The sequence below is a fragment of the Chiroxiphia lanceolata genome, chromosome 1 (assembly GCF_009829145.1).
Source record: "Chiroxiphia lanceolata isolate bChiLan1 chromosome 1, bChiLan1.pri, whole genome shotgun sequence".
NCBI classification, from domain to species: domain Eukaryota; kingdom Metazoa; phylum Chordata; class Aves; order Passeriformes; family Pipridae; genus Chiroxiphia; species Chiroxiphia lanceolata.
The window spans coordinates 13,374,817-13,446,905 of record NC_045637.1 but is presented as its reverse complement, the minus strand read 5'-3'; the positions used below and the strand labels follow the sequence as shown (position 1 = coordinate 13,446,905).

At 42.0% G+C, this 72,089-nt stretch overlaps 1 protein-coding gene across 1 annotated transcript; it reads right to left on the bottom strand.

The window, feature by feature from the left end:
• Positions 1-38,492: 38,492 nt before the first annotated feature.
• HAS2 (hyaluronan synthase 2) lies at positions 38,493-58,547 on the bottom strand. The gene is made up of 4 exons (XM_032691031.1): positions 57,977-58,547; positions 48,247-48,873; positions 43,661-43,762; positions 38,493-41,474 (listed from the first exon to the last, which is right to left on the bottom strand). Exons 2-4 carry the CDS (start codon positions 48,871-48,873, stop codon positions 40,542-40,544), a joined length of 1,662 nt encoding a protein of 553 aa, XP_032546922.1. The 5' UTR covers positions 57,977-58,547; the 3' UTR covers positions 38,493-40,541.
• Between the last annotated feature and the right edge of the window lie 13,542 nt (positions 58,548-72,089).

The window sequence follows — 72,089 nt, the reverse complement described above, 5'->3', positions numbered from 1 at the left end:
CAAGGAAGATGTGCCTTTGTGATGATATATAAGTACTGAAGGCCCACCTGGTTACTGTAGGACGTTCACAATTAATTTTTTGTCCCAGTCTCAGAGAAGCTATAAAGGGGACAAAAGATTTATAGGGGACAAACTGAACAGCTGACACCAGACTGCTTCTTTGCAAAGTGCCTGAGAACTTTAAAAGACAGTGGCAAGACAGGAGAAAGCCTACACCCAACAGAGATCAAAAGAAGTGAAGTAGCTTAAAAGGGGAACTCCTCCAAGAGTGGCTGTAAAGTTGTTTGTGGGAATAACGCTGCTTTTGGTCATATAACTGGGTGTCTGAGAGAGCTGGGACAACCACAAAGGGTTGTAGAATGCACGCTGGGTTTTTCAATATGCTTTTTTCCTTTACATAATTTAATCTTGTGGTTAAGTTAAACAATATTTTGGTCTGCTTTGTCTCTGGTTTTCACACAAATTCTCAGAAAGGAGGTACAACTGGTGTCTGAACTTGGTCAGAAATACTGAATTCACAGATCTTGATTTAAAAGCAGGAAACACGCTAGATTTCACCCCTACCATTAGCTGTACTTACAGATAAGAGATAAAAGAAGGTCTTTTGGGACACTACTGATATATTGGCACCTTGGTGGCTAGTGTCACTGACAATGTATGTTTTCTCATTGTCCATTTTTCTCAGTTGAAATTTCAGTGGTGGTGAGCTTTTCACCGTTGGGAAAATTTATTGACATGCACTTGAAATGTAGATGATGTTATTTTTAAAAGGATGGTCCCTTCGTATATATCTGAATTAATTAATAGATTACCTCTCTTGATACTCCTTGTCTTACTTTTTTCCTGTCATAACAAAACAAACCAGAGCAATAACAATTCTTCTCTTCCCGTGAGGCCCAGGAGATCTCTCAAGATCTCTCCCCTCATAGTTACTCAACTCCCTTGATTCTGGGTGCTAACCCATATGAGATCTTTCATCTATTTTGATTCTCTAGGCCATGATAAACTTGGGCATACAACCAGCTGTTTGCACCCCCAGACAAGGGGTGATAATTACAGTTGAAACCTCCTTAGTCCTTTAGGCAGGTGCCTAACTTCAGAGAAGAGTATGAAGCTGTGGATGCTGCAGTATACAAACTCCCTCTGCATTTCTTGCATTTCTCCTGGCTTGCTCAAAGAGGTTTCCATTCAGCTTTCTGGCTTCTATAGACTGCCATGGTCCAAGGGGGGATGGGGCTGTGACACAGCACAGATGGGTTCAGGAGACAAGGTAGGGTGCAGATGGAATGCTTTATTGCGGCATGCACAGGTTTTTTTATCAGTTCAGACGGGGAAAGGGCCAGAACATGGGGTGGAGCATGAGACAGACAAACAGGGTGTCATGGTTTGAGATTCTCAAAATCTAATTCCCTAGCTCCATTCCCCCTCCCACATCTCAACCCAGTGTGAGATGGGTTTTTTCCAGACAAACACACCAGAATCAAAATGGGGAAAAGGGAATATATTACAATGACTGTACAAATAAATACTGCAATACATTATATACAACCTTAGCTATCTCTACCATGACATAAGTATTTACAATGGATCAATCTCTTCTCCCTTCCAAATAAAAGTCCAGGAGGGGAGAAGAAAAAAAAGACCCCTTCTAGTCTCTGAGCAGCAGTATCTTCTAAGGCAGCAGGTTCTCTGTGTCTTCCATGCAGCAGTTGGAGCTGGACCTCTGCCAGCACACACGAAGGAGGCCTCCAAGCCCCTCTTGGCCCCTTGATGCAGGCAAAGGGGTCTTCCGTGGGCTACGTTCACCCCAGACAAAGGTCGTTCCACCACGGTCATACCACAAAGCACAGGGGGTCTTCGTGATGGTCTGGTATCTTCAGAGGACTCAAGCCCCTTGCAGAGCTTCTGTGCCCTGCCTCAAGATGGCTGTGAGCTTCTTTGTAGCTTGCAGCAAGGGAGGGCCCCAAGGTCAACCTCCTACACACCGTCCTGGCTGAGCTCTCAGGACAACCGAGCTTCTTAGCTCCTTTACTCCATTTAGGACTTCTAATGAGTAAGTCCACCCCCTCCATCTTGGAGGGATCTCAAAGAAAGTTTAGGGGAGTTTTGCAGTTCTTACCCCCAAACCTTCTCTCTGTAGAACTTAGTTCTGCTCTCTGCTGGCTTTCTCTCGGCTCTCCTTCCAGGAGTTCTGTCTGCTTTGCTGCATGTTTGTTTGCTGCTCTCTTATCTTTTGGCTCTGTGCCGCCGCTTTTTTTTTCTCCAGTCAGTGCTGGCTGCAGCTACTCCTGCCACTGCCCACGGTGGAGAGAAAAACTTCCAACTTCTCAGTCACAGAGCTCGGCTCAGTTTAACACTGTTTCCGAGTTTCTATGACCCCAGCTGGGGGGCCGTGGCCCCCCAGAGGGGCTCTTGCCCCTTCTTCCTCGTGGCATTCACAACATGGCTACCTTCTTCTACAATAACCTACAACAACTTTCTCTTCCGGTCTGCCTGTGGTATGTTTATATTTCGCGGGAGTGCAGATTGGTTCAAATCTCAAGTGTCACCACCCCCTGGGGGTTACCACTTTCTTAGCTTCAGGGGGAAAACCTGGTTCAAACCACTACACGGGGGAACAAATTGAGATAGGGGCACAGGCAAAAGAGGGAGGAATGTGGGAGGAACCAGGGAAGGAAAGGGCGAATGGAGGCTGTTTCCTCTCTGCAGCTTCTCCAGCCAATCAGCAGGGGAGCAGGGAAGTGGACAAGCCTGGGCATGCCTGGGAGATACAAATTCTGGAGAAACATACAATGTGTATATACATAATAACTGTAAAGTCTGTATCATAAAGTCCTTTCAATCGCTGTACATCTTTTTCCACTTCTGAAATTGTTCCCATTCTGATTTCTGGTCCTTCATAATAGACCATCTTTCCCAATGAGAAGGAGTCAAGGTTGTGTGTTACAGTGCATGACCAGGTCTTAGATCCATCCCACCTAATTTTACACCTTTGACAGTGGCATTTACAGTAAGAAACTAATGACTGTACAGTTCAGAGGGGCTACATGGGTCATCTACATGTAAGATCTTTGTCAGTCTCTGAAAGTGTCTCACCTCTTTCTAGTAATTGCAGAGAGAATTTGCAATAAACAGCCTTTAAATTTTCGTGGTTCAATTACATTCCCAAAGTTGTGTGGAATAAACTCTCAAAGGGGTACCTAAATTTAGACTGTTGCTCTGCTCAACATTGCAATCCCAAGATCCCTTTTCCCTCAGGAACTTGTAATTTCAATGCTGAACTCTGGCTTTCAATAGAACCTAGAGTAATATTTAAGTATAACTTCTTATGCCTAAACATCTAGTGCCATATGAGATATTGAGTCCAGTATAAAGATGGCAGACACAATGCAAGATGTGCCTTTCTAGAGAAGCAGCTGAAGGCTATAAAAAATACCTTGTGGCATTTCTCTTTTGGCAACTGAATTAATCCTCTAATAATATGAAGTGAATATTTAAGAAAGAGAGGGAGTTACCTTAAATCCTTGTGATTCAAGCTTTTGAACCTCTGAATATCATATCTCACCTGTTATCCTTGATATTGAGTGACAAATACAGGAGACATATCTCACTGAGAACTTCCAGCCTTTGTTGGTGCACAGTGGTCTGTGTTAGCCCATCTCTATAGACTAAATGGTATGTTTGAACAGATGCAGTCCTGGAAACCTGCTGTCTATTAAAAATATGTATTAATAGTTTCCTTGAACTCCCTCTGTGATACCATAGGTCATCAAAATATTTCTTTAGAACAAAAAATACTCATCCTTTTTGCAAAGAATATCTTGAGAGAAACACAACCTCGTCAAACTATCCTGCATCAATGTGTTTCCCTTCTCTTCTTTTGAGCAATGTTTCACCATCACATGTACAACAGATGTTGTGAATCAAGAAAATTTACCAAGTCTGAAAAAAGTCATACTTAAAACAGTTCTGTATTTGTAGCTAGAGATAGCTGAGATGGATAGAAAACCAGCTGACTAGCAGCAAGAAGAGAAGCCAAAGTGAACTACCAAGCATTTGACATTCCCTCTTCTTCTCAGTAGCTGTAGTTCAGTAGCCTTGTGTTCAGGGTAAACTCTTTTAAACTCTTTATACATGGACTGGGCAGGACAAACAATATAAACTAGATTAAAGCCATAACAGATGAAGACAGGATGTGTCAAACACTCAAAGTTGAATCAGATCAATGAAACACATTCAGACAAAATAAACAAAGACTATATTCAGTACTTCAAATGATTTGCTGCTGTCTTCACATTGCTCTGCTGCATCAGCACACCCTCCTAGTGTAGGTGCAAGTTGTAACAGTTCCCCAGGTAAATAAACCAACTTCTTGTAAACAAAATTTTTAATTAACTAGTCTGATCCACATCATGGATGCAAAAGCATGTGAGAAGACATGCTCAAGGCCAACTTGAGTGCCATGGGACTTCTTGGTGCAACTTCAACACCAAACAGACAGGGTTGCGCTGTGACTGGGCAGCAGCTGGCCCTGGTGACAGGATAGGTGCACACAAGCAGTTTGACTCCCAGTAGTTAAAACTTGCCAGAAGCACAGCCTTGGGTCCATGCAATGTACATCCTGCCAGAGACGGGTGCAGGGACAGAGATGCCTTGTATGGGAAGCTACTTCCAGCCTCCCATTAACCTGGATAACACAGAGCTGTCAGTTTTGGCATAGACACTTTAATGTTGATATAGTTTGTGCTTGCGTTAGGGTTTTTGCTGGTATATGTATGGCACACAAGATATTGCAATTTTAACTAAATCTCTATGCTGGTATAAGTATAGATTTGGTCAAATAAAGAAAAATATTAAATAATGCTTAAATCATTTACAGTAAACGTACAGGTGAAAGTCACCAATTTCTTCTGTAGCTAACTTTCATACTTGCCCTATGAGCTAAAGACTGGGAGAAGATTTGGAAGTTGACAAAAAGAGGAATCTTTTTCTATTTCTTCCTTTTCCCTGCATATTTTCAATCTCCAAAGAGTTCACTGAATGCATAATTTTTAAAAATAGAAAGGAATCTTATATTTATAGTTTATTTATGTATACTGAGTGAGGTGGATTCATATCACTAAGAGGTGATACACACCAGTTATCCATTTTGACTTACAGGGTTTGACTGCACTAAAATTACATCAGACTTATTTTCTTTGTTTCTCCTTTCTGTTATATGGTCAAAAAGTTCACGCGTACTCTGAAGTAGTTAAAAACCACAATTACTGGCTTTATGTTATTTGTCATAGCAATAAAAATGTATGAAAATTATTAATATGGTGCAGGAAAGCAGTACTGGCTTCAGATCACCATAGCATTTTTGAAATGTGTACCTATGTGTGTTTTAGTCAGTAGATGTTGGAGATTGCCTGATGCAAATTAATTTTATAGAAACTTAAGCAGATAGCCACAGCTGCACTTCACAACTGCCAGAGATTTCTGTAACTGGCAATTTTCCAGCAATCCTGCTAAGAAAGAACTGAAAGGTTTACCACAAGCATCTATGCTGAAATAAATTGGCTGTCAGTTTACCATGTGGTTACTCATAAATGTATTGAATATTGGATTTTGAGTCAGTTTTGAACTCAAGTTGTTTATCACTCCAAAGAGACATGTTAGAAATCATTGTATCAAAATTCATTACTGGAATTAATTTTAGGTTATTCCATTGCCTACAAGATTTGACATCTTTTGCCTTTCATAATATTTATTCTGGTTCCCGAATGACAATATCTTATGAATTACCTCATAGGTTTAGGGAAGGAGTAATTTTTGAAGTATTACTTTGGCTAAATATTTAAGCCATTTGTGACTGTAAGTTAAGCTTTTAATTTAAATGATAAAACGCTCATTCAGCAAACTGAGGTGCCTCCTGTAGCCTTATTATTTATTCTTCTTATCGTATTATTGGCAGACAAATGAGATAAATGAACTCAGAGGACAGACCTGTCAGGGTACAGGAGGTAAGCTCTATAAAGACAACCTCATTCTGAAGGTCTACCTCTAAATCCACAATTTAAAGCTGAGACTCCCCTGACTTGGTGAATAACAGGTCTTCGCTCTTCTGCAGTTGGATTTTTTTACAGCCTTAAATCAGGATCTCAAAGCTGAAGAGTATGGGCGATGATGGAGAGTGAAATTTGTGAAACTTGTTTTTAACAGTTAATTGAATATTTCAGAATGTTTTTACATGAAGTGACTGAGAGCATAAGCAGATTCTATGTTTTCCTCCTGTTCACTTATTGACCTGTTTAATCTAATCTTTGAAAAATGTCTGTCTCTATAGATTCTTTTTTCATCCAGACAGTTTTGTAGTAAACAAGGGGAATATTTCAGAAAGACACATGAGTAAATTGTAGATTGTTCTGGTACCAGCTTGAGGTGATGTTTATTTTTCCTGTTTGATTCTACCTTTAGTGAAGAGCTTTGCCTACAGTCAGAAGCAAACTGCTTTGTGAACAAATGGGCACAAGAAATTAGGCAGAGGAAAAATGTGCGAGTGATTTGCTGGATACTAGACTTGTCCTAATCAACATGATCAGATCATTTCCAGATGTAAAGTACAGTCTCCCAATTAGTTAATTTCTTATTTTATAACTGTCCTACATTTAATAGTAGTGAACTGAAAAGATGAGAAGAACATGTCAAATTAAAAATTGCTTACCATTTCTTCTCATTTTGCTCTAAGGGAAAAAACCAAAGGCAGGCAAATGTGGTTAGTCCAGGAAACCACTCTGTCATTTCTTAATTCTCAGCAGCTTAAATCAGGAATTTGTCTTAACTTCATGCGCAGCTGGTTTCCAATCCAACAAATCTGGATTTCTTAATCCAACAAATCCTGGAAGTTGATGAGCACTGTATTGGTATGGGCAATTGTTTGTGTCTCAGGTCTGGAGGTGTTCAGAAAAGTCCGTGATGTGATGTGTTGCTATGGGTGCCCCATCTCCTGCTTGGAATATTGGCATCCTGCCCTGTCCAACCCCTCTCCATGGCCTGATGACACCAGAGCCATCCAGGTCTGAATCACTGTTCGGGTAAGTCCCACAAACACATAGTGGTCACAAAACTGAGTTGGATTGCCTGCTCTTCAAAGCTGTGACCTTAGCTTTGGGTCTTCCACCTTTGCCTCCCTCCACTAAGTACTTTGTTTATGACCCAATAGGAGCAAAATGCAGCTTAGATGACTTCCTAAGACAGTATTTTTTTTTAAGTTCTGTGGAGAACTTTAGAGGAATTATGCTATACAGCAAAACACTTTGCTGGCTGAGTGGCAAGCAAGAAAGTGAGAGGATGGGAGGATTAGCTACATCCCAGACAGAGGATGTGGCTTTTTCATCAGGGACATTTCTTCTGTCTCCAGTCGTATTCAGCTGGTGGTGAATTTAGACCTTGAACTTAAAATAGCACAGACCTCACTGAGTGAGTCTTGTTTTATCTGAGCAGACTTGTGTCTTTTTTCTGTAAGTCAAGTATTAGCATAGAGTTCACCCATACAGCCCTGAAGCAGGTCATATACAAGAATACCTGATCCTGGGTAACGCTGGTCAGGATTTGTCTGTGGAATATTTCTTAGCTGAGAAATAAGAAATTCAGGAAGCTTCAGGAAGTGCTGACATTTGTGGGTGAGACAGTGAGCAAAAATGGATGAAAGAATAGAGACTAAGACATCTCACAAGCGGCTCAGGGGACAAAGGGAAGATAATTCTAAAAGAGGCCTAAGTTTCAGGGTCTCACTTTCAAGTTGGGCAACAGCAGATGGGACATAAGATGTTTTTTTCAGATTTTTTTTAAGTACTTGTAGGACGTTGCTGCTATAGGCAAGAGTTAGATCACTTACTTGAGCTGACAAGATCCGGATGAAAACTCTTCTGACACAGCTGAGAGCTGTTCTGAGCTGTCTGAGGTCTCATGCTTTCCACCTTTCAATTTCTTTACAATATGAAATGAAACTGAGTCATTAATTTATTATTTTTTAAGAATCAAATAAGTATTATTGTTTTTATCTGGTCCTTCCACCATCTGTAAATACTTTCTGTATCTTTGCTGGACTTCTTGTCATACTAATAAAAATGGAGATCAGAGGCTAACACAGTCTGCCTGGCTCAGGCAGACCCTGACCAAGTCTTGTTCTCCTCTCTGTGGTGCCTGTCAGGGAGATAAGAGCAAATCTGCAACACTCTCTCGGCCAAGAGATGTTTACTGAGTAGCTGTAGTTGAGAGAGGGTAGCAGCAAGAGAAGAGACCAGGTCTTCTGTTTTCTCCTTGCTACAGTAGGGTGGATCAAATAAACTGTAGGGAAGGTAGTTTTCTTAGGTTTTAGCAGAGAAAATGGCTAAAGGAAAGAGACCACAACCTCTGCAAGTACAATGGCTAATTACATTGCAACATCCAGCGGTCTCAGGCATCATGACCTTAAGGTAGATCCTAAAAAACTTGTTCTTGAAAATCAAGAATATGGATGACAAGTTACATGTACCAGAAGAATAGGTATTTTACAAATCTTATTAATTTACAGAGCGTATATCAAAATTTTAGCATTCTCTATAGATCTTAATTGCTCATGCAGAGGTGGGCAGAGCAACTTGCAGTATCATTGAGAACAGGAATGTCCACAGTGGGACTTTGAGTTAAACCATTTCCAATCTCAGCTCAAGGAATGACACTGAATGAAAGAAATAGGTTTTTTTCTCATGGGGATGAGCTCACAGGCACAGAGCAGGGCAGAAGAGCAGTGAGAAAACTTGTGAGTGAGAAAGCAACCCTCACTGTCTTTCTGTTTTCAAGACATCCTGCCCAAACTTACAGGATTTAGGGCTAGAGGTCACAAGGCTGCAGTTCCTTTTATGCTCCTTTTTTCAAGTTAGGGTACCATCTGTTATTGCTAGTCAAATTAGGGACTCAATTCTTAGAAGACAAGCAGCATGAGTTAAGGCAAGCAGCTACCTTTTATTTAAAAAAAAAAAAAGGAATTATGCAAGTTATCATAGGGAGGTGTTTGATGTTAAAGCCAGTTAGATATATAAGATATGACAAAAAATCATGGAAAAAGCAGTCCCACAAACTGCAAAGTTTATTAGTCCTGGATGTCCTGACTATGTTTATTTGTCTGGCAGTGCTCTCAGTGATTCCATGATTAACATCTTGATTAATGAAAACATGTGCTCTGGACACCAGTTCACATTGATGATGTTTTTTATTTGAAATCTGCGAGTGAGGGATTAGTTTCCCTGAACAGTTTGAAAGACTACCAGGGATAGATTGTCGTGCAGGCAGAGTTTTCAGTGTGGCACTGCAGAACAGGATGTTCCTGGCCAGTAGACCTGGGGCGTTACGCCCCAGCTCTGCTCGTTCTGGAGGCAGGTCTGGCAAAAGGGGGAAGGGGCATCAGGGCAGCTGCCTCAGACTGTGGCTCACTAGTTTCCTTGGATTTTTCATGTGCACATACAACTCTGGCATCACAGCCTTTCCTATCCATGTGGTGGAAAAGATCCATCCCTCCATCTTGCATATAAGTTTTTAAATAATTACATCTAGACATCTTTTCCTTTCACATCTTCCTTTTATGCAAAGTTAGAATAACATTATATGTATCTGCATAGGCTTTTATCTCTGGGAATTGCTTATTGCTGTTTATCTCTTCCACATACACTTGAGTTTAATGACCTTAAAGGTCTATATTGTAACACAACTTTTCACGAAAGGAACTGAAGCTGAAGTTGTAAGTTTATGACTTTATGACTCAGAACCAGACCTGAGCTGAGAGCAAGAGGGAAAAGAGGTTTTCCTATGAAGGCCTAATTTTATCTGTAGCAATAATAAAATCTTTTAAGGTCAGTAAAGATAAAGGTCAGTGAAGCTGATCTCTTGCTTTCTTTCCTACTCTTTCTCTGCTTTGGGACTGGTTGTACTTATATTATTACTACTGTATCAGAGAACAACTCCCAAATTTCAGGCAGGAGCCTTCTGCCTTACTTCTTTCCCCATTTCCTTTCTGGCTGAAGCGCCATGAAATTTTGGCCATGGACTCAAGAGTTTACTGAATTTTCTTCCTGAAACTTGGTACTTTGTATCTCCCTCCTCATTTTTAAAGGTTGTGAACTCTCTCTTTTCGGAGACTCATTTTCCATTTTCTCTGTGCCTTAGAATCAGACCAAGGTGAATTTTTACTCTCACTAACTTCCTTTCTCTTTCTATGTCAAAGCAGTTTGTGCAACCCCTTCTCCAAATTTATGCACAGTCTATGATCTATTTCCTTTCCTGCTCAGGAGTTCAAATCTTCCCCTTGGTCCCTGACAGTAATTCTGTGTTTAAGATCATTGTCCTCTTTGCTCACAAAAAGCATCATCAACCCCAGCTTCCTGGTCAGGTGATTTTAAGACTTCCCTGTGAAATCACCCAGAAAATTCCCCCCTGTCCTCAGCCACTCAGCTGCCTAACTTCCTTCAGACCCACAACACAGGCAGTCATGTGCATCAGAGAAGATGGTGCCTTCTCCTTTATTATCTGTCTGCCTTTAAGAGCAGTGTGGCAGATGGGTTCTCATGGCACCCTTAGGTCACAGTTGCCATCCACCTCCATATCTTGGTGGCCCTGGGGAGAAATGTAGAGTTTCAGAGCAGGAATAGTCCTTGGCTTTTCTTACTCTGACTCCAGAGCATGATGCTTACTTGGTGTCAGGACACAGTATCTGTTCTTCAACTTCACAGGTCTACAGAGTGGGTGAGGAGATGTCCGGAGCAAGACCTGCCTCCAGAAACTCCTCCCTCCTATACAACTGGGAGGGAGGTATACAACTCCTATACAAGCCTCTTTTCCTCTTTGGTGTGTCTCTCTGTTCTGCTGATTAAATCATATTGTTTCTCAGTTTGTAAAAAATTATAATGGAGGCAGAATATAGCACAGTTCTGTAAAACCAGGGTGGTACAGGGAAAACAAACAGGGACCAATCATTTACAGTCTCTCAGAACATAAAATCTTAGGGGACACCCAATAAAATTGTCAGGCACAGTTAAAATTAGACAAAAAAGGAAAGCTTTTTGTGTGGCCCACAGTTACATTGTGGCCAAATAAATTAAATAAATAAATTCCAAAAGGGATTGACACATTAATGGAGGATGAGTGCTTCATTAACTATTTGATACTATGCTCTGGATGTAATTTCAGTCTCAGGAAATCTCTACACTGCTGATTTTTGGAGGCTGGAAGGTAATAAAAGGATTCTATATACCTTAATTCTCATACTTTTGTTTCAGTATCTGCTAATAATCCTGTCCGAGACAGGATACTTGGCTAGACAGGCTTTTGATTTGGCTGGCTATGGTACTTCTTACATTTTTTAATACATACTGGAGCAGCTTTGCCCAGAACTTGGAGTACAGAGTTTATTCTGCTCTGCGTGCTGTACTTCTTTTCTTTTGCTGATAGCCAAGAATGACAAATTTAAAATAAGAGTTATGACAGCAGCAGCATGCATGGCACAAGCTGCATGGTAACGAGTTGGTTTTCCTAGTTAAGCACTGGAACAACTTCACTTTCTGCCCATAAATGGGGTCTGTACATTCAATCCCTTGGTGGTGGAGAGTGCCTGCAGCTGGGGTGGATCACAGCTTACTGAACCCAGAAGCTCTCAGCCCTGACTAATGCTGTGATTTCAATTCATAGTTTGAAATTCAAGCTACTGTATCATAACCCCAAAGCCTGCCACAGCCTGGGAAAATAATTTCACATGACCCTGATGCACAGCCTCAGTAGGTAAGAATAAGGATGCTGGCAACAGGTAATGATTAGTAATCAGTGTTGCACATTATGTTCACAGAGCAAATGGAAACACCCTGCTAAATTAACCTGATCCTTGGGTTCTAGGCAGTGTTACGTTGATGGTTGGCCTCAATAATCTTAGAGGACTTTACCAATCTAAACAATTCTGTCTGATACAAACTCAAATCTCAGAGTCAGTAAGTGAAATGTTCCCCAGGCATGTCCTTTTCAAACCCTGCTCTGAAACGTAGGGTGTGAGGAATGATGATGCGTATGGAGTAAAGCCAAAGAAAACATTCTCTAATATTTGGAGAAATAAAGTCTTTTTTTTTTTTTGGCATTTGCACAGCAGGACATGCAGGAAATTTCAGGGGCACATTAACAGAATCAGTGTAAATGTTGGTCAGTATTTTCAGCAAATACTGGTCTTTTTTCCTTGTTGGCTTTTGTATTGTTTTGTTTTGTTTATTGGCTCTTTTCGATACCCCAGGGGTCTACTGGAAAGGACAGAACTATAAAAGTCCCACAAAGTGCCAGGAGCCCTAGGCTGGCTTGGCAGTTGTGGAAATTGATGACACTCCACAGCACCTAAGGGCAAGGTCTCCACTGCCAGGCAGGATGAGTCCTGTTAACAGGTGTGTGAGTCTGTAAGCTACTGAGGCAGAGATTCAACTGTCATAGGTCCCATAAAGTAGTAGCTTTTGGCAGATCCTATTATTAATGATACTACGTTTGCCAACAACGTAAAACAATAATGCTTGTGAGTTAACCAAATTCAAATCATATGAAGATTTTCCTGCATTCTGTCCAAAAAGCTCTTGTAAGAGGCTGATTCATCCAATACCATTCCTATCCCAAGAGCAAGGGAAGATCACTTTCCCACTCTTTCACTGTGGGAAACAGAACCCAAATCAGCACAGATTTAGTCCACTTGGTGGTTGCAGACAGACACTACCTTTTTTCTAACAGAGTTTGTTTAAGTTATGCTTGTGGCTGCTTTCTAAAGAAGTGACTGTTCTTTTGCTGTAAGGTTGCTCATATGGTAGAAATCCAGCTAATCAGATAGATTTGAAAAACAGCAAAGATCTATTTTCCTAGCTGCCTCAGAGCCATGTGTCTGGCTTGCAGGTCCCAGTGGATTAATGTGTGAAATTCAAGCCCTGGCACTGTGGTCTTTATTTAGGGAGTTGCAAATACATGCAGAGCAAGCATTATGAGCTTCCCTCCAAGCACTGCAAAATCTCAAAGCGTTCACAAATTAATCCATTAACTCTTACAGCTGCCTCAGAGCCTTTCCATCCCTTGTGTCATGAACTTCTGATTAATATTCAGGAACTCTCAGGACTCTTTTTGTGGGTTTCTTGCTCTTTAGGAGGAAAGTTTGGTATCATGAACAAGGGTTTGCTGTCATCTGGTTTACTTCCAATGAGAAGGCAGAAGTAAAGCTCTGCCTGTCCTTTTGGTCAGGCTACCCCCTGCAGCTGCTTCTCATGGTTCTGTGATCCCTGCAAACCCATACTCATACACTGCTGCTTTCTTATAGGGAGGCAGAGTTAATAAACTGTGCATACATTGATCCAGCTTTGGCACATTGGCCCACTTGCCTTGGGTGGTGACTTTAGTTGTTTCCAAGTTTTAACTCTACAAGAAATTGCTTAATTACCTCTTTCATGAAAACCAAAAGAGCGCTCAGGCCACCTGAAATCTGATATTATTAATATTACAATTGCTTAATGTTGTGTGAAGGTGTAGGAAGAAGGTGGTGTTACTCTACAGAAGGTTCTTGTTGCTGATCAATGATAAAGGGCCACACACGGATCAAGCAAATTCAGGAGAGGGAAGGTCAAAGCCAAAAGCATTATTTCAGATCAGTGTTGTGATCAGTCTCCATTTCGACCAAATGGACTCCCTCGTCTGAAACTGAAGTAAGGAACAAGGAGGCCCCCACTCTTCTTGGGGTAACTTGTGCCAGTACTAAATCCCACGGTTGTGTCCTGCTGCCCATGAACTGGACCAAAGCAGGAGGAATTGCAGGACTTGCCTTCCAGGGTTCAACTCTCTGGAGGTGATGACTAGGTCCAGGACTCTCATACCGAGGTGACAAAATTCAGTTTGTCTACAGCACTCCAAAGACTGTGGGACGTGATTTAAAGCTATTTTTATTCTTTCTTGACAGATCTACAGATGAAGGCAGGGGTGCAAACACGCTCCTTGGTAAGGGTATTTAAATCTTCCCATAGGTCTTTTTGTTCCAGTTTGTGCACCACTGCAGATGATTCTGGTGAGTTCCCTCTTCCCATATCACTGCCCATTCCAGTGACAGCATACCACTGCCACATCACTGTGGTTTCTACTGGTTTTCTTGTCCTATGAGCAATTTCCCCAAGCTATGCTGCAAAGCAGATACCTTCTCTTCATGAATACTTCTAAAATCTTTCAGTGAAGTCACTCTTTCTCTGTCCAGATTGGGAATGGGCTCTGCTTTTCTATGGAGGAAAACAGGGGAAAACTGGGAATAAGAGATGACCATCACTTACTTATCAGATTAGCAGTATAAAAATAACATTTGAAAACTACCCAACAACACTCTGTAAGCTCAGGATCCCCGAGAACAACCAACCAGGCAACAGCACGCCATGCCTGCCCAGTTAAGGCCCATGTACCTTTGAGGGCCAATGAACAGTGAACAGTTTATTTGCATGCTGTATCTTATTCCTCCATCTTGCCAATGTGGGTACTCCTGTAGTCCCTTCCCCTTCTCCTTTTCCTTCCCCTTCCTTTTTCTCTTCCCTTCCCCTTTCCTTCCCCTTCTCCTTTCCAAACCTTCCCTCTTCTCTTCCCTCTTCTCTTCCGTTCCCTTTCCATCTTCCCTTCCCTCACCCTTTTCCTGTTTCTTTTTCTCTTCCCTTTCCTTTCCCACAATGTACACAAGCTCTCAAAGTGGCGACATAAGTAAAAAAAAAAATACACTGAAATGACTAATGGGGCTTAGATTGATGCGGTAATGGACGTCACACCCAGACTGACCTCCATATGCTTCTTTTCCCTCTGTTTTCCTCTCTGGAGAATATGATTTAAGTTTTTATCAAATGCGTAGTTAAGATCTCCTAGTTTCAAGGAAAAGTTTAATTTGTAACCTGATCTGCTATGATATTACTCAGTTTCTGAATATTGCACATTTTTCCACAGATTACCTGTGACTTCTATGTATAAATTATACTTTACAGATGTAAATTCAGATTATACATTTTTTAAGTATTAAATTTAAAAATAGTTTTTCAGTCTGGGTATTGTAGGACTAAAGACTGTAGTACTCGATATAAGTTTTATAAATTAGCTAACAGGATTTACAAACTTGTTTACAAAGATGTGGGTTTTACAAAGTAGCTACCTAAATCCACACATATAGATGCATTTATATAATATGAAAGAATGATTTATGAACTTCCGCCTTCAAAGAATTCCAACTTGTATTAGGGTCCTTTGGTATTTCGGACTAATTTTTTTCCTCATAAAGATCATTAGCACAAACACACTTCCCTCTGAAATAAAAATATATTATTTGTGAGAAAAATCACTGCTCTAATTGCTTCTGGATACAGAATGAGATTTCATAGAAAAGGCTATTCTTTAACTTCTTCTAGTGAAGTTAGCTATTAACTGAAACGGATGGGTGGGAAGTAGAAAAAGATTTCCAAAATTGCAAAGGTATCAACAAAGAAGAGTAACGAAGCTGGTGAAGAGTCTGGAGCACAGATCTTACGGGGAGTAGCTGAGGGAGCTGGAGGGGCTCAGCCTGGAGAAAAGGAGGCTCAGGGAGGACCTTACCGCTCTCAACAACCACCTCAAAGGGGGTTGTAGCCGGTGGGGGTTGGTCTCTTCTCCCAGGTCACAAGTGATACTACAAGAAAAGGCCTCAAGTTGCACCAGGGGAGGTTTAGACTGGATCTCAGGAAAAGTTTCTTCATGGAAAAGGCTGTCAAACTCTGCAACAGGCTGCCCAGGGAAGTGGTGGAGTCACCATCCCGAGAGGTATTTAAAAGATGTGTAGTTGTGGCACTCGGGGACATGGCTTAGTGGTGGATTAGTCAGTGCTGAGTTAATGGTTAGACTTGATGATCTTAAGGGTCTTTTCTAACTTAGTGATTCTGTGATACTATGAAATGAACTTTCAAAATAAGCTGAGCTGCCAAAAACTCCCAATACTCCTGAAAATCTTTGTACAGATGCGGCTTGCTAAATTTTAAAAGTCTGATAGGCTTTTACATAATTCTCATATGTAAATCAGAAACCTTGGTTTTTATAGAATCTTCACAATTGTCTGTCACTATTTCCTTACCTTTATGACTGACACTGATATTTTAATGTCTTCCTCAGTCTTTTAGAGGAATGGGCAGGTTGAAACAGTCTTCCAACTCTACATACAACATCAAAAGTATATTCAATTTACTTTAGAAAACACCGCAGACATCCTTTATATTAATACACCAAATTTTAATAACTAATCTCTTTCCATTGTAATATGAGGAAATTAATTTGCAAGTACAATTAGTCATTTAGAAGCCATCAGCTGAAATACTCATGATGAAAAACAATTTGTGGATACACATTTATGCTTTCTCTTTTACATGAATAAAATTAATTTTTTATCCTTCATATTGAAGAGTGGAATTAAGTCACTGCATGCTAAGATGTTCAGGTGCACTCCTTGTTTCAATAAATTTTGAACAAATAATGAAAGAATTAGCATGAATCTGAGTTTAAAGAAAAGAAAATGTTAGGTTACATGGTTCTATTATTTTACTTTTTTGTCTTAGAACCCATGAGAAAATTTATTTCCAAGATTTTTTTTTAATTTGCCAACTCAAATTCTAGCAGGTGTCCTTCAAACTGAGAAGTGCTTACCTGCAGTCTTCTGTCTAAAATGAATGGTGTTGATGAGTAGCTGAGACAACAAAAAGGCAGTAGTTAGGTGTTGGGGGTAACTTCCCTCACTGGGGTTCTAGTTTAAAATTATTAACATTCTTTGTGATCTTTAGTGCGCTGTAGAGCCTGAAGTCTGTGCTTCATAGGCACAAGGACAACATCACCCGCTTGTGGGTTACTCTTTTCCTGCCCCTTTGACTCTGGCTTTTTCAGCCCCATCAGTTTTGACATATCGAGAGGAGGATGTTCCCTCCCAGTATTCCTCCGGGAGCTTGCACATCTGAGCTGGAACTGCCTTTGGCTGAGGAGGAGTGAAGCCTCGAGTTTCCTGCATAAGTGCTTTAAATCTCTGAATTTTTAGGTAAAAGCAACAGTTCTGCTTTCCTTCCAGATGCAGGATTTATCCGAGGGCCGGCTGAGCTTCACGCAGAAATGAGTGCTGCCAATACACATCCAACTTTTCCAGAAAACACCTGCTAAATTGCGCTTCCGGAGACATGGGTGGAGGAGTGTCCAGTTTGCAAGTCCCAAAGGACTGCAGTCATAGGAAAGGCACCAAAGTGTTCAGCTCGGGAGGGATAGCAGCAAATCAGGTTGTCAAGCACTAGAAGCACCTGGTGAATTTTACTGGGGAAATTAACTCTGGTTGTGGCTCTTTTTATCTCCTGTAGGATGAGGTAGGTTTTTGTGGATTGCAGTTTTAGACTTAGACGTCTCAATTCTGCCTCCTGCTCTCTTAAAGCACCTTAAAGCATCTGTTGGTGTGGTCCCCTTACATCTGAAGCATGCAGGCACATGCATGCAGGCACTGCCTTTACATGAAGCTTCCTAAAACTGAGGCAAGAGGGGCTGGATCTCTTGCAAAAATTGTTTCAATGCGTAGGTTATTCCTTGGGAATTTTCTAAGCAGGCCATTTGTAAGTGTAAATATATTCTTGGCCAATTAATTGAGTCAAACGTTTTAGCAGCTCCATAAAAACCATTATGTGGCTAATTCTAGTCATTGGGAATTAACAAACAGAATTCTGCCAGAATCTGCACAGAAAGGAAACTCTGTAAAACAGGATGAGGCAGAACTGAGATTTCTGCAAAACTGGGGTTGTTTCCAAAATTACTTACTAAAAAAATGGCTAATTTTTTTGTTCCAAACCAATACTAACTAAAATTTCCTCTCTATCTATGTGTCATACTGAAAAGAATTCACTAAACACAAAAGATTCAAATGGAGATTTGTATTTTATGCTACATGCTCAGAATGTCTAATGGGAGGTGATAAACACTTCCCTTCTCCCGTAGATTTGTGAATCAAAGGAAGAAAAATACATTTTGTTGCCAGTGTGATCTGACTATTTCGTTATAAGTAACATCAAAATTAACAGTTCCCTTTAAAGCTGTGTGTTTATTCTCTGTTTTTTAATGCAATTTCTCTTGTGGGAAAGAAAGGTAATGAGCTACACTATGTTTTCTGAAGCAATACTGAAACTATGCATACACTTACTAGCATCTGTGCACTTTGGCATGCTGTTTCTTCTGTGGATTTGGAATCTTGACTAATGGAGTCACCTTCTTTTTACATTTGCAAAAGTAGGATGACTGCTGATGTGGACTGGATGCCTCAGGGAACAGCTGAAACCAAGAGAATGGCCCAGTGATTATAGAATACACACAAGAAAAGATTCACTCTCTTGTACAAGGATGCAGCAATTCCATAGCAGGACAAAATCTCAAGAAGTTGCTCTTTTCCCACATGGTTTTATCCTTCAGGGGCATGGAACACTTTTTTACAAAATTAAGTCCAGGTGGCTAAACTTATAAAGTATAAACATAAAAACTCTTTAGCTTTAGGTATGATGCAACCTTTTGATCATAAGAAAATGTTCCTTCAAAGCCTGTTATTCCTTTTAATTATCTAATATTTATTTTTCTAGTTCCTTGTAGTTCCACAGGGAACAGGAGAAAATCCTTTTCCCCCAATAGTTTCTATTACTTTCCTCTCTGTGCATTTCTGGGAAAGAAGCTTAATATAAGAAAGCTATAGAACTGATGTATTACAGCTTTAAAACTTTGCATGTCTTGACTGTGACCTTGAGTGATCTTTTTGGCCTATGACTAACTTAGACCATGCAATTCTAGAGATCAAGATATTTTCAGGATAGCTTAGCTCTTCAGAACAGAGTAGTAGAAAACAAACTCACACTGATGGTGTTATTCAGATTCAAGAAAAGAAGATCAGATGCCTTAGATTCTTGTGGTATTGTAAACACCCTAAAGCATGGAAAACCTGAATTACTACCTATAGTTTGAAAAGGTGAACTAAGAAGAATTGTTGGAAATTGAACATATCAAGAGAATGAATAAAAAAGGGAATGAATAATAAGATTCCTACCGCTTTCCTGGAAATCAAGTGTATCTACACCACTACGAGTTTTGAGCAACTCCACTGTTTAGCTGTAGTACCCTGGGCTTCTCTCATGTAGTGAGAACAGAGCTAGACTATTAGTTTTTGATGAAAAATTCTCCATGTAGATAGCGTTCAGCTTGATCTTTCTAGTAACTACCAATCTTATTCTTAGCTTGCTGTGTTTCTTCTGGAAAACTTCACCTGAGTCTGACATGAACAGACAATACACTTCAAGAACACCATAACGTCATTGATTACCTCCCATCATCACTGCCATGAACATGAACCCTAAGGACACTGACTTGACAGGACACTCGGTTGCATCTTCGTTCATCACATGGCTTTTTAAGTTTGAGTCCTGGACTCTGCTCAAGAATGGAGATTTTCAGGTTTTTATATCCATGGCTATTTCTAGTGTCCTGGAGATAAAGGCAAAAGGAATTTTTATAAAGAGAATATAGCAGACTATTGAATGTGGGAGCAGAGCAAGGAAAATATAAATTTATTGTATCATCTGTAAAAATTGTTTATGGAAGTTTAAAGACAAATTGCTTGTGACTGACTCACATCCTCGGCCTAAGAACGTTGCCGATGAATCAGTCCAATCTCTGCAAATCTTTGATGTATGGCCCTGGAGAAGAGGACATGCTCTTTATCTCTGACCATATGTAAAAGAGGTTTTGGAATAATCCCAGCAATGTACAGAGACAAATGATTAATGTTTCCTATCCTGGATGCTCAATTAATTAATGTAACCTCAGACATCCTGAGGGAAGATGTTGCATGTGTGGACCATATTTCTAATAACCCCCTAAACCTAAAACCTTGAAATCAGTTAGGTACAGTCAGCTCTGCAATTACAAGTTCTGTAAGGTAGTGTCTTCATGGCAGGAATCAGAAGTAATCCAATTAACTAGGATGGCAACTGCATCTGGAAAATTAGGGGTAACTGGGAGAAGACAAGATGAAGCAAGAAGCATATAGATTTTATCAACCTTACAAGGAAAACACATAAATATCATAAAGCTGATTTTTAGTCTCTTATTTTGCAAAGTTAAACTAAATCAGTTCTAGAAACTACCAGCATTAAGATGGATAATGCAAGAGACATATAATTTTAGCTTGAATGCTCTTCGGTGTATTCATTTCCTGATCTACTATCCTCTGTTTCAGTGTAGAAGACCCCACAAAATGCTTAAGACTATCTTCAGATCATAAGGTTTGCACCTGAAAAATAAGGTTCCTACAGCCCATGGATGGGTATTCCCACCACTTCCTTATGTAAGGCCTGGGGCCATAATTTGTATGGATGCACTAATTGTGTGTGGCATTGTGCTGTGTGCTAGTGTGGACATCCAGGAGTGCTCAAAAAGACCATGCAGCCTTCAACAAGAGGAAGACTCCTTCATCCCACTTAGTAAGAACCACTTTGTCATCCCCTGAAATGACAAAGAATGAGATTCCAGTGCAACTATGCCTGGACAACACTTCCAGCCTTGATAACACTTTGTGATAAAGAGAGCATCAACATTTCTTTGGAGCTCCAAAACTCATCCCAGGGTTTGGGTTAATAAGGAAACCAACCTTTCTTCACAGTTTTGTTTTGTTAGTATGCAGTGATACAATACAGCAGCAGTGGATGGCTCTTATTGCGTGAATTGCTTACTGCATGGGCATTTTGTTGGATACTGGAGAAAGTGAATGGCTTGTATCTAACTCACAGTGCTTTGGTGATTCCATCAGTAGCACAAAATCTCTCCTCATTCCTTAATCTTCTTATTCATTTTGCCTAAGATCTGGGCTGCCACACTTTTTTGACATCATATTATAATAACATGGTCTTTGTAAACACTCGGAAAACTAATGTTCAAAAAATTTGTATCTCTATCCAAAGTTAAACTAGTGTTTAATGGCTCTCTATTTAGAGAGTAGCTATATTATCAGAGCTGTAGTCCACATCCAGATCATCCACTTAAATGCTGTCATCCTTCAAGAGTTAAAAGCTCATTTCAGTGTGGAGTTTTTCAGTCTGTTTGACCCTGTTCCTTCAGCAGCAAAGTAAGAGCAAGAGGTGATTCAATGCCAACTGGCTGCAGTAGGGTGGTCTGGATGTGTATATTGAAGCATAGATGCAGCTCATCCTGTCTAAGTGGACAGGAATTAGTCTTCACTTCTCAGTCTGCCTTTGTTATAAATTCCTGACTGAAAGAGGACAACAAAAGTCACCTTATAAATTAAAAAGTCATATTACCATGAATTAATGGTGTAGAAATGTGAAACAAGCAAGGATAAAGCATTTTTTTCCTGACTGCAAAACAAATATAATATTAAATTTAACTCTGATGGAATCAAGACATAGATCTATACTGGGAAATTAAGACTCAAAAATATACCTAAGATTAGAAAATCTCCACATTCACCTTTTAAAAGACAAATGAATACAGTTTTCAAAGCATGTTTTCCATATGTAGCTAAATTGCAAAGCAATTTCTCACCATTTATCACCCTGATCCATCTGAATGGCTTGCAGTTTTGAAGGAAATAGAGCAACTCTGCATGCTCAGAAGGAAACCAAAACAATAACAGGAACAGCTTTTGACACCCTGCCACAAAACCCCAGCCCTGCTGCAGCCCCGAAGTCTATCATGTTCTGTCTTAATATTTCACAAATATCATTGTCCAAGAAGGTGTCCTTCTCCTCATGCCTGCCCCTTAGTTCTGCACGTTATTTAAGCACACTCTGGCTAGGAGGCACACTCAGGTACGTGGTTTCCACAGGAAGGGCTGCATTGACAGGCTCCTGCAGACCAAAGGAGAAATCAGATTTAAGATTAAGTCGAAGATCTTGGCACTACTGAAACAGCAGTTTACAAATAGACTTCCTGGTTATTTTAGTTCCCCTACTCCATCCCTTGTCCCAGCTTCCCTTCCCACATCACCCACAGGTTTTGTGCATTAGTGCTCGCTCAGGATCTCTCCCAGCATGAAGCAACTGCTTTTCCTTGAGACCTAAACCAGCTACAGTTCTTGGAGGGTTTGCTCCAGGGTCTGCTTCCCACTGACAGTGCGAGACAGCACTGCCTTCCCCCTAGATGGCCCCCAGACCTATATCAGATGGCTTTGCACTCTGAAATCCCCACCATTTACAAACACATTCCACCTACACCAGCGCTGAAACCCAAACCCCTGAGATTGTGAAGACATAGCTCTGGGAATTGTGATGCAAACGACTGAGGGAACTTCATGCTGCAAAATGCACATATGCATAAAATGTGTTTTACTGCCTGTAGTGAAAATCACTCACACCATTAGGTCTTGGCCTGAGGCACCCCAGGATCCTACTGGAAAAGAATCTACCTGTGTCGATGTGAAACCAGCCATGTATTTTTGAATGGATGAGTAGCTCACAGAAGATACAGAGAAGATACAGACTGGAGAAGGAGGATAGAGTGAAACCTAATTTTAAACAATTTTGATAAGCTGAAAAAACTCGTACACTCAGGATTTCTTCTTTGAATTACTTGTTAAGCAAAGACTGAGGTAGAAGTAACTGACATTTTTCTACATGAAAGGTGATATTACAATAATATTTGCTAACCATGCAGTGATCTAATATTTTATGTGTGCATAATTGAAGAAAAGTTTAAAATACCTGTAATTTGCAGATGTAGTGGTCTTGGTACAAAAACATCTTGGGACATCAGAGCTTGTTTACTCTTCCCTCTCTTTCAAATATCTTGATATAAAAGTAGATTTTTACCAGAATATAAAATACTGGCTAACGCCACAGTCCCATGCCTAGTTGCTAAACAAATGTAGTGGCATTACTGACAGAGAAGGAATGAAAATTGTCTGTGTGGTGTTTTTTTATGATTCACTTGTAAACAACACAGTAAGATTGAATGCCAGCTGGCAGAACAGATCCAACCTGCTCACCTTCACCTGAGGAGTGGTAGTTTGCTGTCCACAATTTCAACTCCCTACTTTCAGAGGTGTTAAAAAAAAAAAAAAAAGAGTTCAAAAATGCCTTCAGAGGTGAGGGGGGCACAAGGGGAAGTGCAATTCTCACTCACTTTCTCAGCACAGCACAATAAATAGTCTGATGACATCATAAAAACCGTGACAAAATCCATTTACAGTGGTGTGCCCGCAAATTTTCATTCAGCCTTCCTGTAAGTTCAGTAGGCAAACACTGACATGTTATTTTAGGAGAGGAGGTTTAAAAATACTGACAGGCGGCTGTTAGTGAGGGCTGTTGCTTTCCTGGGCCAGGAGACACGCTCATTGGAGCCAAGGACTCAGACAGCACAAGAGCTTTATTGTATCAGTGCATCATACCACACTGCTCATAAACAGACGTATTATTCATGAGCAAAAACTTTTATTTAATTTTAAGAGTGAAGACTTACATATCTTTAGCTGGAAACGCAGTTGGTAGCAGTTTAAATTTCTTAACTAAGCGATAAAACTGTTAGTGTTCTGGAGAGGAGCAAGATGACAGAACCGCCTGTTTCTCTCTGGTGTTTACTCACTCAGGACAGGGAAGGGTCTAAAGAAACATCTGGTGTCAGCTTTTTTCCACTGAAGAAAAAAAAAATAAAGCCAGTAAGTTTTTTAAACTGAAAAGTAAGTTCATGAGTCATGAAAATTCAGCTGGAAATCACAGAAAGTTAGAGATGGTGAAGACCAGCCATGCTTTGTTTCTACATAATCCATAAAGGAGAATGGGGCATTCTTACTCAGCCTGGTTTCCTTGTTTGTTTGTTTAATTTCCAGCTGGGAAGAAGATTGTGAGAAATTTAGGTGTAGAGGCCAGAGGGCAGAGAAGGGTGGGAGCTTGGCTGGCCACAACTGGGAGTTTACAGTGAGCAGAGACTAATGAGGTGGGAGGGAAATTTCTTTCCCTCTGGCCTCCCTCTCCACCTTCTCTTTTTTTTTTTTTTCTTTTTAATTTCAGTTTGAAAGAGGACAAGAGTTTCAGAAAGGCTAAAGGGTGCTTTCTTTCCCCTCTCTCTGCCCCCTTCCCCTCTATTCTCACTCAAGTCTTCCCATGGGTCACCCCATGTTTCCTGCATCTCTGTGGGAGCTGCAAGAGAGCAGCATTGAAAGCCCCCAGGCAAAGCCCCCTTGTAACTTGCAGTTGGACACAAAAAGCAGGGGAGGAGTAGTCCAAAACCCACCACTATACTCTGTGCGTGGGGCACCCCTGACCTTCCATTAAGGCCTCGGGTTGGTGTGGCGCAAAACTCCTTGAAGCAGACTCCCCATGTAAATTTTTGTCAGGAGAATGGAGTGGTTGATATGAAAAACCACCTTGTGCTAAAATTTCCTCCCCCTCAATAGCAAAACAGCCTTGGCTAGGAAATCCTGTAATCTAAGTACAAGCTTAGCACCATCCATCAAAGGGAGGATGTGAGCAGCACTTGTAAAAAGTTAATAACCTCCATGATGGGACAGGGCAACGTGTAGGGAAAGTGCTGAGTAATGGCCAGGAGGACCCTTTCATCTCTCAGTGAGCTCAGTGACTGCAAATGTGAAGTTCACTTCAGTTAACAGCAGTTTTTAGGTGTCTTTCAAAATTACTATGGATAAAAAACCAAACAGATTCAAATCCAATTTTTCTGACTTGTAGATTTTTGGGCTGTTTTGGGCAGCTTGATAGTCTCAAACTCATCCAAACAAAGTGAAGCTCAATTTTCAAGCAAACAATAAGCAAGCAAGGTAAATAACCATCTTTTTTTTTAACAGAAACTAATGCCTGAAAATACAATGTTAAAGCATGTCTCGGTAAGTGGGGAGTAAAAAAATAAGCCCTGCATAGTTTCTTCTGTATATTTAATCCTCTACATTACTGAGAAAACTCTAAGTCCTTATATGCAGTTCATGTCTTCTGAATTCTTGAAAATTGCATCTCCTTTAAAAACTGAGCACAAATGCCTACGTGCACACTTGCACCTAAACTATACACAAATGGACCTAATTTATTTTGGTGCCAAACAATTCCGTGAAATACTTTGACTTAATTTTAAAGAAAAGCAAACAATGACCAGTGCTTGTGATGACACAAGCTGTGTCATAAAATGCACCCAACAAACCATTTACATTGCAAACAGTTGCCCCAACTGTTGTTTATATTGGAAGTAAGATTAGCACATTCATATCCTCTGGCTAGCAGATACTATCAGCTGCAATCACTTGCTGCCCATCAGTGACACTGAAGAAGGGAACAGGACATTCTGAAAGCTGAGTTTTGCAGAAGAATTTACATTCTTTTAAAAGGCGAGCTCAAGCCCATTTTGGTTTGCTGGAAAAAAGTATTGTTAAAATATAGTAAAACGTGAATTTGTGTGAGTATTGTATAGAATGCAATCCAAAACTCAATATGTGTTTAATTGGTGTAAGTCAACATAAATCTGCCAAATAAAACCGATTTATACAAACTTAGGATCTAGCTTTTGATGTGTCTTATTTAATGCTTCATTGCATTCATTGACAAAGTAACATCTGGGGTTGGTGAATAGTCCCAGTACACCTGGTAGGTAAGCTGTTCTAAATGGCACTCCAAAATATTTCTGCTCTCAGATATTTTGGTCTACTTCACATGCCCAAGGTTAGACTTACCATTAAATCCAGTGCTAGAAGGAATATGTCCTAAGCGATGATGGCAGATAGGAGGCATTTTATTTTTATGTATTGGTACTCAACTTCTAAAGAACATCTTGTGCTTTTAACCAAACTAATATAAGACACTAGTGATGCCTTTTTATTTTCCTTTCTTTCCAGGAGAACTATTTTGTAGCTGGGGTGGATTGATTGATCTGTCAAGCCACCTGCACTACACAGACTTAATTATGATGGTGGACTAGGTTTAATAATCCAAGTGGGTTTCTTCAGTTGCATGTTTCCTGGTGTAATATACTATAACAAAAAAAGCCAGCTCTTTACCTAAAACCCTCGTGCATAGAATGGATCAGCCCTAAATCACACATTGTGAATAGTCTTTTGAATGTGTTACTGTGTTGCCTGTGTGCAAGCTTGCAGCTGGGGAAGAATAAGAGTGGATTTAGCATGTGAAACTTTAAAAATAATACAACATTTCCAATTTTCCTTATGCAATTTGATTTTTTATTCCTCAGGACAAAAATATAGATGTGAAAACAGAAGTTATTTTATAAAAAACTGTGACCATTTTTTGTCTTCAATACTTCCCATTTCTGCAAAATTTTTGCTGACAGAGCCTCATAAAGAAGAAAAATAATTTCTTAAATTCTTATTCCCCCAAAGTGGAAAGTGGAGGAGATGTGCATGGGAAGGATAGTACAAAAGAGGAAGTAAAGGGAGTCACAAACCAATGACCCATGGAGGCTTCGGGTTGAAGTGACGCATTGAAGTGATCTTAAAGACCATTTAGAAATTGGGAAATTTAGAAATATTTTCAGATTTCACAATTGGCTTCTGTTTTGTCACGAGACCAGATGAGTCCTCACATCGAAACACTTTCAAACTTTCAGATTCCAGCTCAGACCCTCTGGCCTGTGGTTGTTTCTCAGCAAAATAGAAACATTCATTAAGCACCAAGTGCCCCACTTCCAGCCTGGGATATACATCCAAGCTTCCCATTGAAGTGTCGGTTCCCACAGTAGGACAGAGCCCTTTGGGGAGGTGTTGGTTGTCAGTAGTCAGTTGTCAGGATAATTCATTGCCTCTGGGGAAATCTGAGTTGAGAAGCAACAGTCTTCTCCAGTTCAGAGGAGGTCAGCCACATCAAAGCAGAGATGTGCAGCGGCCTCTGAGCGGGGAGGAGTGGCCGCTGCTCTTGAAGTTGCCAGCTTTCCTTTTTCTGTGGAGGCTAGGGAGTGTAAGGGGATGTGTTTGAAGATCTGGGGAAAATCTGGGATCATTCAAGCTGGAGATGAAGAACAAAAGAGGGGCTCCAGCTCAGTGAGGCCTGATGGTTAGATTTTGCTCAAACGGTTTGGAAAGAATATGTGAGGCATTGCTGCTTCACTTTGCTTTTGCACTGACACAGTGCAATTCACTTCAACTTCTCTTTCACAGTGGAGTAGATAAGGAAGAGTAGATCCATCTTGCTGAGTGCTAAAAGCTATTCCAGGGGTCCAGGCCTCGTCCCTCAGGATGTGTGGTTTTACTAAGAACATATGTCTTTCCCACTCCTTGTATTCAGGAAATTTGGGAGTGAAAACAGCTTACTAAACATTTTTTTCCCTTCTCTTTTTAAGATCTAAGCAGAAATTTGCCAGGTGAAAAAACCACGAGTTTTACTAAAGCATCTGTGTGGTGAGAGAAGAAATGGACAGGTTTGAAGCTGTCAGGGGAGAGAACACAGAGATGGGAAAGAGCAGAGATCACTTGGATGGAAGAGATAGGACATGACCAGAAAAACTGAAACTTGCATAATTTAGTTCATTTCAAATTTTAAAAACTGTTGAGTTTGTTGTTAGAAGTTCATTATTGACTTATGGCTGGAAAAGTGATATTTATTCTTCCTCTTACATTCAAATATATATACAAACTATACAAAAATATGTATATTAACATATATATGTACTTATGTATTTTAAACCTCACCAATGTTTTCTGCCTTCAAGTTCCCTCGTTTTAAAATGTCTATCATCAAGGAAGGAGTTATATGAAAATGTTTCACTGCTACTGAGTAAACAACAGAAGATGTCCCTGTGCCTGGGAGACTGCTCTGGCAAGGCAGGAAAAGAGTCCAAAGTGAATATGGAATGGAAAAGGATAAAAAAAAGGGGGGGGGGGGGGGAAATACAGTTCAGAGCATTAAAATGGATTTTGCACTTGATTTACATAGCAATCATGATTCATTTTAAGCTTTGTTGTTGTACAGTCTTTGGAATATATTTGTCAGCCCATTATGTCTGCAGGCAGTTTTACAAGACCAGCTGTAGCACTGAATGGGCTGTAAATATAATGTGCTTTACTGTATAATACTTTTTTTGCTGCACAGCTGAGTGCAGCCCATTGAGAGGTGAACACTCTGCCTGGGTCATGTCACTGGAAAAGGCTGCTGGACGCTCCTGCTTGTGTTCCTCTTTGCTGGAGCTTTCTAGGATTCCCCATCTGTTCTTTTCCTCACCTCAGCGATGCTTTTTGAGTGCTACCAAGTCTATTTGAAACAGATTCCCCTGGGACAGGCAGCTTAAGATGGGTTTGCCTGGCTCTGCAGTGGCTAAAATGTGCCCAGGATATAATTGCTCTGTAAGCAGGCAACATAAGAAGGGTACATGTGCTCAGTTCAAGGTTTTGATCTGGAACATACTGTAAAAAGGACATAGTGTGATGACATTTATCAGCACTGGGCATCTAGTTAACAACCCTTTGAAATTAACAGGGCAAATAACACCTCAAGCCTATTGTTTTAAGTGAAGTTGAAACAAATATATAAACCTATCCCACTTGCTCTGTGTCTTTACTTCAAGATATCTATAGCTGGGAGATTTTTACTGAAATCTGATTATCTAATTGACAAGCTAGCCCCCCAGAATACCTGCAGGTGGATAACATGGCACTGCCCAACTGTGAAAAGGTCTTGCCCATTTTGCCAGCTGTGAAAGCATAAAAGCATAGACAGGGTTCCGCAGTGAGTTGAACTGTGTAAGGAAGCCAGGTGGTATGTTACACCTTCTCCTGAAGCTCCTATGTCAAAAAGCTACCTGTGAGTATCCTTACTGAAAGACAACAGGGAGTACCTCAACTGAATATCTGTGAGAGCAAAATTGATTACCAAGATCTTCTGAGTAGGTCAAAGGTAAAGAAAACTGGTGTTATGTTATGGATATGTTATGCAAGTCAGGATTTCTGGCTGTACCTGTTGTTGCTGTTAGTCTATGGGACTGTCGTTCCCACAAATTTCACACATATTAAGCTTGATTAAAAACAACCAAAGGAGTATTTAATACTCAAAGAATCCTTTCATTATGGAGAACACTGAGATGCTTGTTACTCTTAAACTTAATGAAGTGCATAAAAGACAGTTACTAAAATATGCTGCACTCTGGTGTGTGGCTCAGCTAACACAATTTGTGGGGTTTTACAAAACCTGGTCTCAACACCAAACCTAAAAAAAGCAACCTTTCTGAGAGTACTGATCATATCTTGACTAAAAGTATAAGAGGACCAAGTAAGCTACAAATAGCCAAGTAGGTAGAAAAAGCCCCTGTAGAAATTCTGTATACCTTGGCAAAAATTCTGTCAACTGTCTGATCTCTTCCAGCAGAGAAGTGGAAGTTTCCACCCTGAACTCAAATGTTAGTACAAGAAGGTAAAAGAGCAAATGAAGGAATGAATTGCTCATAGTAAGCCACTCACTAGAAAATAGTAAACAGATAAGATAGAAATATCATGAAGCAGTACATTCTGCATATACCAACAAGTGGCAGCAGAAGAATAATTAGCACTTCAAAGAATTTTTATTAAGACAAGTAAAATAAAAAATAATAGTCTTCCCTCAGGCAAAATACACATCGAATTTAGACCTGTAGATGCAGGCAGAGTTTACTGCCTTCTCTGCTAAATCTAAGGGCTTAGTACCTCACAAGACTAGACTCATAGCTATGTAACACTGGACCAGAAACTTGTAGTAGTTTTACATGTTGTTACATTGTGAAAAGCCTGCTTCTGAACATGGTACTAGTCAATTTGAGACTGGATTTTATGAAGTGGGGGGGGTGTGGTATGTGTCAATTAGGTAATTCCCATTATCCTAGTGTCCCTGCTGACTTTTAACATACACATCTTGAATTCATTAAGTCTTGTGTTGGTCTAGGAAAGAAAAGGAAGGGAATCATCTTTTGTTTTATAGATAGAACTGATTCAAGGTTTAACAGCAGCACAGACTCAATTTCTCACCGCTGCACAGTACATTCAGAGAGAGGATGTAAAGTGCTTTGAACCACCCTAAACACTGTTGCAGCAACTACCTGCTTTCAGCTCTGGTAGCTCGAACAGCTGTCAGGGAGAAGAGGTGAAATTAAAGATTCGATTGCCACAACAAATTTAGAAGGAAAGGTTAAGTTTGGTTGGCGTTTGAGAGAACAGGTGGAGAAAGCTTCAAACTCATCATTCACCTGCATATTTTTGGTGTTGTGTTTGCCTGAATATGGAGGGTAATTCTGGACTATAGCTTGGGAACTAGTTAAAGCTCAGGGGAAGGAGCAGAGGGTACAGTTGATAGGAACTGAGGTACTCCAGCCCATGTGCCTCCTGTGGACTCCTACCCAATGTCTATAGTCAGACCTAAAAGGAAAGACTGTGCTGGAAAAGTTATGTATGCAAGTGAGCATGGCTTTGAGCATTCACTGAGTTAACACAAAGCTTTTTTTGGACCAGTAGGGACTCTCTAGGACATGGGAGCCTCCAGTGGATTGGAGGCTGACATCATGAAAAGGAAGGCAAGGAGAAAAGCAAGGAAAATAGAAAACAGTAAGTGACAAAATTATCTAATCTGTCTTTTCTGAGAACAAATACTTTGGAAGAAATCTGATTTCACTGAGCATTTATATGCACAGAATCTGTATTTGTAGAATTAACAAGCATACTCAGATCTTTACGTGGACAACATTCTGAGGAGTCTTATTTTTATCAGAGATGTATTAAATGGGAATGGATTTCACAGCTCTTCAGAGTTCCTTAAATGGATAATTTCTTACCTTTCTGCTAAATACTGAAGCATCATTAGGGTTGAATTTAACAAGAAGAAATTCACCAGTGACTTATTTCATAGTCATTAGAGATGGGAAAAAACCCTCTTCAGTTCTCTTAAACCTTCAGTTAGCTCATGGGTGGAAGTTACAAACAAAACTACTAAAGTTACAAGCTCGGCTCTGTCTGCTGGTCTTGTTTTTTGACTTATTTCCTCTGAAAACAACCAGTTTTTGAGGGCTCTCAGAGTTGTGGGTTGGAACCTGCTTTTCTAGAGTATTCTGCTCCTATATAAGTAATGTAAGACTGCTCCTTCTAGCACTTCGGTGCTTTTATGTTCCTGTTTGCAATGAGTTGTGGCTTGTCTGAATTTTACTGTTAGTATGAACATGGTAATAATATAGGACAATCCATGCAGGAGGCCTTTTCTACTCTTGAACAGACTTACTGTGGTGTAAGAATTACTTTTTTGGCTTTGATTCTGAATAACACAGGCTTAAAAGAAAAAAAACAAAACAGGTGTGCCTGAGTAAACTCTCAAGAGTTTCACTGATCTATTTGATTAAAATAAATGACTTAACATATACTAAATAAACTGACATGTGCAGACAAGGCTTTAAAAAATGCAGCCCCTCCCTCTCAGAAGTTTGGCAGCAGCAGTACAGGATGATGCCAGCTGGATTACAGTCTACATGTATCAGGGCAAAGACAGACAGTGCCTTCTGATGTAGCTGTAATTCTTGAAGAAGTAAATAACCCTGGCTGTTGGCTGCTGTCATTGCCTCCACAGCTGGGGTCATAGAAGGGACTGAGAGTGTTATGTGCCTGAACATCCTTATTCAAATATTTGATCTGAAGTTAGCATGGATAAGTATGGTTTGCATTAGCCTGGCTGACCTGGTGCTAAAACAGGTGAGGGTGCAAAGCATAAAATATCCTGTGGCACCAGGTATAAAGGTTTGAGCATCTTGCATGCCTCAGCTATTTCTAAATCAATATGAAGTATTTATCATCAGTCTACATACAAGTCTTCTAAAGCACAATATTGTCCTGGGCAAGTTATTTTAGTAGTTTACCTCATACAAGCAGGTAAAAGCTGCTTTGCTAAGATGCTGTACTATGTATACTTTGCAGCCTAAATAGATCTAAGGAATGATCCATTATCTGTTTTTCTGATTTTCTTAGAAAAACACGTGTCTCTGCATCCTGATGACTTGTTTTGCCTGTGGACAAGAAGACAAATCAGGACGAAATTATTTAATATGCGTTAAACTCCATATAATTGCAAGATGTTTTTAAACTTCTGTTAATGCCAGTGGATTAAATGTAGATGAACCAAAAATATTTTTCCAGATATTTTAGATGTGGAAGTACTTGATAAATGTACAGAACAGAGGCATGCTTTACCATCACTCAAAACGTGGGCTTGTCTCCCTTGGGAAACATCTGTTTGTTGTTATGCAGCCATGTTTTGGGAAAAACAACCATCAGAGCAGAGGAATACCAGTTACCTTCAAACTCCAGGAGCAATTCAATTAAAACAAGTGTTAACTACTGGAATTTATGGAGTGCTTCCTGCCTAATCTTATGAAAAATAATGTGCAATTGCTGTGGGTGGTTAAGACTTTAGTTTTATACCTGCCTGGCTGTGCTGATTTAAACAGAGAAGTAACAAATTAGATTTGAGGAAGTGGCTGGAAAACAAAAGGATGCAGGTGTCCTGTGCAGTGATGCTGAGTTTCCCAAGGCTTTACTTCTTAGCTCATAGCGTATCACCCAAAAGTCACAGGCAGAAAACAGCAAAGATATTAAGCTTTTTGTTTTATTTCAACACCAGGTTGATCAGAAAACTTCATACAGTTCTTGGCAAGCTGAAGTCAATGCCAGATATATTTCCAAGTGGCTCCTTTGCTGGTTAGGTGTTTAAAAAAACCCCAGACAAAGGGTATGGAGTGATCAATCGTGTGTGCAGAACACACTCTGTCAGACCAGCACTCTCTGCAACATTTACCAACATGCTGCAGCAATGTATTACTGGGGAGTGCATTTCTGCTGACAGATTCTTTCCACTACAATTACAGAGAGAATAATGGCTGAGAAACAACACCCATATGTCCCTATTAACTTCTCAATCTGTCTAATCTGTGTACTTACAAAGCCCTCATCACATCTCAGATATTATAGTGATAACAGGAGAGATTAGACAGACTTCAAAGCTGAAAGGGAAATATGAACGTTGATTCCCAGCCATGATTAATTTGGCCAGAACCTCACACTCCTTTAATTTAATTAAGAACATAAGGAGCAATCAGAGCAACGACAAAGCATGAGAGGGGCCAAGCTGGCAGCTGTGGGCAACATGGGCTCCCCAACAGGTACAGATATTCACGTGAGATCTGTCAGGATACCTGGGGAGTATACTGTGCTGGGGGCATGACTTATTCTCCATGGAGCGAATCCAACCGATTACAGCATATGCTTTAGAACTGGAACTGTGTTAAGCCAAATGACCATCAAATAATTAATTACTAGAATTAAAGGCTAATAGTTATAAAAATTGAAAATAATGGATCTGGCAGCTACCTGTGAGCGTGATGTCATGCTGCAGTATGTGTAAAGCAGCTGATCTGTCAGCGAAAGAGTGAACTGTGTCCAGTGGGCCAAGAGGGAAGACCATGTGCTCTGCCAACTGCACCCAGCATAAGGTACTATAGGCTCAGTCTTTTTCCCCTGGGGTAACACGGTGATATGCCAATGCCTCTGGGCAGAGCAGTCACAGCAATGCTCATCTGGCCACAAAGGGAGGTGCTGTGCAGTCAGATAGCTTATTTACACCTTATTTATGCTTCTTATAATGATGAAACCCCTCTTCTCTCTCCTCTGCTGCCAGGAATAGATGTCTCAGTTGTGCACCCATCTCCTGTGATTCCTGGCTAATATGGGTTTGCTGCATGTATAGCATGGTGTGTTTTACCAGTTGGATGCATCATATGTACAATCTATGCACCTGTCATGCCCTGGAGTCGCTTCAGAGGGGAATATGCTGTCATTCAGCCAACAGCCTGTTTCTTGTTCATCTAGGAACAGCCTGAGCGCAGTGGATGCTGGCAGTGTGAGGCAGGTATTTTAGTTCTGGCCTGTGCAAAGTCCTGTACAGAGACAGTGCATGTTCGGAGGCACACCTGCAACTACCTCAGCTTAATGTGCTCTGCAGTAGGTGGTATGTGCTCAGTATCTTCCTCCAGTGCCTGTAGGAGGGCACCTTCATATAGTACACCTGTGATCGTGTGAGCACATCTTGGTCTGACTTCTAGTGCACAAGAAATAAGCTGTATTAAAGTCCTACCCCCCAAAAAAAAAAAATGGAGGGGGGAAGTATCATACCTGGTTTACATTAAACTTCTGGGGTGTATCCATGTTCAGAGTTACATGGATATCCCTTTTTGGTGGTTTTATTTGAATTTTCTCTTGGCTGGAGTCAAGCACCATAGATTTTACACCTGAACGTTTAATCTCTTTACCTGACATGCTCAGCCAGATGGCAGGTCACAGCATTAACCATCCACTTTCCCTCCTCTTTCTATCTCCAGGAAGAGCTGCCAGCAAGTCTTCTTGGTGGTCATTTAAAAAAAAAAAATTCCCCAGACCTCCACTCCCTCCACCCCCCCATTCCCCCTAAAAAAACCCCTACCCAAAACCCCCTCTCCAAAAAGGTATGTTGCTCTACTGTATAGCACAAAATAGACATTTTGTGTACTGTGCAATGCTGGGGTTTTTTCTCTGTTATCAAATGGTTCCTCTTTTTTTGGAGGAGCCCTCTCCCATGATCTTCACAGACTTTATTTTTTGATACTGAAACATCTTCTAAGACATTTCTAAGTACTGTCATGGTTTTCCAGGTATCATAGATGCTGGCAGAATCCAGGTCAGGACCAACCCATGCTGAAAAGATGCTGTGCAATTTTTGTGGAAGGCCATGAAGAATGAGGGCAGATGGAAATTACTGGTGATCTGCAGCATCAACTCACTGGATGGGTGCAGCCTATAAGATACATTCATTAAAAAGAATCAGTATGGAAAGCTAAAGAGCAATTTTGAAGAGCATACACAGGCCACAATCTTGTAATTAATTTGGAGCAAGCTACCCATTTAAAGTATTTTTAGTCACATTCATCTCAGTTCTTCATGGCTCTGGTGTTCTATGTGTCCCCAAAGTGCTGTAGGGTCAAGGCATAGTAAAAAGTGCTGATTTGACTCATAAAGAATATGAAATAGATAATTATATGGACAGAGAAACTACCAAAATCTAATTTCCTCTGACTCACTAGCTGTCACTCTTGCACATGCTTTTTCTGTGGGTTCTTTAATAATGTGACTGATAATGTTAAATTCCAGATGTCACCCTCTTCCGTTACATAAAACAGCACTGATCACGGGCAAGCTCTTAATGCTTTCTGTTCTCACTGACACTTGTAAGAAGCAACCAAAAAAAGGTTCTGTCATAACCATTTCATTTCTACAGGGTGTGTCCCACCTGGAGCAAATTGAAGTACCAGGAGAAAGTCAGCCCAGCAGGGATGCTGTAAAAGAAGCCATGAAAATATTAATGGAGTGGGTCCTACACCCTGGGTAGTGTTTTTCTTGCTTCCTGCTCGTGACCAAAGGGATTAGAAAATGCATGAAGGAAAGGAAAGGAAAGGAAAGGAAAGGAAAGGAAAGGAAAGGAAAGGAAAGGAAAGGAAAGGAAAGGAAAGGAAAGGAAAGGAAAGGAAAGGAAAGGAAAGGAAAGGAAAGGAAAGGAAAGGAAAGGAAAGGAAAGGAAAGGAAAGGAAAGGAAAGGAAAGGAAAGGAAAGGAAAGGAAAGGAAAGGAAAGGAAAGGAAAGGAAAGGAAAGGAAAGGAAAGGAAAGGAAAGGAAAGGAAAGGAAAGGAAAGGAAAGGAAAGGAAAGGAAAGGAAAGGAAAGGAAAAAAAGAAAGGTGCTTTCAAGAGCTGCAGAACTAATCACATCTGTAGACCTCCTGAGAGAATAAGATCCCACATAATGTCCAGTGAGGGGTGAGCTGACCTGCATTGTCCTCCTTGGTGGGGTATTGATATTATATGCAATCCAGTGAAAAAAAAGTCAGGGACTATTGTTGATCTTGAGAACAGCTGATGACAGGGATCACACTTAAGCTCTACGGTCTCCCAAACCAGGATGATTCCTGCTCCATATATCAATCCACGCCGTGTCCGACACTTTCTGGGGCAGGACTTTCTGGCCTATGGTAAAAACATGCCATGGATTATATTTACACTTGAACGGTACAGAGCATTATCATGTACCAAACCTCAGACACTTGGCCTGGGTCTCTCATTTATTTATTTTAAATGTAACTACAAGGTTATTTTCCTGTATGCAGTCATGGTAACTTATAGAAATCTCGGTATTATTCTAGGAGAGTAAGTGAGATTTATTTGACAGAGATAGAATACTATATTATATAAATTATAATATGTTTCTTCCATAGCTGGAAGAAGCAGCAACAATTTGTGGCACCCATCCATACATCCATCAGATACAAAACTGAAGCAGTAAACTTAGGCCAAATAAAATTTAGGGAAAAACTGTACTATATTTAAGATAATCGTTTTAACTTCAAGGAAGTAATACCAACTTCAGTGTCAGTAACACCAAACCACATCAACAGCTTTCAGTGCTTTTGTCTCCTTTTCACCATCATATCTCTTGCTAAGAGTAAAATTCAGACCAAATTTTTTAACAGACAGATTCTCAACAGCTTGTGCATCAGGACATAATTGGCAGTATGTGTCTGACAGGAATTTTTTTGCCTCCTAGAAAATTTCTGCTACATATTCATGCATTTCCCATTGAAAGAAACCTGATTCTTGGCCAAAATGAAGCTTGTTAGCAGACAGAACAGGAGGGGTCCTTCTCCCTGTTACACCTCTGATTATCATAGGTTTTGACTCACATCTGACCTCTGCAAACAGATGCTCTCAAACCCAAATTACTCTACTATGGAAATGCTTTATAACTTGAAATATTGCCAATTCATTGCATTTTTTAAAAGATTCTTTTTAGACTTTTATATAGCATTCATAGTTTGTGGGAATTTTTTCAGCACCATCTGTCTATCAGAGGTGAAAAAAAATCAGTGTTTTTAAAAAAGTCCAAAATGAATTTGATAAGATCAAATTTTTCTTTTAACATGTTTTCTTCTTTTGACAGAGATCTCACAAATATATTTGCTATTAATGAAAAACAGGAATTAAGAACTGTTTTCCTGTCTAGTTTTCTGCTGAAACCTTTTTTTAAACAGCCACAAACACAGTGAGGAGTGACATAGTCACAGGATGGGCTCAGATTTTTTGGGTACTCAGTACCAGCTGCTGCTGAGCTGTTTGTGTCTGGGGTCAGTGTGGGGAACAGAGATGGGAATGAGCTTCCGTATGGATGGGAGCGAGCTTCCGTATGGATGGGAGCTGTCAGCACCTGCTTCAGAAAGGATAACAGGAGAAGTAGCGTAGGACTCTAGCTGAACCTCTTGCTTAAAGCAGGGGCAGCTCTGAGGTCAGATCAGGCACCTCAGTGTTATTTAGTCTAGTCTTGAAACATACTCAGGACAGAGGCTGCATTGTCCTGGCAACCTGCTTAGATGTCTGACTGTCTTCAGGGGGAAGAAGTCCCTGTTCATACCCAGGCTGAACCTCAAACCTCAGCCCTTTCCACTCAAACTTGTTGTCTTTCATCTTCACACCAATCAGCACTGTGAAGATCTAGAACCATACTCTTCAAAACCTCCCTATGGGTATTGGGGAGGCTTAGGGTCCTCCTGCCAAAGCCATCCCTTCTCCAGTATAATTAGCCCAGCTCTCTCAGACCCTTCAGCTCAAACCATCACGCTGTCCCTGGACCGAACTTGCCCCAATTTATCAATGATGTCCCTGTACTGGGGAAGTCAATACTGGGCACAGTATGTAGACAGAGTAACAAGCACTGAGGGCTGAGAAGCTGTCTCTTAAGTAATCGACCTATGATGAGCCTGTTGTGGTCTGAGAGACGCATGAGGTATCACTTTGCTCCCTCTGTCCCTGTGTCAGTGGCTGCTGCCAGTAACTGTCAGTGACAGAAAATATACACATGCACTTCAGCTGTGTCAGGGCAAAGGGGGCTTGACAAACAGCAGTAACGAGGAGCAGGAGAAGGCCACATACTTGTCCTCCTCTGCTTCCCCAACTATGGAGGGTGGTAACATTCAGCAGGCAGGAGGGTTGGAAAACATCACCTCTCATGTAAAGTACTTTGGCCATAAACTTCGAAGTGCTTTCCCAAAAGGATTGCTTGGGACTGCAAGTTGAATTGCTATTCCTGTTTCACAAATCAGGAAGCTGAGGAAAAAGGGAAGGAAGTGTTTTGACCGAATTGATCTAGCAGCTGCTGACAAAGGTGGGCAAAGACTCTGAGTGCTCCCCATGTACTGCGCTGCCTCTCAGAGCAGGGACCAGCCCTGGTTTCCTCAGGCACACATTCCATGAGTGCTCGATGGCTTGGTACAATGGCAAATTCCCACTTGGAAATCAGGCTGGTGACATGACAACAACAGCCTTCAAACTGTGCAGATTTGTGGCTTCAAAGCGTGAGTGCTGATGAGAAATACCATGAATTAGTCATGATCTTATCAAAAATATTTTATTTATGAAAGTAGCAATTATAATATACAACCTATACTGGAAGGACATTGAATAATTGCTAGAATAAATACAGGCAATTTATTCAATCTTTTTATAGAATGAGAAGATTTATTTGACGTCTGAATGTTAACCCAAGCTTTAACTTACATCATAAATAGTTAAAACGCATAGTCAAGTTTTTTTTTTTATTTTTACCTTTTCTTTTGCTTTTTTTTTAATACTGTTGTATTTTGTAATTAACATGAATCAATTCTCCAATCATTAACATAATATTAAAATGACTTTCAAGCAATCATGTACCTCAAGATAATCAGACAAATAAGGTAGTGTGTGTGCAGTTCATTCTACAGCAGAATCTATCCATGTCTGCATAAAATAGAGAAGCTGAAAACGCTTCTAAGTTCTTTAAGCATCATATGCTGATTTCTGCTTTACCACAGTGCTTTTAATACCAGAATCTAAAAAGGGCAGCTGGCTTTCTGTTGCTCTTTATAGAGTATATTAAGGCTCAATGCCACATTCCTTTGGCTGGTGAAGGATTGCAGAATTTAGTCCTGAATATTATTTCTCAAAACCATCGTCCAAAATAAATGTCCAAGACTGATTATTAGGCACCAAGGAAGTGATGAATTTGCTAAGCCTCAATGTTTTCTGATTAAAAAATTGGCTTCCTTTCTAGTAGATATGCTCTAGTTAAACACAAATGATTGGGCTCAGTACTGGGGTCTGTATTACACTGGATGTCAGAGAAGTTGATGTTTGTATTTTCTGTAAACTATATGAAGGGCACTGCAGAAATTTTATAGTACACCACACACGTTTTGAAAGTGTTGATAAGTTTTTCCTTCCATGTATTTTTTTTTTAAATAAAAAAATCTGAATTATCTGCTTGGTACTAGCAGATTATTAACAACTACAACCATCAGTGAAGTCAACAGCACTTTTGGGTGCCCAATATTTTTCCAGATCAGAAGTTTTTGACTCCTCAAGTCCTATATAAAATCAGTGGGAGTCTTCCTATAGCAATGTCTTTTCCAGTGGTAGAGAGGCCTGCCTTGCCTTATGGTTTATTGTGCATGTCAGGGATATTAAGCTTTCAGCAGAGAAGCAAATTTCCCTTTTACAATGTTATCTAAACAAAAACCCCAAATTGCACATATCTACCCCTTTGGCCTTTTTTATGCACAAATATGCTTGTACGCAAAACCTGACAATGTTGGGCCTTTCCTAATAAATGTCTTAAAAGAGCACATTTAAATGCTTTTTCACAGAAATAACCATTCATTAGTTGCAAAAATGCAGAGAGACTTTTTAGTTGCAAAAATGGAGAGACTTTTTATTTTTTCTGTTGTGAACAATATCATTTCAGCAGAAATTTGAGGTGAGAAAGTATGATTTTTTTCCCTAAATATATTTAAAAAGGCTAAAGAACAAAATGTTGGGGAGGCAGCTTTTTTTGGCAGATAGTAAAATATAAAATATGTGATTTAAAAAAAAAGTTGGCTTAAAAATACACACACACAAATAATACAATAATATAAAAATACAGCTCAGCCAATGGCCTCTTAAAATTTACCTTTGGCATTACATTTGGCAGCCTAAAACAAAAGACCCTTCCTATAAACAGAACTATAAAAAAAGAGAAGTTCATAAATTAGGTTGCAAGGGGTTGTAAGGTCCTTTTCCAAATTCTCCAAACTCCTTTCCTGTCTGTCCACACACATAAGCATGACCAGTGAGGTATATAGAACGTAACACTGTCAGGCGTATGCACAATAAAAAAGTGCATAAACATAGAAGTTCTCCCATTTTCTTGCGAACAGGTCGAAACTGTGTGGTTTTGTGTCTTCCCCCCCTTGGAAAAAAAAATTGTTGTTTTTTTTTCTTACTTTGGCAGGATGAAAATGAACCCAGAGGAATATGTGTCCTATTCCCAGCAGCAGTGATCCATTTCCCTTGGCAACATATGTCTGATGCCACAGATACTACAAGGTCGTTGGGTTGCTTTACAACTCTGGGTAACTTCCCACGGAAACATCATACGTCTAGCACCATGTCGTAGTGTTGTTGCTCTTTCTTCCGCCTGCCACATTTGTTGATAAGAACCATGTACAAAGTCAAAAGCATAACCCAGTAACATGCATAGAGTATTGTGCCAATGATGAGAACTGTCTGTTTTGACTCAGTAAATGGCTTTTTTGATTCCTTGTAAATCGTGAAAATTACGCCACCTAGGAGGATTGTAAACCAAATGGAGACTGGAATGAGTCCTATAAAATTAACTACAATGGTTTTCCTTCCTGATGTGCCCCACCCTGCTTTGTTTATCGTGGCAATTGCAAACATCTTTGCTGGCAGTAAACTTGACATGTACAACACTGAGTAGAGTGACATGAAAACCATGACAATGTTGCCCCTAAGGAAGCTGGCAAAGGAAGACTTTATCAGGCCAACTAACTGAACTGTCAACAGGAAGAGGAGGATGTTCCAGATTTTTCCCCTGTAGAAGAGCTGAATGACTGTGGCGATAAGAAAGAAAGGAAAGAATCCAGTGATTACAGCTTCATAGGTCATCCACAAATGGTGCTTGTGGAACCACATTGCATTATAAAGCCACTCTCTAAAGTAGGATTTACTCCAGCGCGTCTGCTGATTCAGCCACCTGAGATACTCTATTGGTGTTTCGGTAAGGCACTTGGATCTAGCGGTGTATTTTGTTGCATAGCCCAGACTTAGCACTCTGTTAGTTAGATGCCTGTCATCTCCAAAGCTGCACTGGGAGCCCATAAATTCTTGATTGTACCAATCTTCCACAAATTCATGGAGTAAAGAGTTTCTGTACATTCCCAGAGGTCCGCTGATGCACTGTACACAGCCAAAGTAGGACTGACAGGCTCTTTCTATGTTAAATGCCATCCAGTATCGCACGCTGCTCAGAAAGGAGATCCAGGAATCGTATTTGTTCAAAATCTGCAAAATAAAAAAAGTTTTCATTTTAGATGAGCTCTTGAGACAGAAAATATGCACATTGGATTGGTAAGAAATGTGCAGAGACTAGAGAACCATTGGACCAAAGGTGGTGGGAACCTCACTCTTGAGTCCAGCTCATGGCAAACCCAGGAGTTACCCAAACAGCTCAGCCAGGACATTGACAGGAAGGGTGAGATGAAGCCTTCAAAAGTATGTTCCACCAAGATATTTTCTTTTTCTTCACACACTTTCCTTTCTCCACCAAGAAACTTCCTTCTTTTCTGTCTCGTTCTTCCCTCCCTTTTGTCCCCACTTAAAGACCTGCTGGACTCAGACATTCCTAAGAAGAGCTGGTGGAGTCCCAGACATGGCCTCCTGCTGCTCTCCTCCCCACACCCATCTTTGGGACTCACAGAAGTTCTTCCAGCCTTCCTAAAGCTCTCGCACAGGAGCATGAGAAAAGCTGAGCACATGGTCTTTGCCCTAGATTTTTGGTATTGTAAGGCCCCAGAGGTTTGACCCCGGACTGTGTCCCCATATCCAACAGTAGGCCCTCTGAGGAACAACCTGTTCTGCCTCTGCAGTACCAACCCTGTTACTTTGTCCCAAGACATAAGGTGATATTACAGTAGAGTCTGTAGTCCTTTGGCCTCCATAAAGCTTTCAGTCTTTCTCTTCTGCACACCCCAAAGCTCACTTGAAGCTCAGACCTACACTTAAAATACAACATAAGCACAGTCTAGGAGTCTGAACACTCAGTGGAGGTATGAGTGCCTGCAGATGTAGAAGTCCGCGGCTTTGCATCCAGGTTCTCAGCACACAGCTTGTGCCAGAGGATGCAACAAGGAAGTGTGTGGCAGGGTGGCTGTGCCAGCTTTGAACCTATGTCTTCTCAGTGTGGGGATTTTCAGGGGGATCTGTGGCCTTCTACAACTAGAAAGCATTGCCCTGTAACTAAAAAAGAGTAATCTTTGTTCTGATGACTCTAATTTCTGTTAGGTGTGAAGGCCATGGGCCAATCTTGTCTCTGTTTCAGTTTAATTCCAGAATATTTTAGAAGCAGCAGGGCTTGGAGATAGATACAAGCCTGGCTCAATTGCATTTGGTGTACGCTGGAAAATGAACTGGGGAAAAAAAAAAAGCCCAGAGCCTTCATTGCATCACCTTTCCTCCCAGAGGACAAATGTCCTTCCCACCTCTCTCTGCAGATGCTTATGAACGTTCACTGTCACAGCTGAACCTGTGCTGCCTCCCTCCACTGCCACACATGCCTGGCATCTCACATGCATAGGGTGAGTGTGACACCTGGTTTGTAGCCAGTCTAGAGCTCCAAAGTTATTCAGGTTTCTGTGTGAATCCTAATTTCTGGAGTTGAGAGCCACATGCCTGAAATACTTCTGCCTACTGGGGCATTCATTAGTAAGTGCTTGCCGATATAGATGGCCTTTCTTCTCTGTGTCACATAAAAAGCCCAACTGAGCATGGGGGACTGATCCTAAGGCCTATTGAAATATTCATACACATTTTTCTTTATAAAGTGTAGCAGAAGGAGTTGTGTCAAAAGGAACCAACAGTCTTCTGCTGTAACTGTCAGCCAAACTTGGCAACACTGGAAATCCTAACAGATGTGGAGCTGGTCTGACGTAGGAGTTTCCATTGCCCTGCCTGCCAGAGATGCAGGGGAAACCCAGCAACACAGAGAGTGCATAGTGCGCAGCATTTCAAAATGTCTTTTATTTCTAACAATCTTGGATGACAGTAGTAATATAATAGAAGTACTTGAGATGCTGAACATGGTTTTGAGAGACCTGTTCTCAGTTCCCTGCTCCCCTATAGCTTTGCTTTGGTACCTTGGGCAAGCAGTTATACCCAGAGACTCAAAGATGCCACAACAGTCCGGACCATGCCAGTGTCCATCTTTTTACATATATGAGGCAGAATAATATTTGTTTGCTTCCTGTGGGTGTTAAAACCACACAGTGCTCACGTACAAGAATAAGAGTTTCCATTCAATTGACAGAAAGATCAAGGTATGATAAGAGCCTCTATAATGGTATCACATATTATATATACACATATAGTATATAGACATCTAGTATATTCAGTGCTATTCCAGGCAGGAAAATCAGTTGCAATGCAAATAATTGCTGAAATCCCTCTGTTAATCTGAAAATTGTTGTACTCACCTGCACATCACCTCCAACTCCTCCAACCATTGGATCCTCTTCTAAAACCTTTACCATCTCCACTGATGAGGCTGGATCAAGCATTGTATCTGAATCACAGACCTACAAGTAAGACAAAACGAGAACAAAAATGGGTTAAAGAAGAAAATAAAAATCATGTGAGTGGTTATAATGACTCTAAATGCATATTCTCCTGAATGCAATTAAATCTGACTTTGGAGATTGCATTGATATTTCTGTTAAAGGCCATTTGTACCAGGCAGCAAAGAGTGTTGCTGAATGAAACAGAGATCTTGTTAAGGTTGTGCCTTCCAACAATCCTCTCTTCTGTATCAGCTCTGGTTTTTTACTAACACAGTGGGCTGGCTTAACTGAGTAAGATATGGGGCACCACAGAGTGAGACAATGTTTGTGGGTGTGCAGCAGATTCCTATTGAGCCCTAGCATAGGGTTTCCCTGCATCAGCTGCACAGTTGGAGCACCCTGGTCAAATGTTTCCCACTGCCATATGAGGAAAGGAGTGAGGAGGTAAATTCCAGACACTTGTTATAAAAAAAGAAAGAAAAAAGTCAAGTAGGAGTCTGGTAAGAAACCTAATAGTTCTTTCACTCACAGAAGACTTTAGCAATTCATATAAGATATGTATCTTGGATTCCAGCACAAATTCATTTTTAATTTTAGATGTACAGTGTGTTATTAGTAGTGCCATGATTTGACATTTGATATATAGAAATTATTTGGTATTTTTCTCTGGCATTCTTATAAAAAATATGTAAGGCCAGAAAGAATGAGTCCCGAAGTTCAGTACTCCATGAGATCAGGGCAGAAATAGATGACACATGCAAGGCATTTCAGCTACACAAACACTCCTAGTCAACTAAACTCTGTGTACATTAGGAAATTGGCCTTCCCCTGGAGAGTAGGAGGAGGGCTCAGGCAGGCTGGCCGGTCTGCAAGGCAGCTGGCATTGCTTTCATTTGCTCTGAGGAGAACAGCATGGGCTGCAGTCTGTTTAAAAAAAGTGGGTGTTTCCTTGTCGCAGTTGCTGGTGCTGAAAGCATTGCCCACATAGTGTGTGAATTCACTTCACAGACGCCCAGGAACTGGAGCAGAGACTGTCCCAGAAATCCCCCTCTGACTGGCTGAATCCTGACCTACAAATTCTCATACTGCTTCCAGTTTGTCCCCACACTGATTCCTGTGATTTTGATGGGGTCAGTAGGTGCTAAACTCAGTAGCTCTGCATGAACAACATATTAAGACAGATTCTGCTGAGGCTTTGTATCAGGTATCTTAATTTTGGTGTTCTTCTGTGCAAACTTTCAATTCAACCCAAGCCCTCTCACTCCAGGGAAGCAGTAACCTTCATGTCTGGTCTATAAAGGGGGAGGAGAGCATTTTGAAGCTCTGTTATAGACCAGGATCAAGAGGAGAGGTTACCCAGAATAGTTGGGCTGCATAGCTTGGGATGCAGCTGGGAGTCTGCAAGCATGCTCCCCTCCATGCTCACTCAAAGGGGGCCAAGAGGATAAAGGTGATGAAAGCTCTCATATTTCCATCAGAAGAAAAGCCACAAGCATCTCCAGCTTGCACTAACTTGATGCATCCATCTCCTCTCCTCAAAGGACTCATCCCAAGGAGCACCTTTGTAACCTGGCCAAGGTGTGCCTCCAGTTTTAGTGGAAAGCTGTCATCAGTGGCAGTGCTTGGATAGAAAGGGAGTAAAACAATTCTACTGAAGAGGAGAAAGGATGCTTGTATTTCACCAGAGGCTTCCTGGAAAGACCTGTTGCTGAGTGTTTTGCACAAGTAATCTGTAGTTTGCTGAATTCCCAGGGTGCTCAGGCAGCTTTAGGCATCCCATTTCTTGTGACCATGAGTGGTGGGCTAGGATCAACTCCCTCCCCAGCCCCTCTGCTTTCCCTCCAGAACCTGTCCTTTGAGCAGCCACCACCCCATCAGATGCATTTCTCTATAGCAGAAAGGCCTGCCCATGAGAACCCTCACTAATATGAAATGAGGAAAACACTGGATTTACACAGCGGACATGTCTGGAGTTCTGGGACAAACCTAACAAGCCATTATTTTTCATCTGGATGAGGTTTTTGCATGTGAAAAGAGGACACTCCCAAATACAGACACTTAGGAACCCAAATAAAACACACTGAGGTCTGCCCAGCCAGAGGTGGCCCAGGACAGCCCAAGAAGCAATTTGCCATCTTTCCACATAAAGGCTGAGTGACCTAAAAATTACTGCCTTGGGTCACAGAGTTGCATGAAAGGGACGGTTGACCTTAAGCGAGCTGTTCAGATACTTTTTGTAGCCAGTGACAGCTTATCCAAACTGCTTTGAGAAGTTCAGACTGTGCTGGACTGTCCGCACAGGTACCTCCATCAAGCCAAGATGAATTGTACCCTGGCTGCCGCAACCAGCTCTGCACCAATGACACCTGCCAATTTAACTCCTCCACCTGATTACTTGCACTCTGCTAACCTCCTCCAGAATGGAAATCAGCCTACACAGCAGTTTCAGGTACTTAATGAGACACCACTAATGGTAACAGCTTGTTACCTGCACTGGTCTGACAGCTTATGGTTGCCTGTCCATAACCCCAAGGTGGGATTTTAAAAAACGTACAATTTCAAGGCCTACAGTTTCAGGGAGGGCAGTGGTGCTGAATGGTCCACATTTTTAAGTGCTTGATCACTGATGCAGACTGCTTAGCCTTTAATATATTGGGCCTGTTTAAAGTAATTTACCCTGGGTCCCCCCAAAGAACCATTTAAAATATCTCAACCTTCATTCATTCATAAAACAAAGCCACATTTTAGCTACATTCCTTCATGACTGTGTAGTCTCCAGGGTCACCAAGGTGCTGCATTTCTATTACAGATGTAACTGTAGATGTGACTGTGGCATTAGTCATTACTGCAGGCTTTGCTCGGAGCAGTATTACAGTCCCTGACTAATTCATTAGGACTTCTGAGCCCGGTCAGGAGTGTTAACTGACCAGAAATATCTCTTCCATTTTCTCATTTTATGCTATGACTGTTGAAATAGAAACATTTTTTCCAGGTTCCCTGAAAAATGCAAGACCTGGACTGAGGGAGGAAACCTGCAATGAATCAGCTTCCTCTCTGCCTTCTTTCTCTGCAATCTGGTATTTCTGTATGAAGTGATTATAAACCCATGCTAATAGAGAAAATCAGCATTTGTATCCCATCATAGTTCCTTACAGCACAGAATCAGAGTGCAGACAATGGAGAACTTAAGGCCACTGTTTTCAGAGAATAAATTAGTTTCAGTCTGAGAAGTCGTAGGGGACAGGTTTTAAATCTTCGCCTTACTCTCTCAGCTCCAATAACGGAGCGGTTCCTGGCATTCTTCAGTTCCTGCCCCTCCTGTGCATGGAAGACTCACTGGTCTCAGCCCAGCTACTGGCAGGCTCTCCACATCCCTTGGACACTGTGCACGTGGATGCTGTGCTGTGCAGAGCATGCACACACCCATACAAGGCTGGGCACAGACCCCAGAAACACATATGGCTCAGACATCCAGATGCCCTGAGCCAGCAGAGAGCATCTCACGGGGAGTTGCTGTTCCACCGGAGGAGACTGCTGGATGCTCTGAGTTTGGGAGAAGGTGGGAAGAACTGAGGGTAGTTCTTTAGGAACGTAATCTCATATTCAGTGGTATTAGTCAAATGAGCCTTGTTGGCCTTGAATGATAAGGAAGGGACCTTAGTGTCCAGCTAGAGATCTTGATCCCACCCCCCTTCCTTATACATGACCTCTTCCCCTTCCCACAATCAGCAGAGCTGTTTGCAGGAGTGAGAAGTGCTCCCATGTAAGTAAGGCAAAAGCACAATCTTTCAGGGGATCTAAGGCAGCTGGAAAGAAATGTGCCTCTGCTGCTTTGAAAGCAGGGAGAGAGGACCCAGCCTAATTCATTTTTAAGTGAATAGTGTCGTAAGAGCTTTAAAGGCCAAGTTGCGGTGAGTGAGGTAATGCAGCTGTAAATGATGAAGCAAAAGCTCCTTCAGGCTTTAGCTGGAGAAATCTTTCTTTCAAATCTGCACATTGACCCTTTTATTGAATACTCCACATAGCCTTTGATGCCTTTAAAATATCCTCATGATTTTTACAGATTCCACCACTGCTCTGAGATATTCCCTAGTGCCATCAAATACCTGTCTGTCTGCTCACATGGGGCCACTAACAACCTCACAAAATAAAGCCTTACCCAAGATCTTAACCTACAGGAGCATAGACAGGGTTTTCAGGAGGCCACTGTCTTTGTGTGAAGCAAAACCATTTGGATGAGGGGGCAGTACTGAAGGCTGGGGGAGGATTTCGGATTTCTCCAGTAGCTGGTGCACAGATTTAACATAGTCACAGATAGACAGGCCATTTTAAAAGCTAGCAAAATACCCTTTTAACGGTCAAGCTGTTTCCAAACAGACTGAAAGGAGCACTGTGTTCATCAGGGACTAGGATAGCCTCTAACATGCTGCACAAAATATACAAAAGCTGCTTTCTTTCAAAGTGTGTTTGAATTGGCACTGACCTGATGCTCTAATACCTACCTGTACATAATCCACACTTCTCCCCAGTGCTTTGAATGCTGTGTACATTACTTCTCTTTTTCCACCCCATTTCTGCATGATGCAAACACTTTTGTTGGACAGGACCAGCTGAGATACGTGTTGCATGCTTTCTCTGTGAGACTCTTCCGTCTCACCTGGACCTTTGTCGTGGAAGTTATTACTCCAGATATAAGTGGCACATGTGTCCCTACCCATGATTTCAGTGAAAATGTCCATCATGTAAACGTCATCTTCTGAGTTCCCATCAATGACCATAACAACTTTAATTCCAGGGTAGGTCAATCTTTTCACAGAAAGTAAACATTTTCTTAAGTAGTCAGGATCCTCTTGATAGGCAGCAATACAAAGGGCAACTGTTTTGTTCAGCTTGATTGGAGTCTCTAGCGACCGTTTCATTTTCCTGTGCTCTAGGTAGGCAAACAGGCTTTGGATGATGAGATGTGATGCCAAGATAGCACCATAGAGTCCAAAGGAGAAGTAGTAGTTGTCTGTTTGGATGAACTGGTAGCCTACAATGTAAGCAGCGGTGATTCCCAGCAGGAGGGACACCCCGAAGAGTGTGGTTCCAAGTATTCTCAGGATGCATATAAACCTCTCACAATACATCTGCAAAGAAGTAGGGAAACCGTTAGCAGAGCCACCACTTGCTGATGTAAGATCTCATAAGCGGTTCATGTGGCTACAACACAGATCTCAGCAGCAACAGATACACCCTGAGCTTCTGGCTCACAGACTTATGGCATCACCTTGCTCAACACAACATCTCTTTGCAGTATTTTCTGCATATAAAGCACGACCCAAATACACTTAGTGTAGCAGAGATGTTTGCTATTTGTAATGTCCTCACAGAAGTTGCTGTCTGTGTCAGGATCTTATTTTGGCAGCTTGGGCTTGCTGGATGAGATGCTCTGTCATATTTCCCTGAGGAGGTTGGAGAAGGGCTCTTGGGCCACCACTCGCTTCATACAGTCACAGGCAAGTGGAACAGCTGAATGTCTGGGCAGCCCCTCCTCATCCCCCATCCATGTCATGACCGCATCCCACCCCGAATTGTTTCGGTCGCTTAGTTATGTTTGCAAAAATATTGGAAAGACATTCTTAAAACAGATGTCTGAATGTATTTATAATTTTTTAAACAGATGTCTGACTATATTTATAATTTATATTTATATAATCAGACATCTGCTTTAAAAGGTCTTCTCAATACCATTGCAAAAATGTATTATTTATACATTTGTGTACATAGATATATGCACACGTGAGCATGTGTGTATAAGGGCTAAAGCTTGACTTAGATTAAGTCTGTGGCAAAAATACTCATAAATTTAACAGAGCCAAGACTCCACTCCGGACTCAGAAATTCCTTAGGACATCAGTTGATTCTGACCACTTCTACATACTTAGGTTACCTGTCTGTAAAATCTTCTAACCTAAGCTCTGTGCTGTGGCTGGCATGGAGAGTGCTCTGGTATTCTCGAGACAAACAGCATAGACAGGCAGACAGGCAGACTATATTGCTACCTAACTGCTTTCTGTTGACAATCACATTAACAATTTTATGCTTTCTCAGAATTACAGGAAGTTAATGACAATGTTTTCTGTCACTGGATGCATTTAATGTGAAGGACACAAAACAAATAATGCCTGTTTAAGGCTAACCCAGCAAGTGTGTTGCAAGTCAATAAAGCTCATGCTTGAATATTTTGCTGAAGTAGATCCTCTCAGAGTAATGGACTTAATATTTGTGTTTTCTTGCTATTATTCATGTTTTCCCTGCTGCTATCATCTTGCTCGTTTGCTGATCATATTTGTTTCACCATCTGTTGTCCAAAGCTGAAGTTGGAACAGGACTTCCTCACCTCATATATGTTTTTAACTCTTCATTGAAAAATTACTACCAAGCTACAGCAACACAGCTGTCATCAATTATATATGTCTGACAAGTTATAGGCTTGGGTAAAAAAAATCAACACAGAATCACTTACCAAATCAAAATAAAACTAGATGAGCATGAAGTCAGAGGTTACAAAGACTTTGCTTTTTTTCCACTGGCTATTTAGGGTCTTAAATTTCAAGACAGAAGGAAGCCTCTTAAATGTATATTTGGAGGTACTGTTAAAGAAATCGGACCCCATCTTTATGACTTCCTTGAATACTTATGGCTGGGCTCTGACAGGTGCTGTAATCATCCACCATCCCTGCTCTGGCCTGTCCGAAAATTTTTCACAGTGGGGGTGATAAAGAAGCCTAATAAAAGATATGCTTACCTCCACTGGTATATATGAATTAAAACCCAGTGCCCAAATTAGACTTGCTTTAGAAAAGAGATTAAGTAACAGATCCCCTTCTAGATTAACTTAAAGTCAAACAGCTTGTGTGTTTACTAATTCCTCAAGCATGCAAAATGTCACAAACATTAAGGTAAATGTCTCATTAATGGTGCAGCTGTACTCTGCTTTCCCTTTTGGGGTTTATCACTTCTTTTCTCTTGTCAGAAATAGAACATTTGTGTTAGTGAGTAGGGGCCAGAGTCTGCTTACATTAACAATTATACGGCTGAAATAAATGGACCGCTTTGATGGGTAGGAGTCACAGAATTTAGATTAAGATCTGGAGTGGTTACATCTGACTGCCTATATACTGTACTAGGCATCTTTTATACTAATTTGTTATTGCTTTTCTCTACCTATGAAGTGCTTCTGCAAAAAAAGGAAAAAAAAAAGAATAATTCTCTGATCTTGTCATTACAGCCCAGCTTTCCTCTGTTGCAAACCCCCAGTCTTTTAAAATCAAGAAATGGACTTCTGGTGCTAATAAAACAGCATTTTTTTTCTATCCTTTCACTATCATCCTTAGGAAAATAAATGGTGTTTTGATCTAAATTCCTGGCTTTCATCAAAGAAACTTTGCTCTTTGTATGTGCAATTGAGGTTTTTATGTATAGTGTTTTAACTGACTGAATCTCAAGGAACTCTGGAAAAAGTTGCTCAATATTCTCAAGCTTTAACACGCGAGCTATTGATAGCTTGCCCAGCAGAAATGATCTTTATCAACTTGAACATGCCCAAACAATGGCAAAGAAGCCAAAAACTCTCCACCCTTCTCCAGTAATTGAGCCAAAAGTAAAAGGAAATGGTGCTTGTACAAGTCTGGGACCAAAAATGAACTGCTGAGTCAAATAATAACACCAAGGGTAGGGAGCAGCTGCATTAGAGATTTTTAGGTCAGACAGTGTTGTTATGAGCACCTAGCCTGGCCTAACACAGTGAAATATAATAATTCTATTTTGCAATTTGGGCACCTAAATCCTTTACACGCACCTTCCCCTAACCCCAAAGTGCTGAGCCCAGTACGAGCTTTACGCAGCCTCCAGCAAACAGACTCCAGGTTTGTATAAACAAGATGAGAGGCTTCAAAGCCTGCTATTGAGCAATAGCATTGTCATTATATTGCAGCTGTTTACTTTCGTGGATGGAGCTGAGCAGTGCTCACCAGTACATCTAGTAGAAATTAAATGTGAAAGTCATAGGCTAAATCGTAATGCTGTGTAGGCTGTTGCTGATTCACTCACACATTTTGATTCACTAAGAGGTCCCAAGGATATATGTGCCTTGTAGTGACTGTACAGGAGGAGGCAATGTGCCTTTCTTTGGATGCTCTTATGGAAAAGCATGGCCAAGAAATGAACTCTTGCATGTACTCAGCATCAGAGTCCAGCTAGTGAACTCTTTGGCATTGTGTCTCTTTTGGCCCCTGATAAAGCCACAAAAAATAGGATCTTTTTGTCCAACCTATGACAAAGGAGAACTTTACATTAATATCAAGAACTGGCATGACTAAAAGTTGTAGTCTTCTAACATTTTCAGAAAAAAAATCAGGTTAACAAATGAGTGATACCTACCCTCTACATATAATGATGGGGATATTAACTGCAGCACTAGAGATCACACTCCTTTCTCAGACTGAATAATGCCTTAGATCTCAGAAGAACATGGCAAAATATGCTTCAGTTCTCTCTATTCTGAAAAATATTTAGGCTAGCAGTTAACTGTAGTTATTGTACATAGACCTAACTTTAATAAGATCTAGACACTTGATTGAAATTCAGTAGGTTCATATGCCTTGCTTTGGGCTGGGTCTTTGGTCTTTCCTCAGAAAAGAATGCTGGTGACTTCTGTGGTAAAACACCACTCCAAAATCATGTAGCACACACTGTCTATATGGTTATTAATCAGCTTTCATGAATCCCTGACAGTATCAGGAACTGAAGACAACAGAAGTCAGGAGGCATAGAGAAAAAAAGCATATTTTTTTACTAGTACATCAAGAAGGTAACAAACAGATAGGGTCAAATACATATCCAGAATATGTACGTGCATTGGTGTCTGAAGACATCAATATTATTTGCAGTCTCTTCACTTATTTTAAAGGAAGAAACCAGGTGGTACCTGGCATCTGCTGATACAGGACATGGAACCAGTGACTGATGGGGGATCAAACTGAAGTTAGGTTTGCTTGTAACAAATGGGGATGCAGCTCACTACATCTCTGTCAGAAATCGTCTTTCATGCACAACACTCAAACATTGCCCTATACTACTTCTGGATAGTTTTCCCCAGAATATTAAAAAGCAAGAGGGGGAGACAGAAAGTTTGTACATCATGTGTAATGATTTGGAGGGTTGTTTAAAAGAATTAGGACTTACTAATTCCAAACATTTGAAGACATTTTAAAAAATCTCAGCCGTAAGCTGCAAAAGTCAATATCCAGGAGACAACAGTAAAAGTTCAATCACAAACGTGCTCATTTTTTGCCTGTATTGGATTTGGCTGAGATGGAGTTAATTTTTCCCATAGCAGTCCTCATAGTGCTATGCTTTGCATTTATAGCTAGGAAGGTGTTGAGAACACACCAGTGTTTTGGCTACTGCTGAGCATCTCACAGCATCCAGGCTGTCTCTCCAATGTTTCCCCTACACCAGTTTACTAGGGGTGGGCAAGATCCTGGGAGGTGACATAACCAGGACAGCTGACCCAAACTGATCAAAGGTTATTCCACACCACATGACATCTGCTCAGATATAAAAGCTAAAAGGAAGAGGAGGGGGAGGAATTAATTATGACATTTTTTTTCCAGAATAACTGCTACCTGTACTGAAGCCCTACTTCCAGGGAAGTGGCTGAACATCACCTGCTGATGAGAAGTAGAGAATAAATGTTTTGTTTTCCTTTACTTTCTACACAGCCTTTGCTTTATTAAGCTGCCTTTATCTCAACCTACCTGGTCATCTTCCATCTTATTTTCTCTACCCACATCCTGCTGAGGAGAGGAGAGATAGAGCAGTTGGGAGGGCACTATGCAGCCAGCCAAGGTCCACCCACCACAGTCTCCTTTACCTATAAAGGTTCAAAAGATCTATGCTCTCTCTAGACATCAAGGGCTATGGTCACATCAGCAAATAGTCTAATACTACAGAAACAGATCTGTAACAAGGAAGAATTGGTGCTAAGGGCCCAACTCCATCCTTCATACATTTTCATGTTTTACTCTGAACTAAGTATAGTCAGACTCCATGGATTAAAAACCTGAAAAGTGTCCCCCAGGGGTGTAGCTTGCGATTAGGTCATTCAAGAGGAATCCAGTTTGGGTGCCGAGTGATTGCTTTGCAATAGAAACTCAAGCAGTTTAGTTGGTGGTAGTGCACTTGTAGCATTGACTTCAGTAGCACACTCTCGATGCAAACTAAATTGATCATACAAATCAACTTTTCACACAAGATCCACAGGTCAGATTTGTCTGCAACCATTGTTGAAACCAGAAGTGCTGAGCACAGACAACCTTTGAAAATGTCTCATTTTTATGTGCCTGTATCAAAGGTGAACTCTTGAATATGTACTGGACCTTAATGCTGAGGCGTTGGATTCAGCAAAACACATAAGCATGCCATTAAAGATAAGTGTGCACTTAGGTATTTTTACAGAAGAGGGAAATCAGTGGATAATATATCTTGCAGTTCTGTGGTAAAGGTGTAAAAAAAAAAATCCTTCTCTGTGAAGATGCTATTTCCGGGACACTCAAGATAAAAATGTATCTATATGTTTGAGAAATTTATTATAGAGATTAACCTCCCTTATGAAGGTTGTTAGATGGGTCAGTGTTAACCACTGCATTTCTTATGTTAGAGAATCTAAGAGTTGATCAGGACCCAGATAATTTGGATTTGGTTCCTGGTGTTGTTATTCACCTGCGGGATAACCTTAGGTAAGTGAATTCACCTCTCTGTTTCAGCTTCCTCACCTGTAAAATGGGAATCATGATCATGAAGGAAGTTTTTGGAGGTCTACAAAACCCTTCATAAGGCTTAGGTTACTAATATTTTTGCAATGTAACTCTTTCTGGGGTGATATGGGATCTGCCAGTTCTCTAGTTACCCAACACACCACTTCCTATTTTCCTTGCCTATGTTCATCTGAAAGTATACTCAGTAGGGATTTGTCTGCAACAAAAATGCAACTCTCATCCAGTAGGATGCCTGAGATCAGTGAGGTTGACACTATAAAGGCCAACACACATGGCTATAAGTGCATACAGCTACCAAGGGCTATTTTGCTCACAATCGAAGAATGCCATCCTTATAAGCCTTAACCCCCTCCCCCCCCGCCCCTTACGTGTGAGAATAATAGCATTGGCTTCACCAGAGCAGCTGCTTCAATTACACAAGTGTGTGTGTGTGTGTGTGTGTGTGTGTGCGCATGTACATGCTGTATCTGGCCCTACACACACACACTCAGTGTGTTTACACGGTGTTGGAGGCTTACAATTTTTCAGCCAATATTTAGATTCCTTATTAGCCTCATTTTGATGGCAAATTAAATCATTTATCCTTGGAGTACAAATTATTCCAGGTACACATTAATTACTAGCACAAAGTAGCTGTCCAGACTCCCTCTTCTATTCTACAGCCTGAAGAGAGGAAACTGAAGAGTTATGCTCCATCTGTACATATTTATTACAGCACAGTTACCATATCTGGTACTTTTGGTTATTTATTGCTTCCAGATTCTGTTATGCTATTGATCTTCTGGAAAGGGCTCACATTAGACTAAAATTAACTCTGGAGTTAAGTTTAAAGTAAAGAACAGGATTACTAATGATGGCAAAGTGTATCTGTATTCACAGGCTTTGGTCAGCAAATCAAGAATCTCCTATCTGATCAACGTATATTTCCCACTAAACTGCCTAAATTTAGTCTCTTACAGGTTTGAGTAACCAACATGGAATGAATTTTACAGCTGCTGGTTGGATTTGAGTGTAATGTAGACAGTCATACACCAGTTGTTAAATTAGCAAAAAGAAAAGAAAAGCAAACGAACAACAACTCCCCCCAGACAAATGATCTAAGAAATAAATAAAGTAGTAAATCATACTGGTACTCAGATATTTTGGATTGTGGTTAAACAAAAATCTAGTTCAGAAATACTTTCTGGTTGCCAGTTATGAAGTCCCTGGATGCACAAACTTGACTATTTCATTACTTAATACAGCAAATAAATATTTATTTGGTGTACACAGCTTATTATCTTGCAATTAGGTTATAAAGCACAGGTTTGACTTAGTCAAGTCCCACTACACTGAATGGAGGACTACTTTGCTGCTTTATATACTAATCTTAAATAGCAACACCTTGAAGCAAATGTCCTTTCATGCCACAAATAGTTTTTTGCTAGTGTACTTGCATGGAAAACTCCACTGAAACCAGTAGAGTTGCTCTTCCTACTGAGAAAACCTTTCCTCAGGTTTTTCTCTGCTTGCATGAGGGGTAAGAAAGATTTACTACCTGAAATGAAATCCTGGCTTCATTGACACCAGAGACAAAACCCCTCTAGCCTAGGAGTTGCTGAATTTTGCAAGGTTTCTCAGGGAAAGAGAACATATTTCACTGTCATCACACTCAGGTGAAGTAACCTAACCAATCCCCAAAAGAAGCACCGAGGCATCCATGTTACAGGCAATGTGTGCTTTTGAAAAAGGGCATGGGTGCCAATGGAAAAATGATCCATGAGGAAGGAGACTATGAAGCCGAGTGAAACAAGAGCAGCAGCTGGGAGATGTGGGATCACCACAGCCCTGAAGAATCACAGAACTGTTGGGGTTGGAAGGGACCTTTGGCAATCATCCAGTCCAACCCCCCTGCCAAGGCAGGGTCACCCAGTGCAGGTGACACAGGAACACATCCAGATGGGTTTTGAATGTCTCCAGAGAGAGACATTTCACAGCCTCCCTGGGCAGCCTGTTCCAGTGCCCTGCCACTCTCAATGGAAAGAAGTTATTCCTCGTGTTGAGGTGAAGCTTCTTGTGTTTTAGTTTATGGCCATTGCTCCTCATCCTTTCACTGGGCACCACCGAAAATAGTCTTGCACCATCCTCTTGGCACTCACTTTGGAGATATTTATGTGCATTGATGAGATCCCCCCTCAGTTTTCCCTCCTCTAGACTAAGACAACGCCCATCAGGAGTGTTGTACTACATTGGGGTCCTCTCGGGGGAAGGGAAATGCGGTAAATTCTCTCTCAAGGTCCATTTCACCCTTCTGCCAGCATTACCACGGAGTGTGGCGAGGTGAGTCGCGGCCGTGTCCGAGAGGCACGAACGAACGCTCGGACAGGTGCCGGGCAGGGCTGTCGGGGATAGAAGGACGCGGTTTTCAGGCGGGAGGGGCCCGGGGGCCGCGCAGTTCCCTCGGGCGGTGCCGTGCGCTCGGCGGGGCCGCTCCGAGGGGGATCCCCGGCCCCGCCGCCCGCGGGGGCGGTGCTGCTGCGTCACGGAGGGGGCGGGGCCGGGGATCCCCCGCGCCGCCACGTCACGGGGGGCGGCCCCGCTCCGCCCGGGGTGGGGGGGCTGTGCCCGGCCGGCGGGAGTCGCGCCGTGCGGGACCCCACGGGGCCGTCCCGGGTTGCGCTGGCGCTTTCTTCGCCCCTCGCGAAGTGTGACCCTCCCTCGGCCAGCCCCGCCGCCAGCGCGGGTCTGGCCGGCGGGCGCCCCGCCGGGGGGGGCCGGGGCGGGCGTGTGGCACTGGAAGCCCGCGGGCAGCCCCCGCCCCCTGCATCCCGCCTTCCCCGAACCTCCTGAGCTCGGGAAACCGCCCTCCGCGCTCGGCGCGGCGCCTCAGCGGCTCGGGAGCGCTGGTTTCCCCGCTCCGGGGCGGGACGCCCGCCCCACCCCAGCCCCACGCCCGCCGCCTCGCCTCCCTCCCTCAGTCCCATCCCTCCCGCCGCTCCTGTCGCGTCTCCCGCCTGGCCCTGGCTGCACAGCCGGGGAACGGCCGGAGAGAACTCCACCTGGGCTCTCAGCTGGTCTCGCCTTCCCCTCTGGGCTCAGCGGAGCAGCTGCCTAACCTGCTCTAGATTTTAATTTTAGGATCTTTTGAGAGGTTTTGTTTTTGGTGGCTCCCCCCCTCTCCCGATCTTGGCGCTCAGCAATGTCTTAAACGGATTACACGGAGGAGGGGTTGAAGCTGAAAACCTCATTCATCCTCACGACGGTCCTATTCATTGCTGAAATAGGTGTAGCGTAAGAGCCGGTAAGATCCTCCCCCAGCCCCACTCGTATTCTGGGGATCGGTTTCAGCTTTCCTCCCTTGAATAGTGAGGATGGGAGGAGGGGGTCTTCTGCTCTTGAGCTGACAGAAGCGTAATCATAAATCACCTACCTTGTTTGTCCTTCTGTCCTTTGGTCATAGAGGGGCTCCAGCCAACTGTGTGGTCTCACGTACCGTTGCTCCCGCTGAATAGTTTCCAAGTTTGAGGTAAAAAAATCAAATCACACTTTTCACGGACTTATTGAGACGCTTAGAAATAAAAAAATAATTAAAAATGAAAATAATAAAAAAAGTCGCTTAAGGCTAGTCAGTCCTACTCATTTTCTCCCACGTGTTTTCACAATTACCACGCATTTGTCTTTCTCTGCTTCAGTTTCTAGCTCAAAGTTGTGGGATTTTTTTTCCTCAAATAATAGTAATAATAATAATAATAATAATAGAAAAGTTAGAAATAATAAATTAGGAGTTAGTTTCTCGTGGTCGAAGCTGAAGATCTTATTTCAAACCCGGCTAGCCAGGAGCCTGGAGAAGTTGCAAGGCAGCGTCTGAAAGTTTGAGATGTACAGCATCAGATAAAGTCTCTTTGGTGATACCTTGCTGCCCAAGTAACAGTTTCAATGAGGTTTCTCAGCAGCAGCAGCAGCAAACGGGTAATATTTTCCAGACGTCTTTTTCTTTCCTGCTGCTGCTGCTGCTTTTCTGCCTCTTCCACGTTATGGGGTCTTTTAACAAGTGAGACTTGAGTTGTTTTAATAGGCGGAGGATGGGAAGAAGGAGGGGAGGGAACTCCTGTAAGGAGAAAAAAAAAAAGCAACCAACCCTGCCCATTGAAATGATCTCAGCCAAGGATTCAGCGTCAGAAATTTAATTAGCTACTTGCAAATTTTGCAGAGAAATGCAATACACATATGTTGCCACCAACTGGTTCCTCTTCATGCCCCGCAGTGGGGGCAAGCCCCCAGTTTCCCCACTCCCTGCATCCCTGGGCTTGGGGTGTGGGACTCGTCCCTCCCACAGCCACTATTCGGCTGGGGCAGTTATTGCTGCTGCTGGTTTTTATTAATAAGGGAATTTCCTCTATGAATGGATGAACTTTTCAGTTTTCAATCCTGCTTTACCCATTCACTCACGGGAACATTTGTTGTAGCAAAGACCCAAGGAAGCTCCCACTGACCATTATACCCCTGCCTCTCACGTCAAAAACAAGCCGGGAAACACGTTAGGCCGTTTAAAAACCGGAGAACTGTGGCACGGATTTTGTTTTGGGGTTTTGTTTGGGGGGTTTTTCACTTGTTTTGTTTGGGGGGGTTTTCACTTGTTTTGTTTTAAATCAGAAATGTCCGCTCTTTTCTGTCGATGGTTCCCGGTAGCCGGGGGCACCCGCAGCTCACAGCACACCCCACTGCTGCTCGCCAGCTGCTTTCACTCGCTCCTTGTGACTCCGTTCTGCCTTAAAGGCGGATTTCCCCGCTTTCGAGCCCCCGTTTCCACTTGAAATGATACAAAAGAGGCACTGGGTGGCACTGTTGAGGCGAGCGGAGCAGCGCGGGGTCCGGGATCCCCCAGCGCAGGGCGCGGGGCCGGAGCGGGGCCGCGCTGGCGCTGCCGCGTCTCGCCGTGCCCTGGCGGGGACCCGCGGGGGAGGATGGCGGGGATCAGCTTCCCATTCCCCCGTGCTGTTTTCTCAAGGACCACAAAGGTCGCTGCTTTGAGGCGTCGCGCCCACAAAGGGAGCCGTGTCCAGACACCGTTGGGAAATCCGGAGGTGACTCTTCGCCGAGTTATCGCCTGTCGTTACCTTACCGTGTGGGAAAACTTCGGAGCCCTCTGGGGGCTTCTCATGTGCAAATAAATCGTTTAAAGTCTGTGGTTACCTAGACTGGAGATTTTTTGGGAATCTGCCTTGTGGAAGTGGTTAGAGCACAGGTGTGCTCCAAGGGGAGAGTGGCTTTAGGATGTTGCATCAAAGCCGAGATCCTTGAACGATCCATCTGTCTCAAATAACAAGTCTGATGGTAGTTTAAGTCAGTATTGTGAGCGGTTTTAACCTGGATGTGGCAGGGAAAGCAGCTGTTTCACCCTTGCCCTCACTGTCCCTTTTCCTACATCAGGAGAACTAACCTAGGTCAGAAATTAGTTACCTGGGGAGAGGGAACAGCAGAAGTTAGGAAGTACCTTGGGTAAGGTGAAGGCAAAACAACTGCTTTTAGCAACAATCTGATTTTTGATGGTTTAGAGTGCCCTTGAAAGTACATCATGATTTAGCAAGCATGGAGTCTGTCGGGGCTTTCAGGCATTCCTCCTTTTCAGGCCTTCCTCCCTAGGCAGCCCCATTCCCATACTCCAACCACCTCCAAATTATCTGTGTCACACTATCTTTTGTTACAGTCTCTCTCATCAGGCAAAGGACATATTGCAGTGTCTGCTCCTAACAGGGCCAGAGGGCCAGAAGGGTGTCGAGAAGGCTACTTGACCCCCTCTCCACAGCAGCCTTCCTACTAGTCAAATATGTAGTGTCATGGCTGGGCTTCGCGAACGAAGATTTGGGAAGGCACTACACATTTGCTACAGGCACGCTGGTGGCTTATGAGGCCAATACGTGACAGACATATCCGATTGCAAAAGGCACAGCAGAAAGACTCCTTAGATGGTGTAATCTGCAAGACACGGTTCTTTCTGCGTTGCCTTTTTTCCTCGAGAGTGATCCTGCGTGTGTTCTCGAAGGAGACAGCTGTGTTATAGATAGTGCGTCTCCAGGCCTCCTGATTTGAGGCCAGAGTAGACCAGTTATGGTGATCAATATGGCCAAGGCTGAGATGTTGTTTCAGGGAGTCCTTGTATCTTTTCTTCGGGGCTCCTCTCATGCGGCAGCCAGTGGCAAGTTCACCATAGAGCAGGATCTTAGGAAGGCGGTGGTCCTTCATCCTTGAGACGTGCCCTGCCCATCGCAGCTGCGTTCTCAGTAGCATGGCCTCAATACTAGTGACAGCTGCTTGCTCTAGTACAGATGTATTGGTCACATAATCAGACCAGCAGATGTTAAGGATTGTACGGAGGCAGTGCTGATGGAAGCGTTCTAGGAGACGCAGGTGGTGGTGGTAGATGACCCATGATTCGGAACCATATAGGAGAGTAGACAACACTATGGCTTTGTAAACACCGATCTTGGTGCTTTTCTTCAAGTGTTTATTACGCCATACTCTTTTGTGGAGTTTTCCAAAGGCACTATATACCTTAGCTAACCTGTTGTCTATCTCTCCATTGATCTTACCATCTGAGGAGATGAGGCTACCAAGGTAGTTAGTGTAAGCCAGGCTTAACATGACCATAGAATCATAAAATGTTAAGGGTTTGAAATGGACCTTAAAGATAATTTAGTCTCACTCCCCCATTGCCATGGGCACCTTCCACTAGACCAGGTTGCTCAAGGCCTTATTCAACCTGGCTTTGAACACTGTCAGGGTTGGGACACCCAAAACCTCTCTGGGAAACCTGTTTCAGTGTCTAACCACCCTCACAGTTAAAAATTTCTTTCTAATACCTAACTTAAATTTCCCCTCTTTCAATTTATATCCATTGCCCCTTGTCCTATCACTGCAGTTCGTGAAGAATGATAAATGTTCATCATTTATCCAGGCAAGGAGCTACCTCATCAAGCTCTTCTACCATCATACACGTAACCAAGTCCTTGATGTCTGTGTGAGTCCTAAAGAGTGATTACCTGACATCAGACTTTCTCTGGCACTTTCAGAGGCAAGAGAGAATTAAGTGGTAACATGGGTGTCCCTAGTCCGTCCTTCAACATGGCTACCCTCAACACTGTGCCTTGAGGAGCTGTTGCTGCCAGCACCTCTGGGTTCCTCGGGCACTTGGCTGCCTTGTCTTGATTCAGGGACACGTATGTCCTGCATAGGGGACTTCACTTCTAGGATAATTTCTGAAATGAGGTTTCAGGGGGAGAGTGGGCTTGTTTGGTTTAGTTTGGTTAATAAGCAAATGTTACAAATTAATTTTTTCAAATGAGCATTTTTTACAAATGAACTAGCATTTTTTTTTATTCCACCTTTTAGTAGTTTAAATTTGTAGACTGCACGCCTCCTCTACTGATGACTGTGTATTACTCTGGAAATACACAATGTCCCATTGGCTTTACCCCATGCTCTTTAGGTTTGAACAGGGATCAAGAGACAGAGCCTGGTGAGGCACAAACCTTTGTGCAGCAATAGAAGCATTAAATCACACCAAAATTTTGCTTTAGAAAATGACATAATGGGAATGGTGAGTCTCTCATGTCCACAACTATTTCCTTCTCAACCATACCTCATGCTGTGTGATCACACTGTCAGGGCAAGTGGGATAATGTAGGTCGGTAAGTTAGGTTTGCCTACCAGGAAGGAATTAAAATTAGGAGGATATGATTAATGCCAATCCACGCAATGCTGTAGAAACCAGATGTAGATGTATTTCATTAGAACTATGTCACATCTACATTTATATGTTATGTTACATCTACATGGTTACCATTATCAAACAATCCTGCTTTCTAATTGTGATTTATAATCACACGTAGTGAGGAAAAGGGAGTTCTTGGCTGTCACTGTCCACAGGCATAGATTATCACCAGCTGTAGGGGAATAGTCTTAATTAACTAACCTAACTTAATTTTCTATTGAGACGATGGGTGTGTTTGACAGAGGTCAGACAAAATATATTTTTGGGGGAGTTTGGCATAGGCTATGGTTGAATAAATTGGTTACTGAAGATCAAATCAGTGGATGAATTGATGACATGTAAGCCACTCTTTAGCAACCATTGAGTACTCACTTTTAGCCTGAGGGAATGGCTCTCTGTGCTTTTTCCCACCTCTTCTTTCCTATCATCCTTAAAAGTATGTGAATTCTTGCCTCCAACATATACCACACACACATAGGTCAATCTACTCCCTACCTTGGACCAGCAGAGTTTGCAGTGCTTCTCTGATCCCTTCAGTGACCTGTGTTGAAGGCAGCTGCCGAGCCATTTCTATGTGTGAGCTGGCTGTGCAGGGGACAGGGCTGCTCTTGGGTGGAAACCAGCAGCCAGTGGTAGCTGACAGCAGGATTACCCTAAACAACCTCTCCAGTAGCTGCCAGGAAAATAGGAGCGGAGGTGATCCCTCAGTGAAGGTGAGGGCTCTTATCTCACATCATCCCTCAGGTAAGGATTTATACAGGCTCTTTTACTGCAGATCAGCTACTGTGTAGAGCTTATCAATAAGAAAAGCATGAAGCAAACACTTTGCAATGCATAGTTACCTTCTCAGTAAGAAAATGAGAGAAAATAAAGTTCTTTGTCATGTAACAGTGAAAAGCTAAAAGAGGAGGGTAGACGTATTCATGCTAGACAGAAGGCATAGTTTAGTAGCAAGCTTTCTTTACACAGTTATCTGAATGATGAAGGAGGGTGGTGTATTCCTATGTTTTGAAATCCTCTGGAGGCTTTTTTGGAAGCTACATTTTAGTTCAGTGCAATTTATTCGACTCAGTAGAAGAATAACTGAATGGATTTTCATAACAGGAATGTCAGACAAAGTGATCTAGCAGTTCCTTCTACCCCTAGACTCCATGGAACTATCAACAACCCCGCTGATGTGTCAGGTATGTTCCACACCTGTTTCCACATGTAGCAGATTCTGCTGGAAGTGAGAGAGTTACAGAAACCAATATGGGTGTAAGTGAAAGTAGGATCATGCCCTAAATTATGATTTTATGGCAACTGAGAATCCACTCAGATTTTAATATAAATGTCATGGGCAGTTTAAGGCTCATGAAGACTGAGTGCAGACAGACCTAACACTGTGGTTGTTTTCACCATATGTAGAACCATTTTAGAGGCTTCTAGTGTTCTGCTTATTTAAATCCAAGGTTATTTATCCGCAAGGCTCTACGGGGTCCAGAGAAAACTATCGGTCTTTAAAAGGAAATCACTCTTGCAAAATTGAAACTTTCTGCTCTTTAATATAGCAGAGAAAGTCATAACTCGAAGCAACACTTAGAAGTTAAACAGAGGCAGGTTCAGACTAGAAACAAGTCACGCACATTTGGATGTGTACAGAACTCTTGGCTAGAATGGACTGTGACTATCAGCACAAATGCCTGTCAGTGTGGTTTGAAGTAATGAGTTTTAATGTGCAACCAGCATGGAGCAGAAGGAGAAGCAGGTCAGTTAGAGGTTTCTTTTGTGAAGTCTAATTTAAGAGAAATTACTTAATCACATGCCTATAGCCTAATGTGACAGTAGTAAGAGTCCAGTTTAGAATGTCTCAATGTTAATTTTAAGTAGAAGCATTATATTCTGTGTAGGATTCATAGATAACACCACATGAAACAAAAAGCACGTACAATTAAAGGTAGGTCTATAAACAATGACTCTACTAGTGAACTGGACTGACCAGAGCCAGGCAGCTCAAGGCTGGCAGATGTTAATCCACGCTATTTCACTGCTGCCGAGCTCCTGGTGGGGCTGATCCTGACCAGTCTGAAGAGTCTGACTCTCCTCAAAGGGGACCAGGTCCCCACCTGGAAGGATGCCTTGGCTCTCACCTCCAATGGGCTGCTCATGGGATGGGGACATACTCCTGTACATTCTCCGACACCTTCAGAGGGAGAAACTGGACAGAATAATGGTTTTTACACACACCATCATAGTGTCTTTTAGAAGCCTCCATGACTGGTTGGAGGTAGTTACCTTTATTAATCTCCCTGCTGCTTGGGCAAAGAACTAAAGTGGTGCAGCCAGTCACAGCCTGCTTGCAGCATTGCCCTGGCCTCTGACAGCCTGGTGGTTGGAGTTGTCCTCCCAGTAGTGATGCTAACAGAGCCAATGCAGTCATCCTCAGCTGCCACATGGGAACAAAGACACAGGCACCCTATAAGGTGCTTATTTATAATAATAATTTAAAAAATCATCAAAATGAAATATAAATTTTCATTGCATTCAATTTTCTTTGAAATGAAATTTTCATTAACTGAAACAGAAGGAATGAGTGAGACTTTCCTAGAGTGTATGAAATTCAGGCAGGAACACAGGACACCCCTTATATTCATTTTTAGGGTGCTCTTTTGTCTGTTGTTGGAAATTGCCAAATAGTTCAGTCAAAGTTACCACTTTACCTAATTAATTACATGGTCTCTTGCTCACTTCCCAAAACCACGATTCATGTTGCAGATCAGTGGTAGGATGGTGAATACTACTAAACTGACAGCTTCTCCCTACCATCACCAGCTCAGTGAGAGATGGGTTACCATCCGGCAGGCTTCTGAGTACAGCTGCCCCAGGAGACATCATGGGATACAGCTGCACTCACACAACTTAGAGGCCCATTTTCTGCCCATGTTGTACAAAAATTTGCCATAAATCGGAGGGCACATGTGTCTCCTGCTCATTTCTCTGGAAATCTCACATCAGAGCAGCAGCTCTGAGTTACTGACATGTTTTCCATCAAAAGTAGCTAGAAATCAGGAGTGGACCTAACACTTGTGTGGTGTTGTGCACCTCCCAGCTGGCTGCCAAGCAGTGTGGCTGTGTGGTAGTGTGGCTGACCTTACCAAGGAAGGGTGCATCTCAAGATGGGGACCCAGCACATGTGTGCACAGCATCACCTTATGTGACAACACTAACAATCAATTCCTGCCCTGGGAGTGCCATATTTTTTATTGCCTGTTATACACTGTCAGGCTATGGGAAGGGTGCAGGTCCCACTTTTTGGAGCTCCCTGACCTTCATGGATTTTCTTGGTACACGATCTGGGTTGAAGGCTGGGTTGCAGCATACAACAGCTGTAGATGATCAGGCAGTCACTTAATTGCCAAAGATTTTTGCCCTCTGTTACACAATGCATCCAGAGTGTGTGAAAATATCTGACAGTGTTGCATTGTGGAGTAGGAAATGAACCTGAAGAGAGCAGGGCTGCTTACAAATAAGGAGTATCAGAGAGTACTAATGATCCCCAGAAGCTTGCACTCAAAGCAGGCAGAGGTTTCATCACAGGCAAACACTTTCTTACTTTCCCCCATGATTTACACGAGATGGGGAGGGGGGGGAGTGGGCTGCCACAACCCTTTTGCAAACATACATTTGAATGTATGTGCCGATAAGAAAGCAAATGCAAGCAGCGACAGGCTGCAGAGCCTGCTAATTCAACTGGCTCTCCTAATCTTTCACTAAAAATGCTGGGTTTGGTTCTGGTTATGAAGGCAGATTTCAAAGACACCGCTCTTTCATGCCTGTTGTCAGACTGAAGCCTTGACAATGAGGGGTTTTTTCCCTGACCAGAGCCACAGGTGACATATCAGAGCTATCAGTGAATCAACAGAGATTTGGCAGTGATAACATGCCCTGATGTAGAGTTCAGCTTTTCCTGCTGCTGCTCACTGCACTCCAAAGTGACATTGATTGTCCAGCCTATGATGGGTAAAAGTCTTTTCACTGCCAGGAGGACAAAATTCTCTAGGTGGATATCATCATGGAAATAATGCCATGAGAAGATGTGTGAACTTCCATGTTCCTCTGTCAGGGAGAGCTGTGAGCCTTGCTACCCACTGTCCCCACTGCAGGCTACAGGCAGCCACTGTGTTGTGTCTCTGACCCCCCGAAGCTGGAAACAGCTCCCCTGGGCAGGAGAGAAGTTTGTGTGAGGGCTGTATGGTTTTTCCAAGATCTTTCCAGATAGTCAGGGACAGCAGCTTCCTACAGTAATTCAGAGCTGATGTGTTATGATTTGGACTGCCTCTTCAAGGAGCACCCTGGCTAAAGAAATGTAACCCCCCATTCCATCTTCCTGTGTTTCAGTGAGTGATTCATCCCCCATTGTGGCTGGAGGATGCACAGTGATCTGCCTAATAAAATACCTTTGGTGCTCCTGTCATGTGCCTATTTCTAGACGTTAAGCATAGTTTACACTACTGATTTTTTTAACCTTTTGTAGTAATCCACTGCATCTCACACAAGGGCCTGTGCAAGCAAACACACAATTTAGCATAACCATAGAATAGAAACATTTAGGTTGGAAAAGACCTCTAAGTCCAGCTGTTAACCCAGCACTGCCAAGTCTACCACTAAACCATTATTTAAACAGTGATTTTGCAAACACTCATGTTCTGTGACAAGTGCTGAAAAATGCCATCCTCCCTCTGCCATCTGTCTGGAACTCAGGGTCCTGTTGGACTTGACACTTAAAAAGTCCCTTGTCTTCAAGTACTTTCTAGAGAGAGCTGTGTCCTCCCATGACATTTAATGTCACCTGCCAGGGTCTCAGCTTTGTGAGGTCAAGTAAGATTTTTTTTCCTTTTGAATATGCACATTTGGCAGCAGGCCAGGATGTGCCTACTGTCCCAAACCAGGCAGGATGAGCTGCAGGCTCCAGTATGGTCATAAGAACACAAGTGATAACATGACTCTTCAGGACCAGTGGACAGACTCTAATTAATTTCTTTTACTAGAATAAACACAGACATGATAACATTTTAGGCATATGATTGCTGGGAATTGTGTTTCAGATTTTGCAACCCATCACTTGACCCAATCAAATGCACTCATTCAGGCCATGCTAATCTATATTTTTGTGCAAATCCCTTAGCAATTTTTTTTTGCAATGGATTTGAGTTTATCATATGCCATGACTCATCTCGGGTGTGGTGGCTGGCTGCCATGTACAATCCTACATGCATGCGGAAAACATTTGGCAATTTCCAGATTACAGCAGACAGAAGCCCCTTTAACGTAGATGCATTAAGGGCCTCAGTCCCTCTGCTAGTTCTGCAAGATTCACCAAGCCCCAACAGGCTCTCTGCTCTCTAATCCACAGTACTGATGGATTCATCCTGCATATTGCAAGGCATGTTAAATACATCCATGACTTCAAGACCAAAATCAAGGATACGGGTGTATGAAGGAGGACAGATGAAATCTCTTCACAAAAATTTGTGGATTTTGTGGCATTCCTTGGTACTACAGGTTGCTATCTCCTGCTGATTGCCTTTCATTAAAACATGTTGACAGCAAAGTGTCACCAAAAAGATCTATGCCACTTCCTATTGTGGTGGTTTGAGACCCCCAAAATCCAATTTCCAAGTCCAAGCCCCTCTCCCACAACTCACCCCAGTATGAGAGGGGTTTTACAGACACAACACAAGACTCAATATGGGGGGAAGGGAATTATATTACAATTGGTACACAAATAAATATTATAATACATTATATATACAATTCTAATTATCTTTCCTATGATAAAGCAGTATTTACAATGGATCAAATCTCTTCTCCCTCCAATAAAAGTTCAGAAGGGAAGAAGGAAAGATCCTTTCCACGTTTAGGGCAGCAGCCTCTCTTCTTCCATGCAGATGGCTGGGTAAGTCTGTGATGATGGGAAACAGTGTCTTGATTTCTGATGTGAGTATATCAGAGATCGAAGCAACAGCAGCAGCATAAATCTCTAACTGCTGTCTAAGACTCCAAGTCCATTCACTCTGAGCAGACCCATTTCACTGCCTGGCTTTTGGCCAAATCTGTCATGGGGAAGAATCATTTTGTAATGCAATAGTATCTTGACTCTGCAGGATACTGTTTGATCTTGCCTGTATGGATGGGGTTAAGTCTTGCTATGATGGCATTATGGCAATGTGCTGCAGCCCTTTGAAGATCGGGGGTTTTCTTCATCTGTGTAGTTGTACTCCTTGCTGGAAGGAGATGCATCCTGAGTGGAGACAGAGAAATCATGGGAAAAGCAGAACTAAATTAGTGGACAGCTTCTCATAAATCTCTGTTCTTGAAAGAACAAGAGAAAATTTTGCCAATACCCTTTGCATTCTGCTCCAAGGGAAGTGACAAATAACAGACAGTTCTTTCCCCATTTCCTTTCCAGACACATCTGCGGGGTCCTTTGAACCTGCAGCCTGCTTCCTCCTGGTACTCCGGAACATCAGCTCATGGTTTTTCCCTAGATTCACCCTCTGGTGCCCCCAGCTGATGGAGTACCAAGGCTTTCTCTCTCCTAGCACTCAGGACAGCAGGAATTGGTATCCATTATTTAGTTACAGTTCCTCATAACAATGGAAAAAATAGGTATGTTATTTGTTTCTTATATTCAAGAAATGTGGGTGAAAGTATTGAGGTGATTTGTGAAGGCAGGCAAACACCAGTCATTACAGAGACCTATAGCATTTTTACTGCTTCCTTAGGAAGTAGAGCCATTCCTGAGGGACTTACCGTGCTTGAGCTCAAGTCCAGGCCCCGGCTAGCAATACTTCCATAGCATCTGTGCACCAACACTCGTGGTCTGTAACAACAGGGTGCCACCTCACCCTTCCTGAGGTTTGATTGTTATTTTTAGAATGGAGCAATGGAACAACAAAACTTCAAATCCTTCTTCTCAAACCTGCCTTTGAGTTTGCTTAGGTGCTCTAGACCCTCTCTTATGGAGGAAGTAAAGGGCCATGTGTTTCAATGAACTGGCAGCATTTGCTTTGCAAGAGGTGAATTTACGCCCCTTTACCCGATTCCAGACAAACAGTGTAAGCTTAAGGCAAGCTTGAAGATTCAGGAGGCAGTATTATGTGTTCTGCATAGGAGGCACTACAGACATCAGAACCCTCTACCTGCATGTTCAAAGGGATTTTACTGGTGCACACGAGAGCTGAGGAAGCTAAGAGTGATGTTAACTCATGTATGGGTGTCTGTGACCTCAAAGGGACTTTTCAGCCCTTTGCCCATCAGCTCTTTGTCCATCACCAACCCTAACATTGCAAATGGTTTTCCATGTGCTGGTGCTTTGGCAGCCCTGTACAACTCAAAAGCAGGGTGGTCTTTCAGATGAGAGCTGCTGGGAATACCTGAATTTGGAGTATGGGGTGTATAAGCAGCCTGGTAGTGCCTACCATCATATTGTCCCTGTTAGGCAAAAGATCCTTGTCTCCATGGTCTCCATTTATAGCTGAACAGACTGGAAGCCTGAATGCCAGTCTTGCTTTGCACAGATATTTCAAGGTCTCATGTTGCTCAAAAAATGGTGTGCTGTACAAAGCAATGAAAGGCTAAGATGCTACATTAGATTTGTCTGTGAAAAAGACCCTGAAAAGGTCATGAAAAAGTGAAAAAGAAAGTTCTATAAATATAATTTCAAATATAATATCAAAGCAAGTGATGCTGGGACCATCAAGATTTGCTTCCTGTCAAGTGTTTCTTCTGTGATATCTACTAAGGGTTGTGCCCATGTTGATCTCCATGAGGGAATAGATTTTGGTCGTCTTTTGGACACTTTTTCACCCAGTGCTTGAAATACTTTAATATTTTTCAAATTTCTCTATTGTTCTGATTGATTTCATAGAATCTGACATGGGAGTTAAAAAACACTGACAAATTTAAAAAAAAAAGAAAAGAAAGTTAATATAGAGGGAGTGACAACAACTCGTTAGTTGCTAATTAAACAGACATAGTAAAAAACACTTTTGAAAAAATACTCTTAAAAGTGAATGAAAAATACCCGTTGCAGTTAATCCCCTTTTCACAACCCAATGTCTTAGTTGTTTTTTTGCCTGTGTAATAGAATACATTTTTAAATGCCAATGAAGTTTAACAACTCTTAGTCACAGGGAGTTGCAGGGGATTAATAACCATTCTGGCATAGTGAAAACTTCCTCTTACAAGTATTTTCAATTTTTTTCCATCATTAATCTTTCATGATCTGTCCATGTCTCTTTCTTTATCTTTTCTAGGAGCCAGTCTTCCCCAAAGCAGTTCAGCAGTTGTGTGGGCTGCTTGAGCTGGCCGCAGCAGGGAGGGCAGGGCTGCAAAATGCTAGAAATCCTTATCGTGTGTCTGCTGCTGGGAACTTCCATCTCCTCTGGTGTCATTTGTTTTGTCATCTTCGGTGTGTCTGATCAAACCCCTCAGCTGGGCATTGTTTCGGTAAATGCAAGTCAGCAATCAAATCCCCCAAGGTGTGGAGGTGGGTAGAGCTAGTTCATAGTGATGTGTTATACTGCCTCATCTCCATTTTTTTTCCCAGAAACAGAGAGGAATCTTTCATTGAAGTAAAATCTAGAAGGGTTTTCTTAATATTTTTTTTCACTTTGTGTATTCTTCTCTTCCCCCATAAACAGCAGCCCCATTGAATATTTTTCACTTCCCTCTTACCCTCTTGCTAGGGATAATCACCCAAACAGTACCTTGTGTGGTGCAGGATTAGGCTTGTCTTGTTGTACATAGCACAAAAGGGGCTCACAGGCCACCTCTACAGAATATAAATAGCCCTGAGACCACACTTAAGTGTCAGTTCTCTTTCTGCCCACATTTCTTGACTTTTTGAGCACCTTTGGGGCTGCCTCTGACTTAGCATTTGTAGTTCTCTGGGTAAGTCTTGGGGGCTTGGGGGAGCACTGACCCACAGTGTAGATGAGCTCCAGCACTCTGTGGAGCACTGGCCAAAAGCTTCTACGACCCTGTGCTGAGTCGTTCATATGACCTCTGCTCAGCAGGCAGAGCTTCCAGAGCACTTTTCTAGGACACGCCATTGCTGTTTAGCACAGGAGAAGGGGAGATGTCAAAACCTGAGCTCAGACCGAGGTTCTGAGAGTGTTCTTCACACTCTAGGCTGCTTCTACTCGGCACTGCAGACATCAGGCGTACTATGATCCTTTCCTCCTAGTCCCAGGTATCCTTAGGTGACCTTGGGTTGGGTGGACCCAACCAAGTGCACTCTGATAGTCTGCTCTGCTGCCTCTCACCTCCATCCAAGATAGAGGCTGGAGGACAGCAAACGAAGCCTTTCTGTCACAGTGGGGTGTCCCATTGACACCTGGCACGAACAGGGATAGTTAGTCAGAAACCACTGGAAATGGAGCAACCTGGGAGGAATCTGCTTCCTCACGCAGCTGCTATTGCCTAACGTGAGCTTTGCACAACACAGTAATTGGTTCCAACTGACTCATAGGAGAGTCCTGGAGAGGGAAAGTTCACGTCAGGACACGTCATTGCAGAGGTCCTCAGCTGGCAAAGGAGCTGGGCAGAGAACAGCAAGAGGTGATTCTCCACCAAGTGTCACAGAGAAAGCTTGGAGCCATTAGAGTCAGGAAACACAGCCAGACCCCTTTCTCTGCAATATGTGTGGAGACCTTGCTTCTCTGTCCAGAGAGGGCACTCTTATTGCAGATATTTTAAGAGGTCTGCAGAGACAAGTGATAGCATGACT

Excerpts from the sequence above, each read along its gene's own strand:
- HAS2 (XM_032691031.1), bottom strand. The coding sequence starts at position 48,873 with ATGTATTGTGAGAGGTTTATATGCATCCTGAGAATACTTGGAACCACA. Across the intron at positions 43,763-48,246 it reads GAAGTGTGGATTATGTACAG|GTCTGTGATTCAGATACAAT; the intron begins GTAGGTATTAGA and ends TCTTACTTGTAG. Across the intron at positions 41,475-43,660 it reads GAGTTGGAGGTGATGTGCAG|ATTTTGAACAAATACGATTC; the intron begins GTGAGTACAACA and ends TTTATTTTGCAG.